Genomic DNA, 72,089 nt, shown 5'->3' with positions numbered 1-72,089 from the left:
GGTAATCCATACACAGAAGGAAGATTCTAAACTAAAATAACTACAACACTTCCGAAATTGTGGACATAGCAGAAGGTGCCGAGAGGTCTCCTGTTCTAAGCACCAAGAGCATAAACCTTCCAGTGGATAGCCAAGCGGCAATTAAATCCATCCGTAGTGCCAATACCTAGTCTCACTGCGTTAGATTATGCAAGCAGGCAATATTTGACACTCAGCAGGCAACTCAGTTAGCATCATATGGATATTCAGCGATATGGAGATGGAGAAAACGAAAGGCGGCAGAGGTGGTTCGCTCGGTAGCAACTTGGGACACAATTCCTCTAAGCTGCACCAGGCCATTCAACTCCTTTAAGGATACACCTTAGGTATTGGAACACAAGTAACACACGGCTCATCATAAAGTAACTTTTGGGTAGTGTTGATGGTGGGGAGACCAAAAAGCTCTTACTTCGGGCAAAACGCAGCTTAGTAAGATTGTAGCGATCAGCACAGGGCGCCTACCCTTAAGATTCCTCTTTCAGAAAATGGGAAAAGTGAAATCGGCGGAGAGTATAGCATGCGTGGACGTATATGAGACGATGAAACATTATTTCAACATTATTACACATATTCTATGGATCTCAATGCTCCAACTTGAGAGACATTGAGCAGCTAGTATAGAAAAGAATCGGGCTTTTAACCAAATCCACTATTTTGCTGGATGGGGCTTAATGTGGTTACCACCTGGGAGCACAATGGGCCTATTGAAGACGTAAGAGAGGCCAACTGCGATGTGACGCTTACCCGTCTCCATTCTCAACCAACCATAATAATATTGAGTATAAAGCCTAACCAATGCACATATATGACGTATGGTATGTACTATCAAATACACTAAAAATACTATCCAAAGCATGACTATTGACGGATAGTGATCTCCATTTCGAAAAATGTGTTTGATTTCGAGTATTTAACCCCCGGTTCGGCTGGAACACAACTTCATACTTCATGCTGTCGTTGCTTTTCAAACTTTGCTTGAAGCCTTCTTCCATTTGATAGGCCTGATAGGTTTTAAAGGAGAGATACCCCCTTAACCTAACAAAACTTTTCGTCGAACTAGCGGTAAATTAACTTAATATCATTTTATTTGATTACTCATAAATTATTCAGTGAACTAGGTACTAGTTAAATGAGTTGAAAAGTAATGATAAAGTAATTGAATTTGGCCAAAAGCTAAGAGTGAAAAACTGAAAGATTTAATTGTGATTTGGCGAATTAGTTTTTAACACAAATAATTTATTAAAAGCCCTTTGCTTTGTGTGTTCGACACAGTAATAACAACAATAAATATGCAAATGCCAAATATAGCTCGCGGTGAAACTGCCAGCTCAGCTCCGGCGAGTTGACACATGGCGAATATTATGATAATAATTTATAATTAATTTGCAAGCGTTTTGCTCATTTAATTATAAGTGAAATATTAGCTAATATGAGTTAAACAATTAAAACTGAGCGAAATCGCTTCACACGATCGCGTCAGCAATTTGCATATAAATTTGTTGGCGCTTTAGTGCTGCATATTTGCCATAGCAGTCGCAGCATTTTGCGGCATAATCGAGTGCACACACACACACTCGCACCTACTCATATGTAGGAGCCAGCTTGCACATGCGCTTATGAAGGTCTGGTTGCAGCTCGGACGAGTGTGTGGTTGTGTGTGCGCATAGCGGAGCTATTAAGTAATTATTTAATTTCTGCAATTTTATTGTCGCACCGAAATGCCTGTGATGCGAAGCCTGAAAACGTGTCGATCCAGCGTCGCGGCGCTGGCCTCCATCATCGCGTGGCGAGCGTGTGTGCGCGGGGTGTTGAAAGTTGTTTGATTGATGGTGTTGCCAATTGACAGGCGACACTTTACAATTCTGCGTTGCACACCAGATTGATTTATACACCGTAAACCTGTCGCAGTTAGTTATTAGTACACCACCACACACCTGTTTTAGCTTGCATTATCAGCTGTGCTTAATTATAAGCACCCACTGAGTGCGTTCGTGGCTGTAAACTTCGCATTTGCTCAAATTGCTTCATTTTTACTGGAAGAGCTAATTAAAATTTGCCTCAAGCGCCGCTGCTTGCGTCACCGACATTCGCCAGCACAGCGGCAACAACGCAGCGCGTGTAAGCGTTGAGTTACTAAAATTCCGTTCGTCTGAGTGCGTCAACTAATCCGGGATTCATCCTTTTTAATTGAAAATGTCGTCGGCGACAAAGTCTTTTTGCACTTTTGCACGATGTGCGATGCCGTTGACGCTCTGTTGCGACTTTCGTTATGCCTTCCCACTTGTCCTTGCGCTTCTGCTCATGCCGCCGAGGCTTACCGAGGAATCCCTGTTAATCCTGTAGTGAAATTGAAAACATAAAACGAAACTGCGTTGCCGCTCGAAATGCTGAAGAACGAAATTTTGACAGCAGCGAGAGCACATTCACACTCACCAACAGATTTGCTAGTTCGAGAGTATTTATGTACAAATATACATACATATATGCTAGGGTTCTGTAACTATTCGTAATTTCTTTTTTATTTACTAGGAACAGTAATGTGTTTGAAAAATATTAGCTAAATAGGATATGAATATAGTTGTGGAGCCCGGGGGATGGGTTCAAACCACTTTCTCTATACAGGGTTTGTCCGAAAAATAATAGTGCTGAGTGCCTAATACAGAGGTTCTTATCAATACCTTATATACCAAAAACGTTTGTTTTTGATTTCAAAATATTTTTATTCTAATATGCCTCACCTCAGTCACATAAAAATTCTATGTAATATTTGTATTTCGCTTGAATATACATCAAACCATTCTCTGTTTTTATTCATTCAGTAAAAATTACGAAATTCTGATTACACAAGTAATGAAAACATTAAGCAAGAACCGAATAAATTAACAATTTAAAAACCACATGCTGCCAACTCAACGAAATAGTCTATCAGCAGTAATGTTCTCATAACGGTTGCGCTGCTTTTAAATATATTTTTCCATACTATGTAAATCTGTAATGATATTATAATGTACAATAAACGTAAGTATGTTGCTTCGTATCTAAAAATGCCAGCGATAACACTAATGAAAATGCTTTTCCAATTTTTCTAATTGCGCATTAGCCGAAGTGAAATCCATTTGCTGGAGAGCGGCATGAGTGTTTCGAGAGGTAACAGGAAATTCAAAATAAAGTATTATACAGATTGAAGTGGCAGTGGCGAATTTGAATAAAAATAAATAAAACAGAAGCAGAGGCAGAAGGGAAAAACAGAGATGTTGAAATAAAATCGAGTTCATTAAAGAAAGGAAGGAAAATTTATTTAAGTATACATATATACATATAACGGGTGATTTTTTTGAGGTTAGGATTTTCATGCATTAGTATTTGACAGATCACGTGGGATTTCAGACATGGTGTCAAAGAGAAAGATGCTCAGTATTCTTTGTGATTTGATCATGAATAGACTTACTAACGATCAACGCTTTATAATCTTTGAATTTTATTACCTAAATCAGTTTTCGGTTCGAAATGTGTTTCGCGCGCGTGTTTGTTCAAGCGATGAGGCTCATTTCATGGTTGAATGCTACGTAAATAAGCAATGGAATTGCCGCATTTGGGTGAAGAGCAACGCTTTTGAGAAGCCCGTTCAAGAACTGCCTGCATCCCGAAAAATGCTATTTTGGTGTGGTTTGTACGCTGGTAATCAAAGGACCGTATTTTTATAACAAAGATGCTGTTTTTGACGCAACGTTATCTGAATGGCGATCGGCTATCGTTCGATGCTAACAAACTTTTTGTTGCCAAAAATGAAGAACTGAACTTGGTTGACATGTGGTTTGATACAACAAGATGGCGCTACATGCCACACAGCTCGCGATTCTATGGCCATTTTGAGGAAAAACTCGGACAACAATTCATCTCAAGAAATGGACCCGTAAGTTTCCACCAAGATCATGCGATTTAACGCCTTTAGACTATTTTTTGTGGGGCTACGTCAAGTCTAAAGTCTACAGAAATAAGCCAGCAACTATTGCAGCTTTGAAGACAACATTTCCGAGAAATTCGGGCTATTCCGGCCGAAATGCTCGAAAAAGTTCCCAAAATTGGACTTTTCCGAATGGACCACCTAAGACGCAGCCGGTCACATTTAAATGAAATTATCTTCAAAAAAAGTAAATGTCCATGAACCAATCTAAGCGTTTCAAATAAAGAACCGATGAGATTTTGCAAATTTTATGCGTTTTTTTTTTTAAAAAAGTTATCAAGCTCTTAAAAAATCACCCTTTATATAATACTTATATCTACTATATATGGAGTATAGCGATAATAAAAAGGCAAAAAATTAATATAAAAGCTCCAAGCTGCCTATCGCCTAATGCTTTTCGGCTCAAGTGCTGCTGCCATTTATCTCTTTGTGGGTGTTTTGTGGCCTCGGTGTAGCTTGCATGCCCAGAGTTGGACACACACGCCTGCAGCTAAGTGCCTCGACATGTGGCTAAGAAATGTTTCAATAAATTGCATATCAACATGCGCCACACAATTTACCGTAATTTTGATGACGTGTATAATGCGAATATTTAGCAACTCACATTTCAGCGCTTGTTCGAAGCAGCGGCCAAAACATAACACAAATGAACAACAATAAAAATCAATTTCCTGGCATTCAAATATTTGCATCCCACGAGGTCAACGCGCCTCGGCAGCGATTGAAAAAATTTAATAAAAAAAAATGCCATTACCAAAGCTAATCAATTCTCTGAACTGGGGTCTTTGAGTTTAGACGAGCTTGGATGAGTAAAATAGACAAGAATTATTATTTGCCAAAATTCCACAAATGCAAAAATCTTACAAATACCGTTATTTTACAAATTTCTTGAGTTATTAAAGGCATTGTGTATTTTAAATGCCAAATCGGAGGCTTTTTGAGTAAAACTCGCTTCTACCTCGTTAGCGGCCTTTGCTCGTAGCTGAAACTCACTTGCAAAGTATATATGTAGACATGTACATACATATGTATGTATAGTGTATATAAGTAGCGCTGGCGCGAGTATACACATATTTAAGCCAGTTCATTTATGCACCGTTGAGCGCTATTAATTTTAATTTAGGCGACAAATCGCAACGAAATTTGCCACATTCTGTTTGCCATTGCGCTTATTTTGCCTTGTTTTGATTTCTATTTGATTTTCGTATGACATTCGCACAATCTTTTTCAATTTGAAGTCATTAAGTGCAATTTGTCACCGAAGTGCGCCAATAACGCGACCACAACCGCCAGTGTGCTGCCCCCCCCTCTCGGCCCAAAAGCAAAGCATTAAAAATGCACATCGCCATCGTCATTCACCCACGCGTCGTGGTGTGTGTGTGAGCCGTTGGTGGCGGTAACGACGACTGCCTGCTGTCAGTTCGTCAGCGGAATGGTTGTGTAATCGCCAGCAACAACTGGCATTGCCAGCTGTCATTATCGTTAGCGTTGTCAATTTTGCAGTTGCTGCCGCCGGTCCCACCCCCCCTCAGCTGCGGGGTCTTTGGCAATTTCACTTACCGAATAACTCGTTTAAGCCGTTTCGGCGCTTCACCATTATTTATTTACATTTTATATTTGTTGACGGCTTCGTGACGAAAAGTGATTGAAAGCAAATAACAGCTACAACAACAAGCACAAAGCACTCGCAAAATCACAAACAGCAGTCCCCTCGAAAGTGGCTTTGTGCAACCGTAAATGCACACATGCAAATAAAAATCAAGGCATGAGTTATGCATGCCTACAAAAGTACGTACAGGTGTACCTATACACCCCCACCACTCTCGTTGTTCATCGAAGTTACCGTTGAAACATTTTTTTCTTGCTAATTGGCCAATTGCGGCTTCAATATGCGAAACAATTTAATTCAATTAACTTCATGTTGTTGCTTTTGTTGTCATTGCTTTCATAGCGATGATTCTGAAGGCAGGACCGCTTTCATTGCTTTGTTATCCGACTCTGTCGCAAGTGTGGGCAATATTTTTGGAGGTTGCATTTCAGTGCTGTTATTGTAGCCCACCGACGAAATCTGCGACGTCCCAAATGCCATAAATTCTCCACAAAGTATAAATACCCAAGAGAAGAAATTAAGTTTAACGGTTTTAAAATATCAAATGTGGTTCTAGCGGCGATTGGGCGCTGTATAAGACAGGAAGGCAGATTCCTCAAGGGCTAGGCGCATTCTCGCGAAAAATCCTACTTCCATGGTATATCCAAGAAATGAGGATGGTGTCGGGACTTCAAGCAGTGAGGAGTCATTAAAACTACTCCTATACGCTCACATTCCAAGGAATCAATCCACGGAGGAAGTATCTCGTGGAGGGCTTCAGGAGTAAAGCCTTCTCAGATCTTTTGAACGTTCGCCACTTCACATAGTCGTTACATTCGTTCTAACCATTCAAGTCCCTGGGACCTGATGGCTTCATACCTGCACAGCTTCAGCGGACGGTAAAGGTTTCATGCAGTTGGTTGGCCCCCTCCTCTACGCAAACTGTGTTAAATTAGACCATATTCCCTAGGCTTGGAGACAGGTAATGCTAGCGTTCATCCCGAAGGCCGGTAATGCTCTCATTTCAGTTTTATTAGCCACTCCTCGTTTCTGTTGAAGACGCTAAAGAGGTAGCAGCAGAGGTACCCTATGAAGTGCGGTTTCATCCCATACCCTCCGATAACAGAGCAGCTACATTGGTCTTGCGCACGCTGATCTCCGTGCATTCGGGCGATGGATAAATGGGTTTCGCGTGAACTCAGAAATCGTTGGTCAGCAACTAGCAATTATGGGGTTGCGAAAGCCTTTTGGCTCAAAGTGGGCCATAAAGAGTTCATTCAACTACTATCTCTACCAAGGCTGCAATGATCCAATGGTCCTAACTGGACACTATTCCACTGGCTCTCATGCGTTGAGGTTAAAGCTTTTGGAGGACGCAACTTATCAAAGTGAGGAAGAGGTGGGAACATCTAGGCACTTTCTCCTCTTCTGTCCAGCTTTCCCCAGGCTATGAAGTATCTCGATTGCCCGACGAACATGGCGAGTTAGCTGGAATGGATATTAGCCGCCTCAAAAAAGTTGTGGCATACTCTGGGCATTTTGTCGATATGCGACCGTCTTTTTGATCCATACCTAGGAACTCTGGATATCATAGAACGGACAAGCGTCTTTAACAGTCAAAGTGACATTATTTGTGTCCTCACGAAAAATCAGCCTATTGACCTAACCTAACCTAAGTTAGTTCAATTAAAACAAAACATTTAAACTCTTCAATCAGATGCACACGACATTTAATGCTCTCGGGAGCTGTGCAACAGTTAGTGGCGATTAAAAATAATATTTGACTTTGTGACAAATTTGCTCAAAGCACATAGACAGCACACATTTGTATTAGGTGTCTCAACCGCAGCATCTGTCAAATGGTGACATTCAACATTGTTAACGTTGACACTTCGCCGCAAACAAACGGTAACTGCAACAAAAACTGAATAGCTTCTGAACCGCTTAAACACTCTAATGTGACTGTGCCACATTGTACATATATAGCGTATACTGACACTGATGATGATCGTGTTGCAAGATGTGGCATATGTAAATAAATACAAGAGGAGGCAAGGCGTGCGACAAGTCTGCCACTTAAGTTGATTGTCGATCAGTCGAACAAATTTTACACTGTTACGTACACGCGCCTATAAATAAAACAACGCAGTTGCCGTTGCAAGCACTTCTTTACGGCGACATGACGCATACGAGCCCCAGCGCACAGCACTTTCATTGATGCTGCCACAGCACATCGACTGCAGCTTGACTGATGAGGATGTATTTAATTTTAGTGTTGATCCGCTTTTCCCCCACTTCGCGCCGCACACCCTCTCGCGCAGCTTCTACATTGGGCTGAACATTCACTAGGCGTCAGCGCTGAGCGGCCGCGTTGCAGCTGGAGGTGCCTCGGCCAGATTTTGTGAACGATGAGCGAACTTATTGTCGTCTGTGGGGCTTCGCGCTGCTTTCGTACGCCAGGAGCTGCTGCGCCAAAGCGATCTGCCGATCTGCTGATCTGCTTTGCATTTGCTGCCTTTGTTTTTGCTTTTGTGCCGTGTTAATTTACCTTGCCTCGCCTTGTGCTTGCTTGGCTAACCAACGACCTGTTGTTGCCGTCGTCGTCAGTGTCGCCTCTTTTACTTTGCTACACTGATCTGCGCTGTGCAGTAGTTGTTGTGGCAATGCGGTTGTGCTGTTGCAGCAGATTGTCATTGAGGCGCGTGTGTGGCCTTTCAATTTGATCGGCTTGTTAGATGCTGAGTGACAGGCGCAACGACGTTGTTAAATAAAAGCACAAAATATCGGCTGCTGCAATGCCTATGCACCACGAGCCACAGCGCTTATGTCTGTTTCTGTCTTATGTGTGTTATTTTATAGACGTGTGTGTCCGTCCGTCTGTAAGGGCATAAACACATTTGGCATTGTGTCATGTTGCTCTGTCATGTTGGTTGGTTGTTCGTGGTGCCGTGATAGATGTGCGATTAGACAAGCATTTAATTATTTTGTGAGTAAATTTGATCATGAGTGATGAACTTTCCCGCGAGTTGTTTGAAATGTAACACTCCAAAAATGTGCAGCAGACACCAAGTTTGTTGAAAATGCTTTCTGTGGCAAATCTGTGAAGAAAAAATCTTCAAAGAGCAGAAAATTTGTTGTTAATGTTATTCATTATAAAATAATACTTTTATTTTTTTTTAAAGTAAATATGAGAAACAATTAATAATAGCCAGATTGAGATGTGTTGAGGTCGTGTCGACCACCATGGAGTTTACTAGTTCGAGTTTCCATAAGCTGATTGGCGATCATGAGGCAAAAACCAATTAGTTTTGTTTAATAATTGAAGAGAAGAATAAAGCTTGTCTATGATGATTTGAAAAGCCTCGTAGTTGAGCCAATAATGTGTAGAGAAGTAGACTGTGATCTATGAGGACCTTATGGACAACACAAAGAACGAATCCGAGTATGATCTATCGATTTTGGATCAACCCCGCCTAACCTAAACTAACCTAACCTAACCGCGATCTGGTTTCCAGCGACCTCTGGCGAAATAATGGTAAACTATTGACATGCTAACTTGTTCTGAGATACAGCAGCCTCCACTGCCGTATATCCTTGACCTATTGTTGTCCCCTTCATTTAGCCATTTGGCTATTTGGCCGCACGAAACGGCAATCACCTTAACACGTACTCAGTGATAATCTGCGCACATTGAATGCTAAAAACTAACAACTTTATTCGGCTCGTGGAAAGTAAATGAAGTGTTACACTGCAATGACTGTATGCAGATCGGCGCCTGCAACTCGACCGCGCAGCTGCTACCGCGTCTGGGTGCGCTTATTACTTAAGCACGAATCGCAAAGCCAACAAAGTTACTTCGTGTAGAAACGAACTTATTGTCTGTGCTTACATGTTTCAAACGGCACTCATTCAGCGAATGCCACACACACATTCCGGCGCGTCTTATATAAAAGCTTGATGCCTAATTTATCATCTCCTTTGGATATATTTATAAGCTCGATACGCGCTTGCGCCACTGTGGTCCGTTCTGGCGCAGCTTGAAAGACGTGGCTGCACAAGCACTGTGGCAACTGCGTTTGTTGTTGTTATTGTTAATAACCTGAAAGCTGCGTGCTTAACCGGCTGAACTGCAATCAAGGTGGCGGATTAGCGGTGGAACCACCGACTTTCATATATATTATTACAAATCGTGTTTGTTGTTGTTATTGTAGGCTACTACGGTGATGGTTGTGTGTAAGTGGATTTCGAAATGTATACTTGCGTCTCGCGATGGGTGGTGAAACGCGCAGACGCCACTTAATTACCCGGAAGACTTAGTGAAAGACTTGTTGGTGGCGCACATTTCTTGCCACACAAATCGCCAATGCCACACTTTCACAATATAAAGCTTAAAGCCACACTGCCGTCATTAAGGTGATCGATTCATACATTTGCGCAGTGGTTTATGAGAAGTTTCCCTTCGAGGGTGAAGTATTTTATTTTGAAAATATTATTTTTTCAATTTTCTCAAATTTTTAAATTCGGTAGTCGAAAAAGTCCTTTCGTATTTCGAATCACCCTTCAATTTAATTTTTTTTATAATGAACTTTAATGAACCAAATATGTACCATTTGGTCGACCACTTTTTGCCATTTTTCCGCTAGAGACATTATTCGTCAGTGTAAAACTTTCCTGGTTTCTCGCCGAAAAACTGCGACAAGTATTCTCACAGTCTTCTCTTGAATTCATCTTTACTCTATTAAGGGAGTTCTGCATTGACCGAAATAAATAGTGGTCCGATGGCGAAAGGTCAGGGCTATATGGTGGATACATCAAAACTTCCCAGCCATGCTTTCCCAGGTTTCGCCGAGTCATCAAAGATGTGAATGGTCTAGCGCTGTTCTCATGGAAGAGGAAGCCTTTTCAGTTGATCAGTTCTGGCCGTTTTTTTCTTAACCTCATCAGTTGTTGACAGTAAAATGTAGAATTAATCGTTCAACCAGGGTGAAGCAGCTCATGGTGGATGATTCCTTTCCAATCCCACCAAACCCTCAGCATTACCTTTAGAGGCGTCAATCCTGGCTTTGCGACATTTGTTGAGCTTCACTACGCTATGACCTTGATCTTTTTCGCACATTATTGTCGTATTTGATGATTCAAAATCCTGTTAGGGATCTTACTCATTGTCAAAAGTGATTTCAAAAAGCATTTCCCTGTCAATAGTCATGTGCCAAAATCTAATAATTTAAATCCAATATCTAACAATTTGCCTATATTTTATGCTCCACTCCTTTAACGCTTCTTTTCAATCGTTTCGCATATTTCTGTCCGCTTTAACTGTTCGGTTTTTTTGCCTATACAACACAACTTGATTAATCGCGAAGGCTCCAACTCTGCCGCTAACTCCTGAGGATATTCCGATTGCAGTTTCGCATTTATTACTGTGCTGCTGGATTATATGTCTACCGACCAATGGCACTAGCCGCAGTTAAAAAAGAGAACAAATGGCAAACTGTCGCCGTTGCGTAGCGTCGAGTCACCGCAAACATGCATCTTGTCCAGCGCTGCGTCTCGCTCCGCCCTGTCACACTGCTAGCTGTTGGCTGTTGGCTGGTGCAGCAATGCTCCTGCGGTTACCACAGCTTATTAATTATGGTGATCTGTGCCCAGCACCCGCAGCTCGCCGCAGAGCATTGCACATGCACACACATATCCAAGCATGTGTGTAGTGGTGTATGTGCCCCGATTGTTGGTGGTTTCAGCTGCCATTCGGCGCGTGTCGTTAACGGTCCTCGCAGGCTCACTGTCGCCCCACGTCCATCGGCTGGTGTCCGGCTGCAGCGACTGTTTGTTGCTGCGGTGGCATGCAGCTCGCTCGTTTAGAGGCGACCCCCATGAGTGTCAGCAACGTAACGCCATTTAGTAATCGAACTCGGCTCTCGAGTGGCAAACTTTTGTTGACTTTCGCATGCGATCGCATGGATACCGCGTGTGCACAGGCATTTATATATGTATGTAGTATGTAAGTGTTTGCGAGCATGTGAATATGGTTACTTTTAATACAGCTGTGTGGTGTCCGACTCAGCCAGCGCGTACTTGTTGGCACTTGCGAGGGCTTAGGCGTGAATGCTGTAGTCAACAAGATCGCGCCTTAGTTGGTGATTTTTCTTACAAATCGCACACGGCCGCTTCGCTGCGGACCAAGGGGTGCCAAGTTGGCGCTGGCACAGCTCATATTGCTGCTGACCGGTGGAAATAAAAACTGAATTATTGCTGGCATCTTCTCCGAGGATTCATAAACACGAAAGGTGGGGCGCCGCACAGACTGCTGGAAGAACGCATTCAAATGACTCTTTCTAAATTATTTTTGGGTATAGATACATGGTATGGTATATATACATATATATATGTATTTTTCTCCCAAAATGCTACGCATATATTCCTTAAATGCTATGGACTCTCTGACAAGTGTTTACAAAACACGTGTATACCTCAGTCTAACACACCTTGCTTTGAATATTTTATACTTGAAAGTGTTAGATTTTGAAAAGTTTACAAATAAGTACACATTTGTTTGTAATTTGCTGTTGCACCGCTCTGTAATTATGTTTTCTGCGTTAATTATAATGATGAGCGCAGTAAATTAGCGGCTTCGTCTAATTGAAAGTCGGCCAAGAGGTATGTCCATACCTTGGAGTGCTTGTGTAGCTGCCTCGGCCAACAGATTGGCTACCCCTTTTCTAACTCAATTTATACAGTCTTCTCACATGCCTTCGTCTCATAGCAATTGTTGTTGTTTTCTTTTAATTTTTTTTCTTCGGTTATGGTAAACGCCCATTTGGTCGGGGTGTGGTTTTGAAAGTTAACAGTTAATATTTTTTCTTGCCATTTACCTCAAGTCTGAGACTTTGTTATTCAAAACGCTTTGAGTATTGTTGTTGTTTAGCTGTGAATATAGTGTAATTCCGGTGTTAATTTGTGCGCACCATCAATCATAGGCGAGAGAGGATGACTTACTAAGTCGGCTGCTCGATTGGGTTCGGCTGAGGAGTATGTGGAGCGCGGCTGGCGACGGCAGGGTTTTGGAGCAGTTCGCTCAACAAATCTTTATTTTGCCCACACAGGCAGCAGCTCGGCTCAGGTGTAGGGTTGGCGGTGCCTCGACGAAACTATTTTGTTTTCAAATTTATTTTTGCTCACGCTCTACCATTACAGTTAGCACATGTGTGTTTGTATGTAATTGTTCATAACTCATAGTGCGTGAGAAGCTGACAAATGCCGTCGGTTGGCAAAATACTCTTAACGTGATTTTATTAGCTGCAAGTATTTGAGTAGTGTGGGAAAATTCGAAGTGATTCATTAGTTTTGGTGAAGGCCTGTGTGTATTTTAATTAATATGTAATTTATTATTGACTCGGTGTAAAGGGTTTGTAGTTTAAGGGGCGGAAAGCTTGCGTAAAGGGTCAGAGCTTGGAAATAAATAGTAATTTATTTTTATGATTTTGAAGAGATATGTTGAACAAGTTATAATTAAGTGATTGGTTTTAATAACTAAGAAAGCGTTCTAAATTGGAATATTTAAATAAAACTTTTGATATTAATTAATATCAAGAAAATGGATATATTTTTATTTTTTCTATTTTTTCATGACACATATTTAATTTAATTTACTAGTTTTTCAGACATCGTCAAGCTCGTATCTTCTAATAGAGCCATAATTTGTTTGTTATAGTGCAAGACATATGTAGAGAAAATGGAAACCCGTTTTCGTATTCCCTTCTTGCTTGCATCTGTTGCAAATATTGTTATAAGGCAGTCCCAATTTTAGACCAAGCCCTCCAACAGGCTGGTGCTCCCTTATAGTAGCTATAAGCAATTTCTGAACCTAACTGGTAGATTCTTGGTTTTATTCCTATCATATATGGGACATATATACTTCGTTATCTTGCAGCTTGTTGTTGTGTTCCTTCTACTCAAAATGCATATAAAGCTCTCTTTTGATCATTTGCAGCGGGAATGGATTGGCTCCGCTTCGATTTCATCCCCTGGCTTTGCTTTGAGAGGGTTTGTCGGAAAGTGGTGGGACATAGTCGATTTAAAAAAAATTTATTGAATTCATCGTTACAATTCTTTAAAAACTTTAAAAAAAGGTTCTTTCTGCGTCGATGCAGTGCTGCCAGCGTGATTTCCAAGCATTGAAGGCGTCACGGAAGGCTTTGTCCGGAATAGCTGTGAGAGCCAAGGTGCATGCTGCTTGTATGACCTTACATCGACCTTTTCAGGCCAGGAAACAAAAAAAGTCCGGGAACCTCATCTGGGCTGTAGGGCGGCTGCGGAAGCGTTCGGATGCCGGCCTTGGTTAGGTAGCTGTTCACAAGAAAGGCGGTGTGAGCCGAGGCGTTGCCGTGGTGTAATTTCTAATCGGCTGCGATGTCTTTCCGAACACGATTGATCCTTCGTTTGAGTCTCTTGAGGATTTCCACGTAAAACTTGGCGTTGACGGAAGGGGCGTGTTTCGGTGGCCCCAGGCCATTTTGGAGGACCGGGAAGAGGTCGCTGGACAAACCCCGTATGCTGGAATTTACCTGTGTCTGTCCCTCCTGGAGTTATTCAAAAGAACTTTAGTTGCCTTTTCTATACTTAGTACTTTCGCTTGGAAGATGCTGGTTGAGTTTGGTAGGTGGATTGAAATGTAAGAGATCGAGATCCTTGAAATATACCTCCGCCCCTAATTCGCAGTCCATTTTGAACCCGTCGGTATAGATGTAGCTAGGTCTTACCCTACTATACTTCTTTTTCATTCACCTCTACAGAGAATTCTCACCATGAAATCTAGCCTTGAGATGATATAATCTGATTTGCTTATATTTGGCTGATTTCGGACGGTGGTATGTCAGTAATCTTTCTAAGCAGATGGAGTAACTTTTAATTTCCATTATTATAAAATGAAATATGACAACAAAAACATTGAGCGCGTTTATACATATCCACAGATGTACATACAAACAAACATGTGTGCATAAATAGAATTTTTTCAGACAAAAGGAAAATGACAAATGTGCGCCAAAGTCAAATAGAAAGAGTTGTCTAATTAAAAGAGTTACTCGAAAAAGTCATCTGGCTGTCGGAGGGATGTGACCCTCTCCGTGAACAAGCGGCAAAGCGGAGATCATTAACGCTTTTAATTTGCCACCTTTGATTGTTACGCTTCGGCAATTTGTCGATGGCAATCAATACAATAAACAGTGTTCAATACAAATGCCACAGCGAGAAGCGAGTGGTGAAAGGGTTAAGTCGCAGCAATAAAACTGACATTGGGCATTAAAAATAAATTACAAAAATTTCCGGAATTAAGCGCAAATAAAACTCGATATTGACTCGCGCACGCTAACTTGACAATATTAACATCGGGGAACGAGCAAACAATTGACCTGCGATTGACCTTATCGACGCGTTCCGTACACACATACTGTGTGTTTGAGCGTCGGTGGCGGGGGGTGTGTGTTTGCTAAGGTGCGTCAACACTTCCGTTGCGCGCGCCACATTCACTCTTACTGCTTCGGCGGCAAGTGCATTGAAGCGCGACCAAATCAACGCATCAGCAGTTCTACTTTTATCTTCATGAAATTACGGTAATAACAACTGTTATTCGGGCATTGATGATTTTGTGAACTTTATGGCGATTTCGGTGCCTAATGACTCTACAAATGAATGCCAGCCAGCCCATCGTGAGCAGTGCCGAGCTGTAGTTGGAACAGAAGTGGTCGAACGCCTATAAATTTCGCACGACGCGTCAAATGAATCGGACAATACGGCAAAGCGCTGAAATGATAGACGACGGATCGGCTCAGGGCCAACTGGACAGTTGTTGTTTGCCGTACCCTTTTTGCTCCCCTATACAATTTTGAAATAACAATTTAGTTTACTTCTTATTGTGTTGCTGGTAACTCTTTGTTTTTTTTTTTTGTATTTGCTGCGCATTCTTTGCCCCGTCTGTCCTTTTCGAAGCGCCGCTTCAGTTAAGTGTGGACGAAATCGTCACAGATGCGCAACTTTTCAAATTGAATGACTTAATGTGCAACAAAATTGTCATCAATATCCGTTTCAATGTTGCATGGCGTTGACGCCACACTTTGTTGCCCTTTTTTTGTCTGCCGCTACGAGTATTGCTTCCACATATGTTTATAAATAAGATTGTAGCGGCTTTTTGTTGTTGTGTTGATGGTGTTGTTGCTTCTGTTGATGATGTTGTTGGCCGACTGCTTAACTGCCCGTGACAAAAGTGTGAATTACGTCGACGCTTTTGTGAGGCGGACATACGGTGGCCGACAGCAGCAGTGTCAAGTGGTAATAAATGTTGCACCGAAATCGTAAATCGCAAATCGAGAATTAGAAATTGGAATTTGCCGACGTAATGGTCAGTCCGCCCCACCCACGCAGACGAGCGATTGTCGGACAACAAGCGTCTCAATTCGTGTATGGTTCAGTGACTTTGAGGTCTTTCACTTTCTTCAGCTTATCAACTGCTGCTGTCGCTGCGATTTGCCTTTTGTTGACAACGCGCCATTGACACTTGAATTATGTTGTCGATTTCAACACCCCTTTGCCAAGTCTTTAAGGGGCTATGCGCTTCAATGGCTTGATCCGCTTAAGTCGCAGCGCACACTCTCACACACACATATTACCCTGTGTGGTACGCACAAATATCCATGTCACATGCAACATGCTCATTACAGTCCCAATAAGTGTTATGTTACCAATTTGTTGTAGTTAATCCTGCTGCGACCGCTTCTTTTCTTCTGGTTTGAATTGATTTCTCTAATGCTTTCATCAGAGTCACTTCAAGTCTAAGCAGCGACCGACGTTTGGCACTTGCCTGTCAATTGTCAATCTCTTGGCTGCAGCGCCAAGTGAACAACACAGATATTTTCTTCGATTTTTATCGTAATTCACGAACAGCTTAATCTGTTGTTATGCCACATGAAGAGATGTGTGGGTGGGTTTGGCGAGCGCAAGGAATTGTTTGTTTTAATCCCACTGTAAGTCTGTCAAATTAGAAATGCTTAGCAAGAAGTGAAAAGTGCTGTTGACCTTGTGAGCAGCCGCTCGGTTGTATAATAAGCGCTTGCACTTGAATCTGGCTAGATGCCAAAGCTAATTCGGCGACTTAAAGAAGTGTTGATTGGCGTTCTCAAATTGTTTGAAAGCTCTTCGATGGCTTCAAAAAACAAAGTTGAAAAAAGTGGTTTTTCCACTGCAAAGTGTAGTTTGAAATCAGAATTTGTTGTTTTATAATAATCTGTGAAGATTTAAAAATTGTAAGTTATGTTTTGTGGGCACATCTCAACACCATCCAAATAAGAGCTGACAATAACCTGATATTTATAATTAAAATGCCGTTTTTTACGTGGCGGGTCCCAAACACAGCGCACAAGCCTAGAGAGGGATGGTTCAACTTCTCACTTTAGTTCGCCTTCAAATGTAAGGTTTTCGGCCTTAGAGAACTTTCCTCACTTGCTTGAACTTCTACACATGACTCCATCCTCCATACTGGCTGAGTCATGTCGTCCGTATGGATGAAAATACTCAAGCACTGAAAGTATTCGATCCTGTACTCGCCGGAAGAAGTAGGGAGAGAGGAAGACCTCCACTTTGTTGGCGAGATCAGGTAGAGAAGAACTTGGCTGCCCTTGATATTTCGAATTTCTAAAGCATTCGGCGATGCAGTGAAGAGGTGTATTTACTAAAATGACAAAAATAGCTATCCATGATGGAAAATTTTTGAACCCAAACTCGTAATCAGACACCCCACTCTCCCCACCTCATAGCACATCAGTCGCAAATATTTCTTTCAGATTTGTTGAGTAGTGTAATTAGTTTGACGTACAAAAAGCAAAATAAAATTTCATATAAGTTTGCTCTCTTCTGACTGCTGCCCCATACCCGCGCAGAAGTAAGCTTCAACAAATAAATATTCTCAAATCCGTCGTACTTAAGCATTCATACCCCGATATATGCCTACGCCCTACTTTTCCCATGTCCGCAGCAGCATTATGTTGCCACAGAAAAACTAGGCATAAAATTGCGATTTCATGGTGATAATCATGAATCCGTGATTTATTTAGCGGAACAATTTGTCAGAACTTCATGATAGCCATGTGATTATGTGAAGCGTTCTGCGAGTGAAAAGGGGTTGCTGAAACCCTCTCCTGCTGCCACGCATTTATACCAATACCAGCAGAAACTGTCCGCTGCCCACAGTTCGCCGCCAAAACAGAGTCATCAACACTGCCACAAGGCTCGCGGCCATGCCGATAAATGAGCTGGCGATTGCCACATATAAGCGCTTCGACAGCGTGCATTCGCATATAGTTCGCCTCCTGGCGCTTCCACCGGCTGCTGCGCCGCCAGCCGTCAATTCAACCGCCACCCCTGTCGCTTGCCACACACTAATAGAATGTGTGAAATTCGCGCAACTATTTCGGCAAACTGGCAACATTAAATTTTGTTATCTCTGGTCTCATTATCAGCTACGCCCGGACGCTGCAACGCACTATGCAACACAGCTTAATACATAGCGCATTCGTATATGTATGCTTATGCATGTGTGTGTATGTATGGGTGTGCTTGGGCGCGAGTGTTGAACGCATGCAGTCATGCTGAAAATTAATTTTGTCACAGTTGCGCAATGTGAAAGTCACACTTTGTTGTAGTTGTTGTCGCTTTCAGTTATTTTTCCGCTGCTGTCGCGGTGCAAACACCGATGTGGCCGACGATGATCACCGGAGTTACGTCGCCAATGAGTTTGTTGAAACCAGCGCTGATTGTGGTGATGCCTTTGCTGCTGTTGTTATTCTTGTTGTTGCCGATTTTCAAACAAAGCTGTCGGTTGGTGTGACATCCGCAATAAAAGTGTCTGCAGTGTATCGATGAAGCTCGCTTTGGGGTGGGCCTTCAGCTACATAAGTACCGCTAATTTTACACCTAGGCGAGTACAAATGCTCGCTGCTTGTGTGCGTGTGCTTGTCAGCGGTGAAATTAACTCTGTTCTGAACTAATAGCTTCGCTGTGCTTGAAAATATGAAGAAGAGTCTGTGAGTTTTGGAACACAAGTTGTTGTTGTTGAATTAGTAACACCCGCTAATGACGCTGCTTTGAATTAGAAACGCTGAGCTTTTGTTTTGACACGAATTCTTAGTGTTCTAACTCTGGGTCTACGATCTAGGTCGTGAGAATTTGTGTCACGTAAAAAATTGTTTAATTGAATTTGAGTTTGAATTAAATTTTATGAGGTGTGAAATCGTTTTGGGAGACGGCTTGCGCTCGACTTAATTGAATTATGTGAAAAAATGTAAATCTTACAAGAGAACAAAGTTATATTAGGATATGCCTGAGACAGCGTGGATTTGACTAAAATTTTGGATGGCTGACTTCTAGGGAAGTCTTAAGGGGTTACATGGGTTTCACGGCATTAAGAAGATAGGAAATTTATTGTCTTTTTTAAGTCTATAAGATCTCTAGAATATAGTTCTGCATTCTCAGGTTGATCCGCGTATTAATTTTAGAGATGCGGTCTTTAAAATTACCACTCCAGGAAAGCTAGCTCAAGATTTCTCGCGAACTCTTCAATCGATCTTAATGAAATTAAGATTAACTAAATAAAAATGTCAAAAAATTTCCCAAAAACTTTGAATTTGTTTGAGGAAATGTCAAAAATTCAATTACCACATTTTTATATTTCTACTGTCAACGCGCAGGAACCTTTTTCCGAGGTAATGCCGGAAATAACATCGTACCGTCCAATTTTCGAATATTTTCCAGTGAAAAAATCTCAAAGTCTTTATAAAACACGCATCTTTCGAATAATAAACAGCTTGAATAAAAAATTAACTTTTCGATATGAAAAAAATATTGAAAATAGGTCGTTTTTTTGCTCGACGAAACCCATGTAACCTCTCAAGGAATTAATTTTTTTCTGTTTATTTTTTACCATAAATAGTATGAATGGGAATATTTTTGGAATTAGTCGCTGCAGCGTGTCTATTATGAAACCTTAAAAAAAAAACGTCTACACTGAAAGACAAAAAAACTTCGAAAGCGTTAAGGTTAGTTAGAGAAATGAGGTTGTGACTTAACATTGACATTTCTTGTTATGAGTCAGTTTCCTTTGTTCAAGGCAGAATAAGATGTGACTAAAGCAAGGACTTTTGCTGAACTCCAATTTCTTTTTACCGTTCTCTTCTTCTCCAATCAACCTTGAAATTCTTTTTAATTTTTAGCAAATCCTGAGAACTTTTTCAAACAATTCGGCGTTCGCATACAATGCAGCTCATCAACCGAACTGGATCGAACCTTCTGGCGCCGTTAACCAAACATTCTGTGTCAAATGCTGATGCTGTACACAATGTCAATAATACAAATGCATTTATATAACGCATCATGAGTGTGCTGGTGGTGGCGACGCTTGTAGCTGGGCCCAGGGCTCAGGGACCAGTCGCTTATTTGCTCATTTAACGAGCTGACACATCACTGTCAAATCATAATTTCGTTTGACATAACATCCCTTCAAGCGCGAAATCTGCGTCTGGCCATAGGGATACGCCCGAATGTACATACATACATATGTAAGCATAACATTGTGTACACAAATATGCGTGTAGATTACACTGTTTCTACACATGAACACGACCATTTCAACGTTGACACTTTTGTTGCTGCTTTTATCCACCGTTACTTTTGTGTTTTTACACCACAACACAAGCGATGTAGAGGCCAAGGCAACGCGTCAAAGCGACAATGTCATCGAATCAGGAAAAACTCAAAAAGTTGACAGCTAATCTAACGGCAATTATGTTGCATGTTAAGTGGCAACAATGCGTGTGCGCGGCGGGAGAAAACCACGAAATCCACTAATTGCAACTAAGCATAACGCGAGTGAGAGCGTCACAGCCTCAGGGCTTTGAGGCTGAAAGTGTGAGTGTGTGAAAACGTTCCGCAGCTAAAGCATCAGCCGAGGCTGATGAAGGGTAGCATCCGAATCACAAAGTGCTAATCAAATGAATATACAAAATTATTTATGTAAGCACGCATCGTTGGGCGGTCGGTCGGTCCTCCTCGGCGTGATGGTCAACCAGCCAAAAAATATTTAATCAGCACCGTTACTAACTGAACTGTCAAAACTGACAAACCATTTCTGATTTCTTTTTCGTTGAAGAAAATTTAACTGCCATCTACTTTATGCTGGGTGTGTACCTAATTGTTTACAGAACCCTAACATACTTAAATATGTACATATGTACACACATGTGTACATATATTTTATTAGACGCTTTACAAATCGTCATCAAGTCGGCGCGTACTTTAGTAAAGTCCACGTTTCACTTACATGTGAATGTCCATATGCACGTGAGCTTGCTTCAAGCGTTTGATAGCTAACATGCGTACCCGAAGCGTTCCCGAATTCTGACACGTCAACGCGCGATGCTTTTGTCCACTTATTACAAACGTCAGCTTGACAGTTCATTCGTTGCGACTGGGTATGATCATTACAGAAGGTATTTTCCAGCAAAGTTACGAACAAATGTAAGAACACGAATATGGTAATTGTGTAGTCAGAAGCTTAATTTGTTCGCTTCTTTTTAGCGGTGAAATTCAAAACCTTTCCAAATTCATTACAAATGCTTACGCCATATATGAAAGTCGCTTAAACTATGAAGCATATTATATGCATATTGGATAAAAAAGCTGCCCTCGGTTCGTTTAATTCTTCTTGAATTCTCAGCTATTTTGTTGTCAAAAGAATGCCACAAGCATTACAGAGGATATGATAAGAATCCTATGTCCTATGTTCAATATAGGTTATGCTTCCAATTTTTTATGGACTGAGCTTCAGATTGATTATTGAATTGCATTGGAAAATACCATCTAATTATATTGGAAAGTCAAAAAAGTCTTTTCGTATTTCTAATCAAATTTCAACTTTTTTTATTCATAATGAACTTTAATGACTAAAATATGTACCATTTTGGTCGACAACTTTTTGCCATTTTTCGCTAGAGACATTATTCCATCAGTGTAAAACTTTTTTCTGGTTTATCGGCGAAAAAATGGCTTCGCAGGCTTCTCTTGAAGCCAACTTTACTCCATTAAGGGAGTTCCGCATTGACCGAAGTCAATGTTAGTCCAGGTGCAAGGTCAGGGCCATATGGAGGATGCATTCAAACTTCCCAGCCAAGCTCTCCCAGTTTTCGCCGAGTCGTCAAAGATGTGTGTGGTCTAGCGTTCTGCGATGGAAGACGAATCCCTTTCTGTTGATCAGTTCTGGCCTTTTTTTCTTAACCTCTTCTTGAAAAGCTATAACTTTTCTTTGTCAATTTCCCCGAATTTAATATTTTTTTGTTTTAATGAAGCTTAAAATCTATCTTCCTAACACTATATGGACATATACAGGCGACTGTAACGACATCTGTTGACAAAATACGAAATGACTTTTTCGACTACCCAATTTTACAATCAATATAATGCTCAAAGGAACACTCAATGGAATCGCCGATAAAACACCAGCCTAAGAGGTCGTTTATGGTTTTCCATTTGCGATTTCACCAGTTTCATAGAAACCGTTGCCTTATTGGATATAATATTATTACTCTCCACAAACAATGTGGCTTCTGAGAATTCGTCACTTATACGAAGTGCATTCAACCAACTACACAACGGCATACATACATAGGTATATGTATCCATAAGTAAATGCGCAGGCGAGCAGACAGCCTTTCAGAGCAATAATAAAAAATCCGTAATAATTACGCTTGTCATAATGCCATAAAACGTATTTAATTCCAAGCAGCCAAGAGAATGCCGGTATGTCTGGCCGCCAGCCACATATTCAAATATTTATTATGCACTTTGTATGTGTGTGTGTGTGTAAAATTCAATATGTGGCGTGCAGTAAAAATGATCCGTCGATCAGACAGACACTGATCTTGTCCAACGCAGCGACGCATTCCAGAAGCCGAATGAAATATCCGCACCATGTTTACAATATTTATCGCACACTCTCTGATTCACTGCTCCACGCTCGGGCGTAGAGGCTGAGGCTGCCACTGCTGTTCCTTCATCACCGTCCTCAACGAGGTGATACATAACTGCTCACCTACCTATCTGCATAAGTTTGTGTGTACATTCAAGCGAACAACAGGCTACATCGTAAATCCCATATTGATCACCGCTCGTTTGCTGATCGCAGCCCAGGAGTTGTGGTAGTTGTGGCACCACAGTGCGAATCATTCATCAGTGGCACATTTGTTGGTGGTATGAATCCATCATGTCACAGCCGGCTCAACCACCACAGTTAGCAGCGGCCAAGTGATTGTGAGTGAAAGATCGTTTGTCGCTGATCATCAGCTTAAGATCGTGGCAAATGACGAGCGTACGACATGAAGTACAAATTATTTGTGGTTTTGTTGCCGCTTTTTTTTGGCCAAGAACACAGGCATAAAGTTTAAGCCACTCACAGTGAGCTTCGATGTTAAGCTGTTGCTTCTTGGCTGGATTGTGCTTACATATTTATAAGCATGTATGTGTATGAGAGTGTATTGGTGGTTAACCTGCTGGGATTTTATGCGAACCTCAACTGATCTGATGAGACACCGGTATAAAAAAGGGATGCTGAGTGCCAGCGTTGGTGGGACGACTTTAGAATAAGGAAGAACACATACATATATATGGCTTACATACATTGAATAATATGAAACAATAAATATATACTTTTTTATTAATCATGTTAATAAAAAAATGCTCGTCTCCTGAATTGATCATGTCATGGCAATGTTTGAGGATATTTTCTTATGCAGTTTGTAAAGAAATGAGGAGCATTCCAAGTACGTAGGAGTAATTGTGGATAGAAAACTGATGTGAAAAGTATATTTGGAGAGGGGAGTAAAAAGGTTAGTGGTCGCTTCAAGGCATGAAAGAGGATTATAGGGTCTACATTGGGGCCTAACACCTGGACTCATGCATTGGTGTTACACAGCCAATGTTTAGTGTGGTGGACCGCTGTCAGCGACTCGCTGGTTTCTACATGGCGCTAAGAACCGCTCCAACGGCTACACTGAAAAGGTTAATCAAACAAGTATAGCTGTGGAAGGCTCTGCTTGCTGCAGCTGGAAGAATGGCGGCGCCAGATGAATTCTCCCCGAGGACCTTCGGGAAACAGCTCACTGCTTGATAAAATAGACCATATATCCTCAAGCTTTATTTTGGAGAGAAAATGTTTCACGTCACACTAAGATAAGGGTAGCCTGCGACTCGCCAGAGGAATTTTTAACATCTATATAAACGGTTCAACTATGGCTAATGGAATAGGATTCGGAATATTCTGCACAGAGGTAGATCTCAGGTAACCCCTTAAGCTTACTGAATATTGCAGTATCTCCTCGGAGAAAGTGTTTGCGGTCAGGAAAGCGGCAGCCTAGCAATTAAGGCAATAATCCCACACCGCATTATGTTAGAGAATGTCCTTAAAAGCAGGACGGCAGTAGATGTGCTGGCTGTCAGAAAGCGACTGCACATGCACTGGGTTCCAGGCCACAAAGGAATTCCAGGAAACATAACCGATAAGTTCTTTCCGTCTGGCTACCGAACAAAATCAACGGTAGTCACTAAAAATAGTATACAATATAATATTCGGAAGGGCTGGCCGACGTATTAAGCCGAATTGGAATGGCTTGAGGACATGCAGGATCGCCAATATCATAATCAAGAGTTATGAAGACATAAATGCTTTTTACTCAAACGGTCTCGAAAGGGCTACTTGTAGGTCTAATGATATAGAATCACAAGATGGAATCACATGCGAGCCAGAAGGGTATAGGTAATGACGATACAAGCAAAAAGTGCAAGGAGGTAGGCATGAAAGAAACGCTGGAACCCCTCCTATTCCTCTGTCCAGCATTATCTGGAACTTGTCTAGCATACCCAGGATTTTAGCAACTCGAGGGACTAGATGAAGTATCAAAATTATTTATCAAGTCGCTCTTAAGGTTCGATAAAAACTCACCGTTTGACGAGTACTTCACCTCATATTAAATTGTACCTCCATCCGGTATTATTAAAGACCAGTAGGCATGCAACTGTCCAGTATAACTGATCCTAACCTAAATTTAACAAATATAAAATTTAAATAATATAAAAGTATAACAACACAGGACAACTGGTCAGAAAAGTCCACGAATCACTTTTTATATTCTCACACTTTTCACGTTGTTTTTCGTAGGAATATATATATATATTTTCAGATTATTGCTCGTCGTCCTTTGTTCAATATTCATTGCCTTCAAATCAATATAGAGGTCATATGACCTGATCCAAAAGCTTACAAGAAAATAATTATTTTCCTAAAGAGATATCGTTGGAACCATGCTGGATGCGTTGAAAACAAGTTCACTAATTGAGACTCTCATCATTTCCATTTGCTGCTTATTAAATATCGGAAAATGTGTGCTTTAATGTAACTGTTAATGGTGCCATCATTACTCTTCTGCTCATTTCTTTTATTGATTATAAAAATATCTCAGAGTAAGAGTTAGATTCTTTTTAGAAAACCGCCGCACTTAATTGTTGAAATTATTGACGTGTGCACATATTTTCCCGTTCGTTAAAAATATTTCAACAAAGGCGAGAAGATGAGTTATTGCCTCAATCAAAATACCATCGCGAGCGATTTAAAATCGATTAACCCCTTTTTTGTGGCACTGACTTTCGGAAGGCCCGAATCCAAAGAAAATGAAACGAAATGCTGAAGTGCCGCCACGACACATGCAACAAATTTGTTGTTTTAACGTCCAGTCGAAACGGCAGCAACTCGCGCTCATTATTAAGCAACACTAAAGAATCGGTGCGGCCGTGAATCGCCAGCAAAGCAACGCATTGAACGCAGAACGCTTCTCCCTCTCACCTCAGCTTACAAAACCAAGCAGCGGCGGCTTAAAACAAAAGATCGCCTCACCTTTCCACCGCCGCCCGAGCATTCACCGCAGCAAACCGCCTCCAAAGAAGTAGCCAACTGCAGCCACAACTACAACTTCGTCCATCGACTACTTCCACTTGCCGCTTGCGTGTGCGTTAAACTCCCGAGCTACGGCGAGCGCATGCCAGTGGAGGTGAAATAGTAACGGGTTAGCGGGTGCTGTAAGATGAAAGCAACAACAACATCAAACTAACAACCGCCGTCAGTGTGACTGCGCATCACAACTATTAAAAAAGAGGTGAGAAATTTTTTGATTAGCTTCTACGGAGGCGCACTTGCCAAGCGTCTGTCGATCTGCGTGGAATCGGTGGGGATGAGAGAGATTTGATCACCGCGGCCAGTGAGCCACGCCCCTCCTTGTCGGTGTAGGATGAAACATCTGTGGCAGGTCTGGTGTGTGTAGATATGGTACAGCTTGCCGCTGATGAAGATCAACAATTTGTGGAAAGATCTGACGTTGATTTCCACAATGGGAACTGTCTGGAAGTCAATGTGCTGGTTGGTTTGAAGCATGCAGGCGCTGTGAGCTGAATGCAAGCGCATGTGGCTATCAAGAGTGGATCAGGTAGAGCCTTTTATGAACGCGGTGGAGCCGCGGAGTCTCTGCCAATATCTTAAGAAAGCCGCAGCAGATGTCAAAGGTCTCGATCTGCTAAAATTATCATGCATATTTAATTAGAAGTTTAAATCGGTCTACGACACTCTGATGATCGCACCATCGCGCCATGTATCAGATATCACTCATTAATCTCAGTTATCTTGCGCGACCGCGGCGGTTGCCGCCAGTTAGGAGTAAAAGCCATTGAGTTGTTTTCCGTCCGGTTGCACAAAAAGCAGCTAATAATGAATTGCAATGCGTGCAGGCACCACTACAACAACAAGCACCAGCAAAGCCGCGTTACGCCAACTCCAGCGCTGTGGAAGGAGCTAAGGGTAAGCAGCGGTCGGCGATGAAGTTGGGAAAGCAAAGGTGTTGCGGCGTTTCTGTGTGCAAGCACTTGCCGCTCTGTAATTATCTCCAACCTAAATTAACCGTCGAAAGAGCAGAGATTTTTTCTCTATTGCGGCATGCAACCAACCACACGGTGGCTCTGACCGGCACAACGCTTCTTCTTGATCGAGTAAGAACTGTTTTTTCTTCAGTTTCTGTATGAAGTTGTTGTTTCTACATCAACATTATTATTACTCATGCGTTTAGCTGTTGCTGTTGTTGTGCGGCATACGTGCTGTAGATGGCTAATTTATTGCTTGCTAATATCGACAGTCCAAGACCGGATCGCTTGCAGCAGCAGCGGCAAGTGCATCTGCAACATCGCTGGTGTTTAAAGAGGCGTTGGGTGACTGTGAGCAGCGGCGGCGGCGGCCCGAAGAGACAGCCACAAACGGAAAGTGGCAATTAATCTACGGCGAATGAGAGTTATTACACCCATAAAGAAAATCAAGTTACGTGTTTGTGTGTGTAGAAAGCACCGAACTTACACTTTGGATAATGTCTTTGACATTTTACTGCTACACTTTGTGTCAGTTCCGGACTTAGAAGTCTCGGCTCATTGCATTTACTATTCTCTACAGCATTTGGAAGAAGAAATTATTTTTAATTTAATTTTATCCCAAGTTCACCTACTTACCGAGCTGCTGGTATATGTTATATGATATCCATGTATTACTGGACATTTTTTCAGAAATCGAATTATTCCGAAACTGGAACAAACTCACTTATAAACATGTTGCCTAAGTACGCGTTAAGCCAATCATGTCCTGTTATTTGAAACAAGACGCGAAGTGAGCAAAAACACGTGTTTCCGCGCGGCAACCACGAGCTTCCTGCTACCTAATCTGATTGGTGCGCCTAGCGTCGTCCAACCGCCTACAGCTCAGGAGCGCCACTTAATGCGGCCGCTTGTGAGGCCGCTCGTGGTGTAGCGATGCTATCGTTAGCGAATTACAAGTCATTTGAAAACCGCAAGTAATTATAAATAAATTAAGCAAACAATGAAATGCTGTCAAAATTTGGGCGCCTCTAAATATGTATGTGCTCATACACACACGCACGCATATGAAAATGTGGCAAGCGCACCGTTAGCAATTTGTTTTCATTTTGGTGTTTTTGGACAGAAGGTCCGTTGCTTAGATGAAAATCTCCCCCAATAAATGATGGATTACATGACTTGATGTGGGCACTGCCACGCCACAGCGGTCACTGCGCCCGTGTGCCCGTGCGCTCAGCGGGTAAGGGTGCGCTTACGGAGGCGTGCAAGCAGTGGTCATCGCTGATGTTAGTTTTGTGTTACGTTTTGCGTTCGGCTATCGTGATATAATCAGGATATCAGAGCGTAGAGTGCCGTCCTCCGTCAGGTGAACAACAAGCAGCCCAGTTTAGATGAGCCATAAAAGTCGAAAAGTCACTACGCGCCGCGAGCCCTTATTAAGTTGTAACTACTCAGTTGCCAACACTCAAATTATATTGTTTACTTGGAGATGCCTTATCATGCTGACACTCTGCGGTTTGGCGGCATTCATGACTTTTTGGCTAATTGAAAAACAATAGAGTGGTCTGTCATGGTGGCAACAACGACTGGTGGCTCGTTAGTGAAATGCATATGATGATCTTTATAATATTCTGGCGCAAAAAAAAATTTTTTTTTTAGGAAGCCGTTAATGGAACAAGTGAAATTCTGCATATTATACTTGTACTCAATAGGAGCTGGTTATTGATGAGCCGATAATTTTTTTTCCGAGAATATCAACAACACAAAAACTGTTAGCTATAATCATGAGTATGAAATTTGGCTGGAAATCATTGGTTTAACAACAGTTGTAAGCTTACCAATTAACATTTCTCCCTCAGTGCAATTGCCATTACGTAAGAAATACACTGAAATGGACAAAAGTGTCGCTGAAAACTATCACGCGGCGTCCACAATCAGCCTGACCAATCCTCTAAGTGAGCAAATGTTAGTCGTAAAATGTCCATTCACTCTTTGTGATACTGTATTTTAATTTAATTAATTGCACAACAAAGTAATTTCACTAATTTACTGTTAGATATACTTAATCCACCGACGACCCCAACCTCAACAACTTCATTCACTTCACAAGCTCACACTTGTCTCACTTGCGTAAAATCGACACACACACATACTTTAAGTATAAGCGTGTATGTATTTGCATGTGTTCGTAAGTATCTCTAGTGTTGGCATTAGCAGATTCGCTTTTCAATTAGTCGAAGCCGCGTGTGTCAGGCGTTCGGCGTTCAAATCCTCAACTCACGTCTCCAACGCTCGAATTTGCTATCGAAGGGGCAATGAAATGAAAACCTATAATAAAATGGTTTTCAAATTGTGCGCACAAATAACTGTTCTCTGTGTATGTGTGTTTGTTCTTTGCTCCTTTTCGACCGTTGGCAGTTAAAGACAGTCTAAATGAAGAGTAGTAGTGTATGTGTAGCAAAGTCACAGTGGTGAGTAAGAATTCGGACAAAATTGACAAGGAGATGATGATGCCACGTGACCTGGCCATTATGCTGAAATTGCAAGTGAAATCGCATGTAAGATGACATTGATATTTGTAGCATAAGTGAAGGCGTTTGGGGGTGTGTTGTTTCACTTTTAAGCATGAACCTGTTTTAAGAGGTACAGAGTGGCTGAAGCACGTGTACTTACAGGGGAAGCGGGTGTTAGTCATTAGCCAAGATCATCCGCAATTTGTTTCGGAAATTGTTAGACTTTCGGGATTTTTTGAAATCTTTGTGTATGTACCTTTTCTAACATTAGCTTATGCGAAGGATGCTACCGGATAGCCGGCCAATATATCAGTTTGGTTTGCGACTATAACGAGGCTGTGGCATACATACATACCTCAAAAGTTCGTAGGGTTATTTGTGTGCTGTTCTCACCTGTTCGTGATCACCCTTGTCTAGTCTTGCGCGAGTCTAGAGACTGCATGCAGAGTTCGGCGAAGACAAGTAGCAGGGCCAGCGGCGTACGCGCAGCTCCCTTTGCAGCTTACATCCGCGTACTAGCATCTTGCTAACCATTTAGCCCCTGCTGCTCTGCACTTGTGACCTCGCTGAACGTCCACTTCTTCGGACGCTCGCATTACAGCGAATATATTTAAAATTAATTACAAATATTTACGTTTACTGCTTTTTCACTGATAAATGATGGCACTCGCTTTGTGATAGTGATTCTCGAGAAACGCAGGTTAGCAACAAAAAAAGAACAGTAGAAACACCTGTTGGTCACGAGTGGCCCCCGCGCGCTACCTCACTTCAACAACAGCTGAAGCAGCTTTGACAGCGGAAGCAACAACAAATGTCAAAAATCAAAAACACATTTTCGGTGATAAATTGCATTTGCCGCAAAGAAAATTCGAAAATTTCAACGGAATATTTAATGAGGAATTTGAAGAACAAAGCAACATTTTATTTCGACTTATATCCGATTTCAATTTGTGCATTAATTTTATGAGATAAACGGCCGTCGCCTGCCGTATGCCGCATACAGAAGCAGATACCTACATATGTATGTGTGTGTGTGATTCATCGCGGGTCATGGGTGGCCCGAAAAGTTTGTCGAAAACTATGTTGCATGTTTTGCTTAAAATAAAAACAATTTCGATTGATTAATGAACTGCAACACTGCGCCAGCCCATTGCACTCCCCAAATGGCAGCGTGCAACCGTACAACCGCCGACTATGCGACATTTAAATGCTAATGAATGCGCCGAAATTTATGACATTTCATGTTCGATCGGGAGTAATTCTCACACTTCGGCGAGCGGACAATAAATCGTTTCCACAGGCAATTTCAGAGTTGTTACGGGCTACCGTATGTAGATGTGTGTGCATATGGCTGGTATATAACTGATACATAGCTGGTACATAAGCAGATATATAGGTTTGCAATCAGCGTATACACATACTAAAATTAAGAGAAATATATGTAGACTTAACTGTATTACTACAAGCATGTGAGTGAGAATACACAAACACTCTCTCTCTTCATATATTTGCATGTGTGCGTGCGTGGAGCACAAACACAAACACACGCGCACTGTGTCGCGCGCCCAAATCAACAATGCGACCATATGTCAAACGCATTGAAACGTCAAACTTAGTTGACAATTAATAAATTATGGGCGTTCTGTGTTGTTGGTCGGTGACTGCTGGCTGCTGACGTTGGGGCCGCTTAAGTGGCGCCAACCACCGCACACATCTTTATTTTCCCTCGCAACTGCGGGGCCGCCACCAATGCAAGGGAGCAATATTTGGTGCAAAAGCGATTTATGAGAATTTTCAGTGCAATGCTACCAACACACACATACGTTCATACATTTTCTTATAAGGCGTTGAGTATGTGTGGTCTTGTTGCAAGTCGCTTGCCCATGGTGCTGCTTTCGTGTACAAGTTAATACACATGTTAATTTATGTGTTTGTATGTATGTGTATGTGTGTGTGTGTGTGACGGCATGTTTTGGGGGTGTCATAATTAGCTGCTATTAAATTTGGGCTGTTCTACATTGTTGTTGCATACATACATATGCATTTTATGTCCTTATCAGCTGGTACAAGCTAGTTACAGCACTGCCTGTTGGTGGGCTTCGCATCATAAACGCCCCGGATGTGTTAATGAAGTGCGCTACCAATGTAATGCATTTAGCTAAATCCAAAATTAAAGGAAAAAAATATAAATATTTTGAGATTGGAGAAAAGTCTCTCGCAACATGTCGCTACAGAGTTGAGTAGTTTTAATTGAGTTAAATATGCAGTTATATATATGAATGTAAATGATTTGAATGGCGAGACGAGTTAAAAACGGGTTGACGTGCAAACGATAACTTGAATAAAAATTGATAGATCTTAAAGAAATTTGTATTTAAAATCCATGAACATATCTCCTAAGCTACTTAAACTACAATAACCAAATTAGCTTAAGGCAAATTCCTTTAGCACCTATCGGTTCTATAATAATTGATGAAATCGGACGATAATCTTATCTACTCCGCCTATAACGGTACTGTTAAAAACTAAAAAAATGAAATCTTACACCCGAGGTGGTATGAGAGGCGAAAATTGGTCGATGGGCGTGGCACCACTCACTTTTAGATGAAATCATCGGGACCCGACTGACCATTTAAACTAAATTCTATGTCATAGTGCGAAAATAGATGTAATCAAATTCTAACCACGCCTACTTACCATATAACAAACTTTTAATTAATAGTTTTTCTTCTCTTTTTTCTCTCTACAGTAAGCAAACCAAACATCAATTCAATTATTTGAGTAAGACTTTACAGAAATAATACCGTCGTGGCCCAAAAATTGTCAAAATCGGACTATAACATTTCAAGGTCCCAGACAACAAATATATGGACCCCTATCCATATGGCATCTATCGATAAATAAATATATACGTTTTATTGAAATATTCCCGAAAACCCGTTTATCACTTTACCTTGATTATTGAGTTATATTTTATTGATAAGTTTGTTTTTTAAATTAAAGTTTTATGCTGAAGTATTATTCTATATTTATAAAAAATAGATCCACATCAGCGTCAGAGCTTCGCTACTCTTTGTAAGCAATCTAACATGACCACCCAGGATGCGACAAGGATGTCGACGCGTGCAACAACAAAGTGTCAATTTAGTTGCTGATCCGAGCTATATACAGATCACGAACTACAAAACAATGTTCACTTTTGTTTCTTAAAATGTTGCCAAATTCTTTGGCGTCAACGGAGCCAGCAGCGAAGCGCACCAGTCGTCTCACCAGCAAAGGCGACGATAAATCTGGAGGTGATGCAGTGATTGCCGTTAGTTGCTTGATTTAATTGAACGCACGTGAACTGCAATATTTGCGAAAAGTAGTCTATAAGCATCGGCAAATAAAAATGTAGCACAGTTGTCACCGAGCTAAGGCGAAGAACCTTAAAAATCGCGAAAATGCAAATGTTGCGGTGAAACCATGGCATCAACGACATGCCACCCAAAAAGCGCTCGCTGATAAAAAAAAATCAAGAGCAATATTGATGCGCGCATTGACGTCTTTGCCAAGATTTGCAGTTAGGGTCACAGAAAAAGAAGAGAAGCACAGAAGAGCAGTGAAAAGAAAGCAAAAGTGAAGAGGCGAGTGCATAATAGCCGCTTCGCCAACTACGTGGTTGAATCAGCACACCACACAAGTGCCGATTGACAAGTCACCAATTGTCAGCGACATGTGGCAGAAGACAAAGCGGTGATGAGCAGAAGCATTGACAGATATATTAGCAGAAATCGTGTTATGTCTTATTTGTGGCAATGTGAAAAATAAAATAAAAAAATGTTCTGAAAATAAAAAGAAAAGAAATTTTCATTTTTTATAGAAAAATTATTATTTTTTACCCGTAAATATGTGTCGAAATATGTTTTGACCAATATTTTTACTCAAAGCAAATGAAATCGGAAATTTCGCAGGCTTTTTGGTAGTCAGTGGAAGTAGATTTTGGCTCCGGAGTGTGAAACTGATCGCTGTTACAATATTGTCCACATCGTGGTTATCGGCGACAATCCTCAAGCTGAGTTCCTTGCAACGCTTTAATAGTCGTACTTCATTTCTTTCATTTATGCCCAGAGAAGTCGCACCCAATTTGTTTTTCTTGTCTTTCACTCATTCGTTGCAACTTCAGCTTCAACCGGCTGCCGCAAATAAAACCTAAGAAATAAATTCCGATAAAAATAGCTACGCCAAATTTGTTTGTGCAACACGTCAATGCCGTCTCGAGCTTTCAACATAGTCTGCCATTTTTACAAGCAACGCCCTTCATCAAACGCAGTCTCGCTGCACTCACACATTTACACATACGCACATGTGTGTGGTTGTTGCTCTATGCTGCATTCCGCGCATATGGAAGTGGCAGCATTCAGCTGATGCCGGTTGCAAACCTCTACTTACTCCTTTGGCAGCTTGCTCCTTGACTGTAGGTTTCCCCTTTCGCTCTGGAAATGCATGCGCGCTCTCTGTGCGCAGCTCCCGGAGCACAAACTGGTCCCGGTGGCTTGGAATGCTCGCACTCTAAACACGCCTCGTTAGTGGAAGTGCCAAAATGGCTGCTGCTACAAGGTTTCAATGTGTGGCAAGCGCGTCTCAGTGCCTTTTTCCTTTTGCTTAGTTCGCCGTATGAAGTGTTGTTGCTTGTTGTTGTTGAGTTTTCAAACTTCTGTATGGACGGCGTTTGCTCTCATTTCAGCCCAAGTGGGCGGACAAATTGGCAGTCAGGTTTGCCGGCTTTGTTGTTGTGTCTGTTTCGCTGAAGTTTGAAGTTTAACTTCAGTTCTTCCTTTTATTCGACATTCGCACGCGCAGCCAGAAATTCGCCAAGCTGGAGCGGAATAAAGCACTCGATGGGTGGCTTGTGTATAGAATAAGAGTTTGTTGAACAAATATTAGCAAAACTATTATTTTTAATCAAAATTTGCTTTTTATAATTAATTATTATATTTTAGTCATGAATTGGAAGTGGAACTCAAACTATTTATAGGAGCCTAAATGTGTGTGCGTCTCAGCATTTGTTCGATGACTAATGTGCGGTGAGAAGATGAAGCACAGATAAATTAAAATGTCAGAATCACTTTGATCCCAAAAACTAAATATTTCTCGCACCTGATTATATTCTGTTTTATGTTGACGCCAAGTGAATCGAGATCACTTTAGTTGACAATTTTCAGCGACCAAAAGAACCGTTTATTTAAGAGATATATTTTTGTATAATACATATGTACATATATATGCATATTAGTATATAACTGCGCACACTCATTCATAATTAATAAGAAAAAAACATTTATCATATGCCTACAACATCAAATCACACCTCGGCGTATAAAAAATCATATTTTTTTAAGATCTTTTTAGTGTCATATTTTTGGTGAGCCAAGGTTATGCTACTGAACTTCAAAGAAATTCAAATGAATTATATCAATAATGTGTATACGTGTGTGTCAAATACACTGAGAACGTATTTTGCTAAAACGCTTCTTGCCACATTTTCATTAAATGCAGCTGTTGCAGCAATATAAACTGGAACACACACAAACACACATATATCATATGTAGATTACACTTTCTTATTGCTTTGGCTTAATAGGCTGTTGGTACTGGTTAGCCTGCAGTCCACACAACAAGCTTGCATTGCCACGCAGACTAAACCAACACACAGGAGATGTCCTTAGCACAGCGGCAAGCTGCAATGAGCTACAAATTTCTCAATTGTCAACACCAGAAGCAAAATGACAGAATGAAATTAAACCAACGTTGAAAATGGAGAAGAAAAGAAGTGGAGGAAGTTGCAGCAAGCGGCGGAGGCGACAAATAATGGCTGACAGACTAGTTGGCTGACTTTTTGGCGAAACAAGCAGACACAAGCGCTGCAATAACAGCAAAAGCTTTTCTGTCGATGAAGCCTTTGAATATGAAAGGAAGCTGTAGCGGAAATTCACCCAGCTTGCAAAAAATATTCTAAAACACTTTTTTTGTTTGAAATGAAAATATATTTCACTTAAGATTTTCTTGAAAACGAGAGAAGTTAAGCTTTGAGAAAGTTTTCTTTACAAATGAGAGCTGAAAACATTATAAAAAAGAAGTTAGTACTGACCTTTGAAAGAAAGAGTACCCCTGCTGACAGGTGCAATAGGCACTTGGTTCTTCCACTGGATGCGTGGGCGCCCTTGTTTCCGTTGTTTATCCATGGGTTTCGAGCCGTAGGAGTTTTCCGGCCTAACGAGCACATTCGTTTATTTTTTCTGCGCTTAACTATATTCATTCGTCGTAGAGCCCATACAGTTCTTGGTTCCATCTTCTCTGATATTTATCGCTCATACGGACGGTTCCAAAGATCTTGCGAAGAAAAGTTTTCTCGAATACTTCAATTACTTTCTCATCTTGGTTCGTCGTCGTCCACGTTTCTGCGCCGTATAAGAGAACGTGAATAAAAACTGATTTATAAAGCCTAATTTTTGTTGAGAGAGGGATCTCAATTGCCTACCGATTCCAAAGTAGCTTCTGTTGGCAAAATATATTCTGCATTTGATCTCCAGGCTTATTTTCTTGGAAGCATTTATGGTATTTCCGAGATACACAAAGTCCTTAATATTTTCAAATACATAGCTTCCAACAGTGACATTGTTCCCAAGACGCCAGAATTATTTGTGGTAGCCTCCAGATACTTTGTTTTGTCCACGTGTTTTTAGGTACTATGAAAACTTAGTCTGTGGTGAATTTTCCAGGTCTAAGACCACACTGATAATGTTCCATCAGTTTAATTACAATGGGTTTAGGTTTTTCAGACAATTCTGTCGAAACGACTTTCAATAAAATGTTATGAACGTTAATCCATGATAACTAGCGGAGATTTTGCTCTCTTTTCTTGTAGATAGAGCAAAGCACATTTCTACTCCATTCATTAGGGATGGATTCATTCGACCAAAGCATGTTTAGAGCTAGAACATGCGCCTTTCCAGCTCCTCGACGCCAGCTTTGAACAGCTCAGCCGATAATACGCCGGTCCCTAGGACTTTGTTGTTCTTAAGCCGTCTTATAACTGTTTTCAACTTGTCTTAGTCGAGTGACGGGGTGATAATATTGTCAAGGTAGGTTCTTTTGCATCCATCGTACCATTACTTTCGCCATTTAGCAGTTTCGAGAAGTGCATCCTCCAAATTTTTAAATCTGGAGTATAGACCGAAAGACTGACATGGCTGAATTGACTCAGCTTTATAGTGTATCCGACGTTTTCTTCTGGTTTTTACTATTGTATTGAGTTATAAGCAGTTTTTAGTACCAACATTCAGCGTCTTATATCATATACGAGTATTAATCGAGTGCGGATATATTCATAACTAAGCAAAGCGTTTCAGTTGTCAACAAGTTTTGCGCACTCTGGTTCGGTGGGTTGCTTCAAGCTTCCTTACATACAAACTCACAGATGCGCTCATAGAATATGCATTCTCTTGAAACTGTTGCAAATGTGTTTCTGCATGAAAGTTCATATAATATGTATGTGGCAGCGCATCTCATTTGCTTTCGACAAACTCATTTGGCTGATTCTTGTGAATGCAAAATGTCTAACGGTTATTACAATTTTGATTATTTGCATCTGAAATAGATTTATTGTTATATGGCAAAGTCATAGCCTTACTCCACCACTTGCAACGCTAATAGCTACACCAACTAATATACATATGCATAAGCAAGCTGGCAAGAATGCTATATTGTTTAAAATATATTCTATCTATGTAAGTGGGTGTCTACGCCAGTAAAGAAGAAGAATATGTAAGTGTGAGTGTGTAGAACTTTCATAAGTTTCGTATGTTTTATGTACACCATATAATCGTACGTAGATATTATATAATATGCAGTGGCATAGACATCTGCTCGTTTAAGGCGGAGATGATAGAGATTTCAGGGTGTTGAAATTTAATGATGTCTTAATGGCAGACGCGAAGACAATTGTGCAAAAAGATAAAATATACACAATAATGATAATAGCAATAAAAATAAGTATTTCAAGCTTCAGCTACTTGGCATATTTGTCATGTGACTATTACTTCTCTGTACTCAATCACAGACTTAGATTGAAGTACAGACATACTAGATATGCTAGAGTTTGATTGGGGCATGTTTCGTAGTACTTAAGCAAGCAAATATGTTTTATATACGACTGAAACGACATCTATTGACAAAATACGAAAACCCAATATTTTTATCGGATGATAGAAGATCTTCTGTTACATTTGTCTGATCTGATCACTCTTAACTCTCAAAAAGTCTTAATAAATGCAATGTTAATCCATAATATACAACTTTTACATATTCAGCAACTGTTTCGTTACTCTGAAAATCGCATTCCGCAATTGTCTGCAGAGCCTCGTTCTTTCCGCTGCGTCAGCATTTCAAACTAGCGAAGCCTACATCACACTTCAACACAATCAAGACACTTTCATCGACCACTTTGAGTGGTGGTGGCGCATTTCCAACCGACACTTTGTGGCTCCGCCGCTAACCTGCTCACGCCCCAGTTTATTGACCCTCCAAACAAATCCCTCAGACTACCGCACACGTGCACATATGTATGTATGTATATAATATATTCAGTTGTAGTGATTACAACTGGTGCTAACGTGGAGCTTAATTACTTTGGCTCTAAAGTTCTATTAGATATATGTATATAGAAAATGCTCAGATCGAAAACGGTAAGGTATTTAACGTTAGGTAATGAACTTAATAAGTTTTAGATTAAAAATTATAATGGAAAAAATTTTTTCTAATTATCGTGGAATTATTTTCAGTGCCTTATTACTATAACAATAAAATACTGTATTCAGAAATTGCGCATGGAACAGTCCTGTTTGCTACTACCTTCTCACTAGTGCTTGACAGGGCCAATGATTCACATACTTATGCACATGTTTGCCCAAATGCAAGCAAACATTTTCACGCTTGGTATATTGAAAGCAGTCATGCCACTGCCTTTGTATGGTGAATATTGAAAATTAGCATGCGGAGGATATGCCGAACACACTCGTGTATACAAGTCGGCGAGCACTGAAAGCTCATATGCAAACAAAATGCTAACATGAGCTTTAATCTACAGTATGTACATGTATATATGTATGTATATACATACATATATGCATAACATTATATATAAGTGTATGTACATATGGTATATATAACGTGTTCATGTGTGCGTTTGTGGCGTTGTGTTGCCAGCCATATCCTGCATATCCTTTCAAAACATGCTGCCAAAGTATAAATTAAAATCCGACAGCAGAACATGTCGAATGCTCTTCCAGCGAGTGCACCACAGCCAAGCATTGCCGCTACCGAAGCCGCCAAGAGCAGGCGAGCCAAAGCGATTTCATGCAGCCAGACTTATCGGTGCAATTTGAATTTTAAATTTCGAAAATGAGAAACCATAAACGCATATACTTATGTAGATACTTATATATGTGTATGGATGTGTGTGTTTGTATGTATGTGTTTGTGCACTCCTGCTTGCATTCGCAAACATATTAGATGTAAATGGTTGCGCTTTAAGTGTTCGCGAACGACGTGAAAATGTTCGATAGCGAAAGTAAAGTGAAATGGGTGTGGGAACTCTCAAAACACACACGCATACATGTATACATACACAGAGTAGCAAATTAATTAAACATTTACTTCTGTGTAATAGATTTCAATGCATTTGGTTACATATGTGGGGCACACTTATCTATGTTAGTATATGCAACATAGTTAAATGTATGTGTATGTGAAAATATAATAATGCGTGTATTTATAACAACTTAAAAAAATAGATTCTTTTAGCGAAAAGAGCTTTAGGGCAAAGCTTTTTTTATTGAGAAAATGGTAAGGGGATTGTCTCAGCGTGAAATTTTCGAAAAATCGATTTTTTTGTTGAATTATAGCATAGAACGCACTGTAATAAACATTCTCTCAAATCGAGATTTAAATTATTACGGTCGCTCCAGCGTTTCGTGTAATGCTTCTTCGACTTGTGACCGATGGGTGGACAAGAGAAGTAAGGGTGAACACGGATCCAATGGAAAAATCAAGTGCATAGCAACCTGTCTGCTCTTGCGGGGTACTACTTACCAATTTTTGGTTTCTCGGCCCAAACGGACTTGCGGTTGTAGTGCAAAGAAGAAGAAAAAATATTTTTCTTTTCAAAATCAGAAATTCAGCTTTTAAAAATCACAAAATATATTTATGCCTTGAGTAGCACTTTATGCCTTGATCTCACTACTGTTTCTGCCGGTGAAGGCTACTAAACATGAAAGTAATCTATGTCGTAATCAAACCATAAATATGTTATCAAAAGCGCAATTAAGTAATGTTTATGATATCATCTATATGTATCTATTTTTGCTAGTTTTCATCAAAATGTCTGATGTAAAAGCAATGTGAGTGATTGAGCATTAAATTATATGTTTATTTTATTACATATGTATATGCAAATCTTTATAATTGAATACAGAACAAATTTTTTTAGTATGCTTTTATTTTTAAAGGGGAAAGAAGCGCAGGCTTTATTGAGAATCACAAAAAAATGGATACATTTATAGCAAAACTGCAATCTTTTAAACGCACGTAATATAGTATATTCGTGTATTCTTTGATATTATGTGAGAGCGTTCATTATTCCAAATTATTTATGTTGGTTCTTTCTAGGAAATTTGAAAAAATACCTTCACGATACCCACTTTAATGCCATAGAAATACCAGTCGGTGTGAAAAGTATACTCCCCTGTTGGTAATGGCAACACCTGCGTTGCCACATGGTTGACAAAACTGATGGGCAGCTTTTCAACAACCTCGTCTTGCTGTAATTATATTGAGAACACTAATATTTAAACGCTACTTCTCATTTTGTGATAAGTTTCGACCTACTGGTCCATATGGGCAAGTTCTATTTATGGTGGAGTACTTCTCGAACCAGCTGTGAAAGTACCGTACAACCGGATTGGCACGCTTCTTCATATATTTGCAGGCGTCTATGGTGAAGTTGTACAGAAACGGTTTGTATCCATTTGCTTTACGCAGCAAGGCAAACGACATCTGGACGTTGAAATAGATACGTTAACTGTAACAGTTATCTTCGAAATTTTAACTAATACAAACCGAAATATTATGAACTGGTTTCTTTTGGGGAAATTTCGCACGCATCGTGAAGTATTTGTAGGAGCGATTGACCGCTTTCAGAATGCAAGTATCGAAGTAAAGGTACGACCGATCGGTGTTAATGCAAATCGCATTACGAAAATCCAAACTCGTCTTTACCGTTATCTGTTTAATGTAAATATTAACGTAAACGATTAAGCTTCAGAAATGTGCCGGAAAATATTTACGGTAAGTGCGCTAAGGACTATCACAAAAAATATGAGTGTGTTCATGTTCTCTTTTCACTTTCCTAGCTGCCGCGTACCGAACGGCACGATGCGACTTTGTTGATGAAATGATTTTCTAATATAACATAAACTGAACTAATTCCATGCGGAAATTTTGTCAATATTTATGCATTTTTTTTAATTACGCGGCTGGCAATTTGACTTTAATTTTTTTTAATTGGTAAATGATTAGATTTTGTTGAAACAAATAATGACATCGACATGTTTTAATAGTCATAGTTTCCAATTTGGTGAAGAGCCAAGAGGGGCCGTTCAGCTGGAGTAAATTATATCGAATAACGCTGATTCATAACTATAAATATCGGTGTAAAAGTGGCTCGAAAAGAAGTTTTGAAAAAGCTATTAAAATAAAAGTAATGAAATGAAATGAATTATCAGTTTGGCCATCTAAAATCTAATATAAAATATGAAAGCATTTCGAATCAACCGATCCGGTTCTTAATGTCACTTAAAAGTCGTAGGAATGCAAATTGGTATGTGAAACGAATTCATCCGTTGCTAATCGCTTAACTTCGGTCCAAATGTGATTAACACAGTCTAAATGTAATTAACATAGCTGCAGACAGGACCATCGATAGAGCTTTACGAGATCTGTTAGACATTTGTTTAACTTCGTTTGACATTTTAAAATACGTGTCGATGTATAAGACAATCTGAAAATGTGTATTTTGGTTAGTTTCGGTGTTTATTTCTTAGATTGCATATATCCAGATGTTCGATTTTATAAAGAATTTTATAATATATACTTAGATGCATGTGTGTATGTAAAAATGTAAAACTTAAAATCAAAGTCCACAGAATAGTTCCCAAAGTGCCAGATGATCAACATTTTCACTGTCAATAAGATTTCATAACTTATATGGCACAGAATGGTTGAAGGATTTTGTCGACTTTAGCAAATGAACAATGAGAATTTTTGTTTACAATTAAGGTAAGTACACTACTCATTGTGTATAAGAAAGAATTGAATATAAGAGAGTTTTTCCTTGCACCAAGCAAATGGACATAAGAAACACGCTTATAAGACAACATTTTAATTCCATAGAAAACTATTGTATTCAAGGAAGTTGCATAAATATTGGTAGTCAAAAAAGTCCTTTCGTATTTTGTCAATAGATGTCATTAAAGCCGTATATCGCCATACAACACATTGCATCATACATATAGTGTTGGAAAGGTGAGATTTTAAGATTCATTTAACCAAAAAAAATTAATTAATTCGGTCAAGTTGAAAAAAATTACAGCATTTCAAAAATGAGTGAAAATAATGAAGAAATTCGCTATATTTTGGAATTTTTGTATTAAAAGGGAAGAGTGCCACCAATAAAATTTGTGACGTTTACGGAGACAGTGCTATGCAGTACGTGTAGCACAGCAATGGTTCGCCCGCTTCCGTTCTGAAAATTTCAAAATTTCGATTTACACTGTTGGAATAATGTCTTCCGCGGAAAAATGGCAAAAATAAGTTGAAGTTTGATTAGAAATATGGAAAGACTTTTTCGACTACCCTATATTTATCGAGTTGATTAACCGCTTTCAAAATGAACTGTAGGGAATCGATGGAGGATTGTTTAGTAGCAATGTAAGCTCCATTTTTGAACTCTAATCTTGACTTGGTTTTTATCTAGTAACATTTTTAAACTCCAATGAAAGGAACATTACCAATCAGGTGCTTTGGAATCGGTGGCTACGGCTCTATAAAAAGCGCACAAATCCATCGAATGCGCTGGTTAAGCCATCATGAGATGATGCTAAAGCGGAATACCTCATCAAACCGAGATCCATGGATGGACGTAACGGTGGAAGAATCAAGTACATACATAGCGACCAGCCTACTCTTGAGGTATACTACTGGCGTGGCCTCGCCAAAGATTGAGACAACTTGCCAAGTTTTGGTTTCTCGTCCCAAATGGAATCGCGGTTATAATGCAAAGTGGAAGAGAAATATTTTTTTCAAAATCTTAAATTTAGCTTTTCGAAATCACAAAATATATTTGTGCTTTCAGTAACACTGAAACTTCGATCCCACTAATGTTTCTGATGGTGAAGGCTACTATACACGAAAGCAATCCATATCCAAATCGAACTATAAATATGTTATTAAATCTGCAATTAAGTAATGTTTATGATAACATCTATTATCTTTCTATATTTGCAAGTTTCCATCAAAACGTCCGGTGTAAAAGCAATGTAATTGAGCATTAAATTATATACATATTTATTCCAATACACACATACATATTTAAATATAAAAAAAGCGTGTCAAGTTGTTTGTCCGCGATGGACTCCTAAGCCCCTGAACGATTTTAGTAAAATTTGGCACACCGTGTCCAGTTCGAACCAACTTAGAAGTTAGGATAGTAAAAAAGAAATCTTAAGTAAAAAATACAGTGAAAGCTCTATTAAATGGAAGCTCTCTTAAGCGGTCACCCCCATTAACAATGCACATTGAGCGGTCCCACAATTAGTTGATGTTTATTAACATCACAATCTATTAAGCGGACAACTTTATTAACTGAACAGGCTGGTAACCAGACATTGAGAAAACAGCCTTAAATTCGTTATTTTTTCCAATGAAATTTATTTGTATAAACATATTCAAAATTGAACCTTAAGTACAATCCCTTGGGTTCTTATGGGTGCTTGCCAATTAGGATCGGTTGGGTTAGTCTGGTGGTCAATGAGCTGCGCATATGCGATACCAGATCGAGTTCAGTTACTATGTCTATGAGGAGTAGTTATACTTTAGGATCTCTTCGCTTCACGCGAATTGGCTGGTCAATTAAAACTAATACCTTTAAAAATAACTATACAAATTAAAAAAAACAACTTTCCGCAATTCGCTTCAAAAAAAAAAAAACAGAACAAAGTTTTTTGTTTGAGTTTCTTTTTTAAGGAAAAAAACCACAGGCTTTATTGAGGATCACAAAATAATGAATATATTTTTAGGACAAATGCAAGCTCTGTGTCACATTTAGTACATATGTATATATTTGTAAGTTCTTTGAGATTATGTGAGATTGATCATTATTCCAAACTATTTACGTTAGCGCTCTCTAGTAAATTTGAAAAAAGACCTTCACGATAGCCACTTTAATGCCATAGAAATACCAATCGGTGTGAAAGGCATACTCCCCTGTTGGTAATGGCAACACCTGGGTTGCCACATGGTTGACAAAACTGATGGGCAGTTTTTCAACCACCTCGTCTTGCTGAAATTATATTGACAATACTAATATTTAAACGTCACTTCCTATGTTGTGATAAGTGTTGACCTACTGGACCATATGGGCAAGTCCTATTTATGGTGGAGTACTTCTCGAACCAGCTGTGAAAGTACCGTACAACCGGATTGGCACGCTTCTTCATATATTTGCAGGCGTCTATGGTGAAGTTGTACAGAAACGGTTTGTATCCATTTGCTTTACGCAGCAAGGCAAACGACATCTGCACGTTGAAATAGATACGTTAACTGTAAAGGTTATCTTCGAAATTTTAACTAATACATACCGAAATATTATTAACTGCTTTCTTTTGGGGAAATTTCGCACGCATCGTGAAGTACTTGTACGAGCGATTAACCGCTTTTAGAATGCAAGTATCAAAATACACGTACGACCGATCGGTGCTAATGCAAATGGCATTACGAAATTCCAAACTCGTCTTTACCGTTATCTGCTTAGCGGAAATATTAATGTAAACATACAAGGTTCTGAAATGTCTTGGGAAATACTTACGGTAAGTGCGCCAAAGGCTATCACTAAAAATATGAGTGTGTTCATGTTAGCTTTCCACGCAAATACGCCGCGTACCGACACACCACAACACGACCCGTCTGCTACTAATTGCGAGTATGATTGCTTAGTAATGAAATGTAGAATAAAGCGTTTTAAAAAGCTTGAAAGCTTGTATAAACTAAACTATATTGTTGCTGCTTTTTCCAATATTTAAAGGCTTCATTTTAATTTCGCGGCTAAATTTTAATTTGGTAAATGATTACATTTTTGAAAAATAATAATAATAATAATACCAATAATACTTAATAGTTTCGCATTTGTTAAAAGGCAAGAGGGGCCGTAAATAATATCGAATAATGCTGATTCCTAATTATAATTATCGGTGAAAAACAAGCACGAATAACTACGCTCCACAAAAGTTTTGAAAAGGACCAGCAATTAAATTTAAAGTAATGAAACATTACACTGCATTATCAGTTTGGTCATCTAAAATCAAAAATGAAATATGAAAGCATTTTGAATTAACCAATCCGGTTCTTAATGTCACTTAAAAGTCGTAGGAATGCAAATCGGTATGGCAAGCGAACTCGTCCGTCCGTGTAATCGCTGAACTTCGGACCAAATGTGATTAGCTTAGATTAAATACAATTAACATAGCTGATGACTGGACAGTCAGTATATCCTTTCGAGATCTATTGGTTATTTATTTAACTTCCTTTATCTTTTTGAAATACGTGTCGATGCTCAAGGCGATCTAAAAATGTATATTTTCGGTAGTGTTAACATTTCCAAAGTTTTTTTTATACCAGACGTTCGAATTTATAAAGAATTTTAAAATATATACATGGATACATGTGTTTGTGTAAAAATGTAATACTTACAATGAAAGTTCGTACATTAGTTCCCAAAGTGCCACGTTACACACTTTCACTGTAAATAAGACTTCATAACATATAGTACATGACACTGGAATGATTGAGGAAGGATTAAGATCTATAATGAAGGTAAGTACAGTACTTATGGTGTATAAAAAAGTTGTATATAAGAAAGTTTTCCGTGACCCAAGCGCATCGTATTATAAGTTGTTTATTAAAGCAAATGCATATAAGACAAGTAAAGAAGGGCTAAGTTCGGGTGCAACCGAACATTTTATACTCTTTCAACTTACAAGAATCAAAGACAGGAAAATAGTTTATGGTGTAAAACGTCAACCTGAGGATCGAAAGCCAACCAATTTTATATATACAAATACTATACATAACTCATATACTGACAGACACATAAGGTTTGTTACCAAAACGAAAACAATTATATGTAGTATATGGAAGTTAGGGTGGTATCGAACAGATTTATCTATTTTTCCCAATAACACATTCTATTAACTTGTCACTTACTAACTATTAATATAGAGTAAAGTCTTCCAGATGTCCGAAAATCCTGATATTAATTATATGGAGGATAAGTAAAGTTTTCGCTCAAATTTATCTATTTTAGGCACAAAGATACACTGTTATGAAGAAGACACACTAGCTCACATTTTGGCCGATATATCCAGCATAAAGTCACCTGGAAGTTCGATTATCTTTCTATTAGGTATATGGGGGCTAAGAGAAATATTGACCTTATTCATGCCATTTTTAACATACAGACATACCATTGTCAGAGAAGTACTGTCCCCGAATTTCAATTATATATCTCACACATTCACCGATATTTTTGATCAAACGTCAATTATAGGTACTGGGGATTAAATATTTGGGACCTAGGGGCTTGAACAGTTTTTGTTGGATTTGAACATATTTTGGTCACAGGGTTGCATACACTATCGGCACTATAAGTAAAAAGTCTTATCCCGTTATACTATATAATTTGCTTCTTCATATGTGTACAGGAAAGTAAAAAAATCAAGTAGAATTTAAAACTGATATATGGAACATAGGCGTGGTCATTGTTCGATTTCGCTAATTTTCGCAACGTGACATAGGAATATAAAGACATTGCCACGTACCCGGCCCCTAAAAACTCTTGTCATACTAACCCGGTAGTAGTTCTTGTAATATTAACGAACCTTATCCCAACTAAAAGGGAGAAGAATGTAAATATTAGTTTTAAACGAATACATGGAGAAACAGTATCGGCAAATCATACAGGCGCTCTTTCTTTCAAAGACAACATACTTCCATCATTATTGTTGTATATGTAGATACTCTGCGGATAGTATTTACAAGACCGATGAGACTAGTCTTTTTTATAAAGCTTTGCCGTCTGAACATACGCATTGTCCAACAATTTTAAGAAGGGAATGAAACCCCGAAAACACGAGTAATTTTGCTGCAATGGAAACGATAACGTATTGCCATAATAGCAAGTATAAAAAGCCTCGCTGTTTTTATAGTTCGTTATTTCGCCGTTCTTATTTTTTAAAAATTCAATAAAAATGCTGGCATGACTTCCATTTTTTGGACTGCAGTTATAAAAGAATTAAACGACAAACTTCAATGATATAAAAAAAAAATGTATTTCTAATTAATAACGCTGCATGTCATAAGCTTAGTTTCACTACTAGTTTATTGTAGCCTTTTGCTCAATGCATAATCTAAGCTTTCAAAGCACATTACAAGTGAAAGTGTCTGATTCGAGAAAACGTACTTTCAGTAGATGGAGGGGATATGGATTTTGGTGGTGAGTCACCCCTCACTATTCAAATTTATTCAAAAGGATTGGTATATTTAAAACATCACACATGATTAGTTCATAACGAAAAATCGGTAACCGATTATTTACAGGCGAAAACCATCACCTTTTAGAATCGCTCCTTTCTTTTGAAAACCATGACTGCTTCGGCGAAGAAAATGAAACCGAAGAAAATCTTTATTCAGAGACTAGAATTGAAGAACCGAGTCAAAACCAATGTAGGCAAGATGCAATTAAAGAATTTCCTACCATAAAGGAGCTTTTGCATGTCAGTTTTGAAAATGTTTATTCAGAGTCCATAGGCAAGTCGAGCGCATTCGGCTGACGTTAAGTTCGATATCACAACAACTGGCAAATAGTCGTCTCCCTACCTACTTATCCATCTAATCCGGCTTCAAATTTTCGTGGTTTCGAGCCATCATTGAATAGTAGTTGATAGTAGATTCTTAAAACCCGTTGTGAAATCTGGAACCGTTCCTGAGCTTACGGTTATTGTTAAAAACTTTGTACATTTAATTTTTTTTCCTGCTAATGACCCCATTGCAGTTAAAAATTTTCCGCAATTAATTAAACAACCGATATGGGATATTAATTGGCTTTCAATAATCATAAAGTAGTAGTATTAAGCTAGGAAGCTCGATGTTGTCAGAGTTTTCGAAAATGTCGAACAAATCGGTACAAACGGTGGTATTACTCGGCATTATTTTTGTTGTGAGTATTTCAAATTTTATCTTATTTTTGTATTTGAGGAGTGGATTCTAAACTATTTTTCTAGATTGCCGTACATTCAAAGATGGATTTCACGAATATTAAATGCATTTCCTTCGATAATTCTACCTTGTACTTCGATATCTGTTTATTAAAGTCCGTTAATCGCACCTACAAATATTTAACGATAAGTGCTAGACTCCCTAGAAAGCAACCCACTAACGACATAAAGGTGAGTTAGAGACAATTACTCGGTGTCATGTCGTTACAGTAAAATTAATTTAGGTGAATTTTGCCATGCTGCGAAAGGAAAACGGCTACAAACCCTTTCTATATAACATAACCATTGATGCCTGTAAATATATGAGAACGCGCAACAACCCCGTAATTCGCTTCGCACATCAGTTTTTCGAGAAGTACTCCACCATCAATAGAACCTGCCCCTATGGACAGGTAACTATGCTTTTATATTATAATACAGGCTGTAATAGTTAACATCTGATATTTAGCAGGATGAACTGCTGGATAAGCTCCCAGTTTTTCACGTCAACAATTTAATGACAAACGTGCTTCCATATCCCCACGGAGATTATGCTTACCAAATTACTTTCTATTTATATAATTCAAAGTTGCTTATAGTAACGGTATATGGCTCATTAAAGTAAGAAGGAGCCTAATATGTGAGGAAAATACTTGTACCGGCGAAGGACAACAATTATTTCAAATATCTTCTGTTTTACTTATGTGTAATGACCAAATTATATATTTTAATGTGTACATATATACAAATACAAGTACAAATATAATCCTGTTATGATATTAACTGTTACACGTTTCCAGAAGTCAGCTACTTGGTTATGCTCTCAGCGGTTAATTATTATTGGCGTTCCAATTAATAGCACGCTATTTAAATTAGTCTGCCATTAATGCATCTTCGAACACGTGGAGCAACTCTGCAGTTTAAAGGCATGGCATTTTATAATTATATGTAATTTTCTGTATTGTCCTAAGTATGTTCCACGTTACATGCCCTGTACAAGCATACATATTGTGGTAGAAATCACTGGAATAATTAATTACTCACGGCGGCGGGCGATTAATGTTTCGACGCATTCTGTGCGCTCCCACAACAGCGCTCAGAAGTCCGAAAGTTTGGCTTGCTCGGCCATCGAAAATGTTTTCGGGCGCCTTTGAAAGTGTGTCACTTTCTCAAAGTTTCTCAAAGACGCCATTAAAAATTCAAAAATGACGCAACTGTAAGTTTAAATAAAGTCATTTTCGTGGGCACGCATAAACGCTTTTTAATTACTATGGGAGTGCTGGCATAAGTGGAGCATTTGAAAAGCGTTAGGTTATCTAAATATCAGCTGCTATTATGACAACGTCAACAACGCAGGTGAAAATTAAGTTATTAAACTGACACATACTCACATATACATACATATATATGAATATGCCTTATTGTCATTTATAGGCATAATAATTATTAGGTTAAACGCACACCTATGTATGTATGTATTCGGAGCAGGAGACCTCGCTCAGCTGTTAGTGAGTCAGTATGGCTTATTGATTTATAATTGCTTTCAATGATTTGTTGGTGTAATGTATTGAAAGCTCACTTTATAATTAATGATTGTGTCCACAAATTAAAAGTAGATGTTTAATGTGCCGTTATGTATTTATTAGATCGTTAAGCGCTTTCCAGAAACGAGCCAGAGACACGAAAAAGAATTACAAAAGTGTGGTCTTCATTAGAAATGCGTGTGATAATTAAAATAATTGTCCAAACGGTGCTTGGTGGAGCATACTTAATTTATGAAATGAGCTCTATCTATATTACTCTCCAAAAGAAACAGTTTATACCAGGGCACATTTCAATTTTTCTATCACAATTTCTGACATCCAATAGCCTTCGATTAAGTCGATGAAATCTGCGAATATATTCATACCGTATACAGCAGACCATATCAGCTGATGCCACCTATCTTATGAAAGCGCAATGTAAAAGAACTCTCACCAACGTTGACCTCTATATAAGTCCCCACCACAGCAGAGAAGTTGGAGTCATGATGTGGAGTGCCATCACGTTTGATAGAACAATTAACTTGATTTTTATCAATCAGAAGATGAACGGTGATCGCTTCAAAACAATGTTGGAGACCATATTTCCAAAATTAAGTGATCTCTTTGAACCAATTCCTTGGATTTTTTAACAAAACAATGCTTCTATGCATAACGTTCATGTAATAAAGTCATTTATTTCGAGTCAAAACGTTTATGTCATGATCTAGCCACCATATGATCCAGATCTTAACATACTTGAAAATATTTGCGGCTGGCTAACACGGAAGGTATACGAAGGAGGAAAGCAATACAAGGAAATATTAATTGAACTATTAAACGTGTCTAGAGCGAAATTTCCTTGACTTACATAGATTCCCTGTATCATTCTATAAAGGATGGGATATATGTATGAAGTTATTACTAACAAAGGAGGCAGTACTCCAGCAGCCTGGCTTCGAAAAGAACAATATCTACAGCTACTAATGATGTTTCGGATTTATTAGTTCAATATTACAAAAAACTGTTTCCTCGTTGCATCCATTTTGTACCCTATTTTATCCGAACTATGAAGCTGGAAGTACTTAGCCGTCTTTGATACTTTTATGGAAAGAAACTTCATTACAGAAATGCCTCAAACGTGCTTGAAATCGAACCACCACTGAATAGTAGCGTAAAGTGCATTCTTAAAACCTATGAGAAAATCCGTGGATATTTTTAGAAACTTTGCTCATTTAATTTACATTTCCACAAAATGACCCGCAGTGGAGCCAATAATTTTTCATGATTATTTTAACAACTGATTTGCGATAACAATTAAATTAAACTAAAATAGAATATCATAAAGAGTTGTTAAGAGAGTTGTCAGAGTTTTCGAAAATGTTGAACAAATCGGTACTAACGGTGGTTTTACTCGGCATTACTTTGGTTGTGAGTATTTTAAATGTTTCTTGTAGTATATATTTTTAGAATAAATTCTAAACTACTTTCCTAGATTCTCGTACATTCGAAGATTGATTTCACGAATGTTAAATGCATTTCCTTCGATAATTCTACCATGTACTTCGATATCTGCTTATTAAAGTCCGTTAATCGCACCTACAAATATTTAACGATAAGTGCTAGACTCCCAAGAAAGCAACCCACTAACGACATAAAGGTGAGTTAGAGACAGTTACGACCACTCGATGTCATGTCGTTACAGTAAAATTAATTTAGGTGAATTTTGCGATGCTGCGAAAGGAAAACGGCTACAAACCCTTTCTATATAACATAACCATTGATGCCTGTAAATATCTGAGAACGCGCAACAACCCCGTCATTCGCTTCGCACATCAGTTTTTCGAGAAGTACTCCACCATCAATAGAACCTGCCCCTATGGACAGGTAACTATGCTTTTATCCTATGATAGCATTAAACAATTAACATTCCGATATTTAGCAGGATGAAGTGGTGGATAAGCTCCCAGTTTCCCACATCAACAATTTAGTTACAAACGTGCTTCCGTCCCCTCTCGGAGATTATGTTTATCAATTGACCTTTTATTTATATGGTAAAAAGTTGGCTATTGTAAAGGTGTATGCCTCTCTCATGAAATAAAGGGCTTAATACGAGTATGTGAGGAAAATAAGTGGATCAAAGAAGGCCAGGAGTTATTATATATCAATTGTTTACCGTTTTCTATGTGTTATCATATTATAAATTTTAATGTGTATAAATATACATATAAATATATTCATAAAAATATTGGGTAATCGAAAAAGTCTTTTTTATATTTATAATGAACTTTAATGAACCAAATATGTACCATGTTGGTCAATTATTTTTTGCCATTTTGCCGCTAGAGACATTATTCCATCAGCGTAAAACTTTTCTGGTTTCTCGGCGAAAAACTGCGACAAGCAATTTTCACAGGCCTCTCTTGAAGCCAACTTTAGGGAGTTCTGCATTGACCGATACAAATGTTAATCCGATGGTGCAAGGTCACGGCTGCATGGTGGATGCATCAAAACTTCCCAGCCAAGCTCTCACAGTGTTTTTCGAGTCTTCAAAGAGGTGAGTGGTCTAGCGTTATCCTGATGGAAAAGGAAGCACTTTCTGTTGTTCAGTTCTGGTCGTTTTTTTCGATTGCCTGTTTCAATCTCATCAATTGTTGACAGCAAAATGTAGAATCAATCGTTCGACCAGGCTGGGTCAGCTCGTAGTGGTTGATTCCTTTCGAATCCCACCAAACACTCAGCATAACCTTTCAAAACGTCAATCTTGGCTTTGTGATAATTTGTTGAGCTTCACCACGCTTGGATCATGATCTTTGTCGCACATTATTCTGGTATTTAATTTCCTGTTATTCGTCTTCTTTTACCAATTCGTTTCATATGATCATATGCCGTTAAGCGGTCGTATTTACTAGACCATTAAGCATGTTAGGGAAACGAGAACGAAAAACGATAGTTTGAAAGGAACATTTAAGGATTAAAAAATTCCAAAAGTCGCTTAAAGAGCTCTGCGGAAGGCATTGCTTCACTTCTACAAAACAACACAGATATCGAAATCATTATTAGTACAGCCACTTTCAAAAATGATGATAATTAAAAATGTTTATATAATTTGCTCCAAATCGATGCCGTGCTTTGCTTGATTCTATTTTTTTTAAATAATTTTTGAAAGCTCATTAATTTATTATTGTTTTAGTTTTACAATGCTAGACATACTTTTATACATTTATTATATATTTCTAAATATTTTTTATTATCAACTACATACATACATATACAAATTGATTAGGAACATATATAAATAAAGTACCGTTTTTACAAATACAATAAATTAAACAGATTTCATTTGAATTAGCATTTTTACATTACATTACATAATCATTATCGCAATTGCCTAATTTTAATAATTTTAATACTGCAAACGCACATCCAAATATTCTACAATTCACGCCAAACGAAACCACAACCGGCTCCTTTTTTCATGCGCGCACAAAGCTGGCAACGCCAAAAAGCATATCAATAATCGATGAAATTAAAAGCAAAATATCAGATTGCACATTTAAATCCCCGCACGCTTCAGACCGCTCCTCATAGTGGAGGCGAGCGCGTTAGTGGCGGCGGCTGCTGCGGCACTTGCTGCTGTTGTTGCTGTGGATGCGGCACCTGATACGGGCTGTAGCGCTGAAAGTGCCTAATACGCATATCCGGCGAGGCCGAACCGGACGAGGAGGGTGTAGTGGCCGGTGGCGGCGGTGGCACGCCAACCATGATGGACGATGGCGGGGGTGGTGGTGGCGTGCGGCATGCGTTGGCCGCTGCTGCAGCGGCGGCGGCGGCTTGTGCAGCGACTGCCTGTTGATTGGCGCTCGCTATGAAGCCGGCGGTCAGCTGCGGCCACTGCTGCTGCCACATGCCAATGTTGAAGGCGTTCAGCACGGGCGGGCGCTGGTACAGTTGCGGCAGCAGCATTTCCGTGTACGGCGAACGGCCAAACATTTGCAGATGCTGGCGCGCCTTCTCCAGAAATGCCAGCGAGGCGGCGTCGGCTTCTTGCGGCGACAGCTGCGCCATTAACGGGTCGGGAAAGAAGCGCAGCGGCGAGCGCAGGTGCTGCTCGAGCAAAAATGAGTCCATGGGGTCGCTGTGGGTAAGAGATTTATTTAATTAAACAGTGTTGGAAGTAAGCTTAGCATTGTATTTCAATAAATTTTATAGTATTTTTTAAATTAAAAATTATCGAAAGCATATATTGAAACAAGTTCAAAACTATTTAGCATGAGGTAAGTGTAACTCGTTGCTTTGCCAAAGGCTGATTTCTGTAACACAGCGCTAAATACCGCTTCGAGCCATGTTGCGCTGACTTTACAAGTGGCTGTAGGTATGTGATCAGTGTTATCGTCACATTTGCGATTGCAATTATCATTCGGATAACGCAAATAACATGTACTACAACGAAGGGAGTTGGTACTCGTACATGGCTTAGATGATGAATGAAAATAACGCCAATAAAAAGTGGTAACACATTCAGTGCAACAAAAACATTTAATGCGCTGCTTTTGCTTTGTGCTTTGTGTTGTTGTAGAAACAACATTGTACGTTATTAGCAGCGTTTCGTTAGTTGATCATGTTCGTGTTGCACGTACGACTGCGCTTCAAAGTTAAATGCGCCGACCTATAATTTTCTCGGCCAACCTAAAATGCTGACGGCCGCCGCTTAATTGTGTTGTTGTACTCGCCTGTGTGTACCGCATATAGGAGCATACTACTGTGCGAAGCGTTTACGCTGCTTTATTGCTGCTGTTGCTAATTTGCCAAAGCCGAACACTGTCGGCATTTGTGCGCTGTGCCCTGCTCTTGCGACGAAAGTGTCGAATAATAAAAAATCTCTCCTGCCACTTGCAACACAGCTTGCCTTTCGAAATTCCTGCTGATTTTTTGCTGCTTGCCACACCGCAAGCATTCCGAACTTTATTATCTCTCAATTTTTTCATATCCGAATTTGGCAAATTTTCGGGCCAAACACTTTTCAGCTTTTATGATATGCGAGATATTTCTTAACACTTCATTCGCCGTCACACGCATGCCGCATGAAAGCACCGAGGCCTCCGCACGCAACATGCGATGCAAGTGATCTGCGTAATTGTTGCTGAAAATTTATTTATTGCTAAATTGGCTTTTGTGGCTTTTTTTGGCTCTTTGTCTCTCGCTCGCCTTGCCTTTGGCAGTGGTTGAGGTGAGACAAGAATGTGAACGTGTTTTGACAAGCGTCGAATGCAATTAATCATTTTCACTACCGAATCCTCAAGCAGACATGCGAAGAAAGCGGAGAGTGATGTGTGTGTACTCCGAATAGCCAATGGCAACGAGAATTTCGGTATGGAGCGATAGCTGATGAATGGTCAATTGTAAGCTCGAAAGTTCATAAAAAGCACTGCCTCTATTTTCCATATATGTATCTACATGTGTTTGTGTGTTACCTACCGATCAAAGTCCGTCAGACGCGAAGAGTCACGAAATCCCTTTGCGAATGGGTTTGAGTCGATTTTCAACTTTGTGATTAATTGATTTTGGTAAGCCGTGACCGCTGTGAATACCGTCTCCGGAAAAACGAAAGTTTTGTGGTCCAGCTCCTGCAGGTCCTTCGGGTTTGTGGGTATATTCTGCCCATGGGCGAGCCGCACTAGATGTATGCGCGGCTGGTAACGGTGCATGGAGTTCAGTACGATCTGTAGAATGGTTTGAAGGAAAAAATAAAGATTTTTATGAATTTTTAGAACGTTTGCTGTGATTGAATTGGGCGCTAGTGTGAGTCTTTTCCCTGATTTTTATAAATTTCTTGCTTTTGCACAATTGAAATTGACTAACCTGCCCATTTTTGTCCATTTCGTTATTTGTCAGTTTCACTTTCTCGAAGGAGACCACTTGCTTTCTCAGCGCCTCCACACTTATGGGACAATCGGGATGTGGATAAAGCCGCGCTGGCGGCGGTGGATCCGCTTTGCCCGCAACTAGCCATGATGAGCGGTGATAAGCATATCGATAGCGTCGTGAATCCATCGGCACAACATCCAACACCACAGCGTAACGGTCGGGTGGTTGTATCTGACGCAGAGGGCCTGAGAAGCTGACGCGCACGGTGGGAAACATACGTCTGAGGTAATATGAAATAAAACGAAAGCCGTAATTTGAGCTTTAGAACTTTAAAATAAATAAATAAGAATGTATAATATATAAGTATATGTGAGATAGACTCTTCTGTATCGAACTGCATTAAGAGTGAAGATATAATTTCCAATTTAATTTCACTAAACTTGGAAAGACGTAAATGAGTAGGTCCTATAGATTGATTTTTCACAGATTTTCATACGTTTAAAGCCACTCATTCCGCGTTCACAAGCCTCACGCCTGCTGACAACAGTTCATTTTCCTACTTAGTAGCCGATTAGTATGGCACTGAAAGCGCAGTTAGCTTTTGTGGTTAGTATTATGGAAATTCGGAGAAAATTAAGAAGTAATGTAAATGAGTATATATATGTACGTGTGTATGTGGCACTTAATGTGAAGTTGCCGAAATGCCATAATTTTAATGGAGTCGTTTTGTATGAGCGGCTAATAAGCTGTGAACATGCAAAATGTGGCGTCTAAGTTGACGTTGTGGCAAGTTGTTAAGTAAATCATAACTGATTGGCCAATAAAACAGTGGGAGGCAGAAATTAGGTGGGCGAATAAGGCCGTCGCTGAGCCCAGTTAGAATTGGAATATTAGTAAATTATGTGAAAGCCAAGCAAGTATGATTGCAGAGAACTAAGTGTTGCATTCCTGAAAATGCTGGTTTCTTTCAGTAGTGTCTCTAAGAGAAGAGTGTGAATTTGTTGCTTTGTTTCATAAATATCTAGCTTCCTAGAGAGCTGAAGCAGGTTTTTTGAACTAATATTATTTATAAGTGAATTCCACTTTTAAGATTAAGCCGCTTACACTGAACCCTAGTAGCTGCACTTTGCCCAAAACAATGCGAAATAATTAGGCTTGCAACATTTGTCACAAATTAGCATATCAGGCTGACACATCAAAGGCTAATAATAATTTAATGCGCTCAGATCCTCAAAAACCAGAAGTACCGCCAACACAACGCTCATATAAAGTAAGACCAATGGTTCTACACACATACATACAAATTTGCTGTACGCAGAGCAGTATTAAAGTGAAATACTAATTTTCATAGCTTAATTAATATTTCATTGTGAAGAATTCATTCGACGGCGTCAAACGGCAGCTGAACTAATTCAAAGGACATTTATCATCGCAACAGCAACAACAAACACCGCCGTCGATGAATCGCTTTTTTAAAGAAGTCAGACAAAGAAGGAATGAAGTGTCTAGCAGAATGATCCTACCTGAGCCGAGCAGAAGACAAAGCGCAGTGTAACGGATAGCGGACAGAGAACACGCAATAAAATTGTACTTTTGACCGTATTGAGTGGACCTGGCGGGGGGAGCGGTGCAACAACAACATACAAGTAATAAATAGCGATAAAACGAGAACGAAGCGAATCGCCTGCAACTGACCGCGTTCATGAGTGCAGGGGACCTTTCGGCCAAATATACATAGTCGGCACATCTCGTAGTTGTTTTTGGGTTTTCGGTAAGAATTATGAAATTAATAAAATAATAATAAAGGCAGCAAATGTTCAAAGGCATGTTGCTGCTATCTGCGCTGCCAGTGTTATTGTTGTTGTTGGCGAGGTAATAAACAGCAATGCGCACACCTCTTATCGAGTCCAGCGATAAGGATCGCGTGTGACCGCGAAGCAATCGGACCGTAAGCGTAAGCGCGGCATTAGAGGCGCATTTATTGTCTGTGCATGTTAAGTGTGGCACGTTGCAGGTTGCAACAGCAGATATGCCTCAAAGTCGCAGACGCACCAACAAACACACACACGAAGACACATTGCATGAACTAAAAGCCTACGAGCATTTTCGTAAGCGCACGACGGCAGATTGAGTGGCGAGGGGGCAGGCGACGGCGACTGACTGAGCAGTGAGAGGCCGGCGGACAGCGACAAAGCTGCAGAAAATTTAAATTTATGTGTTGAGTTGTCATAAAAAGCGGGAAAATTTGCATTTTTAGTTTTATTGCATTTGTCGGCAATGGATTAACGAGCGCCGGAGCCGAGGTGTTGATAATGAAATGGCCGAGCGTAACAACCGCGAAAGCTGACCTCGAGAATTTCGGGATTCCCAACAGCCTGAGCGCATAGCAGAAGGGATGATCAAAAAAAGATGATTAATACAATGCGAAAATTCCGCTTTTATAACTGTAAATGAGCGGAGGAGAGGGTGAACATATTTCGTTTAGGACTTTCTCTTAAAACAAATAAGGAAGCATAGCCAACAAGGTGCAAATGCCAGCGAAATCAATAAAGAGCCGTAAAGCAAATAGCAAAGTGTATTTATAGCGGCCGCGTGATAATTGATGTCATTGCGAATCATCAGCGAAAATAACAAATAAAGGCGTGTTGCACAAACCTCATTCGCTTTGCAGAATAATTAAAGGCCTCGGTTGTTTATTTTCTATGTCACTTGTAGCATGAATTTATGATGTCCACCCACCGCCACCAGCCATCTGCCACACGCACCGACAGGCAACAGTCAACAAGCACCGCCAAGCGCTGCGGTTTGCGACGGCCGGGCCGAGCGCGTTTGTGTAAGAATTTGTTTCCCTTTCAGCGCGGCAACTGAGGTGGTATGACGCGGTAGACCGCATGCGGCATGCTACAATTAGCACTATTGTAGTGCACATTTATTAAAATATAACAGAATCGTAAGAAAAAAGTTCGCGCAAGCAGCAGCGCAAACCTGCGAACGCTTATCGCAGCGCTCATATCTTTAACGACGACAACAACAACAGCAAATCCGCTGCCTACACCCAGTCACACAGCCGCGCACATGTAAAGGGTGATTTTTTAAGAGCTTGATAACTTTTTTTAAAAAAAAAACGCATAAAATTTGCAAAATCTCATCGGTTCTTTATTTGAAACGTTAGATTGGTTCATGACATTTACTTTTTGAAGATAATTTCATTTAAATGTTGACCGCGGCTGCGTCTTAGGTGGTCCATTCGGAAAGTCCAATTTTGGGCAACTTTTTCGAGCATTTCGGCCGGAATAGCCCGAATTTCTTCGGAAATGTTGTCTTCCAAAGCTGGAATAGTTGCTGGCTTATTGCTGTAGACTTTAGACTTGACGTAGCCCCACAAAAAATAGTCTAAAGGCGTTAAATCGCATGATCTTGGTGGCCAACTTACGGGTCCATTTCTTGAGATGAATTGTTGTCCGAAGTTTTCCCTCAAAATGGCCATAGAATCGCGAGCTGTGTGGCATGTAGCGCCATCTTGTTGAAACCACATGTCAACCAAGTTCAGTTCATCCATTTTTGGCAACAAAAAGTTTGTTAGCATCGAACGATAGCGATCGCCATTCACCGTAACGTTGCGTCCAACAGCATCTTTGAAAAAATACGGTCCAATGATTCCACCAGCGTACAAACCACACCAAACAGTGCATTTTTCGGGATGCATGGGCAGTTCTTGAACGGCTTCTGGTTGCTCTTCACCCCAAATGCGGCAATTTTGCTTATTTACGTAGCCATTCAACCAGAAATGAGCCTCATCGCTGAACAAAATTTGTCGGACGTAAAGCGCGAAACACATTTCGAACCGAACACTGATTTTGGTAATAAAATTCAATGATTTGCAAGCGTTGCTCGTTAGTAAGTCTATTCATGATGAAATGTCAAAGCATACTGAGCATCTTTCTCTTTGACACCATGTCTGAAATCCCACGTGATCTGTCAAATACTAATGCATGAAAATCCTAACCTCAAAAAAATCACCCGTTACATATATTATGTGTCCACCGCTAATGAACTCCAACAATGCGAGGCGCTGCGCTGCGCCGCGTTTCGTGCACAATCGCATAACTCATTTCGGTACATAATTTTTGAAATGTCAAAAACACTTCACGAAAAAATATCGTGTTGAGTTATAAGGCCTTGACAAGCAAGCCAACTAGTCAGCGCTGGGAAAAGCCGGCGAAACACGGCAGAAGTGGCTAAGCTAAAAAGTGAGCGGTGCGTGTTGCCAGAGCAGCGAAGAGTTTTGTTGAAGCTCGACGAATTTACCAAAAGCGAACATTTCTGGCGACAGAACACCATGAATTCATTAACATTTCAAGAAAAAATGTTCCAAAATATTTTTATTAAAGTGCTGTCGGTTCCTCGCGAGTGCATTCGGAAATGATTCATTTGTACCTCAGCTTTTGGGTACGCTTATTTTATGAACTTGTGAAACAGCTCAATTTACAAGAAAGATCTTTTGTAATAATCTATTGTTAACCGTTATTTGTTAGATAAAGACGTTTTTTTTTTTGGATCAGGGGCGGATCCACGGGGGGTGAACTGCGAAGAATTACCAAAAAAAAGTTAAAAGTTTACATTATTTCCATCGTAAGTGACACTCCGCGAAGAACGGTACTTTGAGTTTCATGTACAAAATTATGAAGTATCCCCACCCCCTCAAAATTCTACTCTGCATCCGCTCTTGTTTTGCATAAACATCTTAATACCGATTTAGTTAATACCAGGGATTCTATACTATTGCCATTTTAAAGACAAAGCTTATGTGCGACATGGTTTCAATGGTAATCAAGGAAAACTAGAAAAACACTGGGGCAGTGAGTTGTCGATCTTTAGGTCTTATGACCGAGTATAGTATAGTATAGGTGCTTTTTGGTGCCAAAACTTCACGGCGTTCTAGACTGTCCGACTGAGACCGACCTCTTTCTCTTAACCAACTTAGTGACGTTTTTTGAGGTTATGTGACCCAAACATTACGTCGTTGATTCGGAAAATTTCTTCATCGTAGGTTTTTCGAAGTTAATCAGTGATTTGCATAAAATGATGCTATAAAATCGATACATCTACTAACCGATACCTGAAGAAAAATATTTCGACCTCCGAGTTTTTCTTAGTAAACTTTGATAGTCATCTGCTGTGCGAATTTACTACTGCAACTATGGTTTATGACCGAAGTCTTTGCACTGTAGACCAAGAGCAAAAGAAAATTACAAAGCGCATGGTAAGGTATTACGGCGTTCATTGAAATTTGAAGGGTTGAGGGTTATGAACGGTGGAAATTTGAATACGTAAATTCATATGACGATTGCTTTCGCGTCGCACTGCCGTACGAACGTCGTAAAATGTCAGTGAAAAATAAACTGATGAAAGGGGAACGCTTGGGATAAATGGCGACAGAGTCGGGGAGGCTACACACTGCTGCCGGCATGCGTGTGCGTAGGGAAATCATAACGGAAAACCGTAAATCATACATAGTCTTCACCATTTACATTTTATGAACGGTTAGCAGCGTGTTCAGCTGCTCCAACCTCACACACAGACACACTTACAAATCGCTGTGCAGGTCTTGCTACTTACTTACTATTTTTTCTTACATAAAAGCCAGCATTTGCACACGTACAGTCGTGGTTCTATTTTCGCCGCGCCAGTGTGAAAGTCTAAATCCGGCACCGCGCCACATATCACACATTCAGTGGGCGGGAAGTGGCAAGTGTCGATTTTATGGTACGTTTTATGGCGCGAAAAACTAGTGAATATCAACAAATTCGTAAAATAGTAAAGCATAAAGCGGTAAAAAGCCGAAGTGCTTGAGGGGCGAATGGCGGGCAACACACACCCACATACATATGTGTGTGTGTATGAGTGTGAATAAGTATTTTGTGTGAATGCCTTTCGCATTATTCGCACGCCATTGCAACGCCAACGCAAGCTGCTGATAAGCGTGTTCATTTTCGAGTTTTCCCCGACTTTTCCTCAATCAAAATTGCCGTAAAAGTGGATTTTTATTGAATGCGGCGAGGTGTGGCGTGCAAATCACAATTTTCAACGCAACAACTGCCGTGGCAATTAGACGAAATGCCAATTTGGTGAAATTCAATTTTTCAATTTGTTTTCAATTTCTCAGAAGTGGCATGTGGAGCCGAGTGGCTACGGCTACTGTCTTGCTTGCTCGCTCGGAGCGTGTAAAATCGAGTGTTGGCAAACATTTTGGCACCTTTCATACCAACGCACACACATATACGTACATACTTACATATATATACACAGATTGACATGCTGCATGTGTGTTTGTTTGTGTTAGTAATGCCTTGTATGTGTGGCTTAGGTGCAAAGGAGCACTTAAAGTATAACTAACTCGCCTAACAATAGCTTGAAAAACACGGCTGTGCAACCGCTGCGACCACTTTTGCTACTGTTGCATTCACCAACGTGAGCGAGCTGGCGGTCGGTAGCACCGCTGCGACCACTGACTGCGTAACAAAAACACAGCTGACCACGTGTTATGCCGCTGCTTACCACAACCAAGTTACTCTGCGTTTTGTAGCATAAAGCAGTGACAAAGAGTCCGAGCCCGACTTCCTCAAGCAATTGTGTGATTGAGCATATAAATTGCTATATTTTTACAAAAGATTCCTGCAAATAACAGTTCTGATTTTCAAAAATCTTTTTCGGGTGTCGAATTTATTATTCTCATAGAGATGCTCACATCTTGAAAAATTTGGAGGTATGTCTACACGAAGTTTAGGTTTTTAGGTAAAATATTCAGGTCGTACAAGTCCGCAAATGTTAAAGGATCGTCGGAATTTTCATGACAGCTACACGCACGTCGTTTTTTCAAATATATTCCGAAGAGTGAACGACTTTCATACACCTACAGACAGTACACTTTTTATGAACAGAAGAATTGCATTTGCTTACGAGTACATTATTGAATATCCTCAAATGCATATTTTCCCCAAGGCGTTTTTGAGAAATTTTCATTACGCATGCGCATTTGCATGTCAAGGAGTCATAGAAAGCATTACATTGCCATTATGTGACGGCAACAAGCCGTAAAACAACTAGCTACTGACGATAAGTTGCATTTTGCGGCGCCTTTATAGTGTTTCCTTTGCAATCTTTGGACGGACAAAATAGTAGGTACAATCGATGGGCGTAAATAAAGGAATTATGAGTTCGAATAGGGCTATATCGGAAAAAATGCTGTCAAATCTAATGGTTATACCCTGAACAGGGTATATAAAGTTCGCAACGAAGTTTGCAATCTATATAAGAAAATGTCGGAGACCCTATAAAATATATATAGAAATGATCAGATCATGGGAGCTGAGTCGATTCAGCCTTGTCCATCCGTCCGTCCGTCGGTGTGTATTTGCGCGTGCCCCTAGAAACTGCTCATTTGTCTGAACCGAAATCTATTATAGCATATAGTTGCCATACGAATTGAACGATCGGAATCAATAGCTTTATTCGTTTGCAAACTTTTGTAATTATGAAGGTGCAACCGAAATTAAGGGTTTTGGTGTTTTTAGTTCGAATTAAGGGGTTACATCGGTTGAAGGGTTTCAAAAGTATCTATTTTTTTATTGTCTTAATATATTCTACAACAGTTCTATAATATTTTTCAAAATTTTCAAGTTGGTCCGAGTAATAGTTTCGGAGGTACAGCCTTGTGAACTTGTGCGCTCGAGGCTAGCTAGGCTAAGTACGCCGTCTTTAAACGAGGCTTTTTCGAAACTGTGTTTTTGAAGTCGGTTGGAAGGATTTATCGAGAACTACTCAACTGATCTTCATGAAATTTTATACAGGACTTTGAATTACAGTTCTGAAAGACGTGGACGAGGGATTTTCTTTCGAAAATTTTCACTGCAATTTTCACTTTTATTTAAAAATTTCTACCAAAAATCCAATTTTCAAATAAAAAAAATTTAAAAACTGTTTTGCAAAAATTTCAAAATTTCTTTGCTAAATATAAAAAAATCTAATAAAATTACGTTTTTATTACTCAACTGATTTTTCCAAACAAAAATATTCATTTGAGACAATAACTGTAATATAATTTATGGAATAACTAATAAATTGTATTTGCCTTGCATATGTTTGACACATTGCCACACCCACGCATGCAAGTCGCGTTGCAATTCCACATTAGAATGAGTGCAAAAACAAATACGCTCTGAAATAATGACAAACGAAGTGCTGACATCGATTCATATCTTCAAAGCGGGGAAGGCGAAACGCCGACGGACGGCTCGTGTAACAAGCTGAGTGCCGCCGTTACGAGGCCGGGCGGCCGGCCAGGCGTTTACGCTTGGCATGTGTGACGAAAGTGCACCCACATTTTGGCCAAGAACAAAGGGCTACAATTTGCCGAGTGGGTAACGAAGCAAGCAGCTAATGAGTGACCCGCTGAGCGTTGTGACAACAAGTCAACTTTGCTTCAGACCATAAACGGCTCGGCGTGTGTATGTATGTGTGTGGTTGTGGTAGGCAGAATGTGCGCGCATTGTCGGCGTCCTGTTCGTAATTAAAGAGCAAAGGATATTTGCGAAAACGGAACTAACGACGACAACAACAACAACACATACACAACAAGCACATGGCACAAATATGAAAATGACTAGGCTTATTACGTACATATGTACATACATAACTGTGTTTGCAACATGCAACACGAACTTGCGTCAAAATTTTGTTGTTGTTGTTGTTTAAAAAAAAATGTGGAAAATCAAAGATTATATTAGACTTGTGCTTTGTGCTTTTCTCTAAAACTTTTTGTGGAGAAAATTCAAATTTTCAAAAAGTACCGTTATACCTAAAGCTATGTTAAAAACTCAATGCTTCCTATTGGAAAATATATATTTTGAATATTAACCCTCCTATGTTACATACTTAATTATACCAAATCACTTGAAATGAAGTTCTTACATTTCCAAGCCGCTACTTGAGCTTCGAGACAAACACACTTTACTTCACTTTAATAATTAAATACCGACTCACCTCCCCGTTTTGGTGATTATCATCTCAGTGCCCAATTCGTGGAACTTGTCCCACAGTTCCTTCGTCTCCAGGTGACATTGCACCGGCAGCAGCTCATCACAGTTGCAGGAGCCAACAATTTTCGGTGCAGACTGTCAACAAAATAAAATCAAATTAGTCGCGTATGGTTCCGGGGGCTTAGGTGGGGTTGTGCTGACTTTGCGTTTTACCTGCGCGGGCTCCGGCGACAGGCGATCCTCGTCGTTCGCGGTGGAGCTGTTGGGGCTCTGCGGTGAAGCACGCCCCCGACTGCTGCTACGCCTTGCTTGCTGTTGTTGTACACCGGTGCTATCACCGTTACTAACACTGGCGCTATGCTGACTGTGGTGCGCGTGCCGTTGTAGTTTGTGGTGCGCCTGTGGCAGGTGCTGTTGCTGCAACTGATGGCGGTGATGGGCACGCATTGCGCGCCCCGACGGCGACTCGGAGTCGCTACAGTCCACCACGTCCACATCCACATCGACGTCATCGTCTGGCTCGGGATAGGGTTCCACCGAAAGCGGACCTGTGTACGGAGAAGGATTAAAAAAAAATGCATATATGTTTTTGTAGAATGCTGCTAATTATTATAAAATCATAAAGGTAAATATTGGCGAAATGTTGCAAACGAAAAGGAGTGTGTAAGTATATCCAGGCCTAACAACTCGATTAGGTTTATTGGGGCGAGGTCTGTCAACAACGCGACACTCCAGTGGCGCTCGGCACTCTGACTCCGGCGCGTACAATTCGCTAGCTGTCAAAAGCTAGACGCAGACGTGACAGCCAGAACGGCCCCTCTGTTATCGCAAATGCCTCTTTGGGCACACCTACACAAATACATATGTATGTATGTGTATTTGAAAATGGTTATTGTGGATATCGGTGCGTTGCAACCGGAATGCACTCCCTGCCACTAATGAGACACAATTAAGTTGGCGGCTGTTATGACAGCAACAACAATATGCAACTGCAACCGAAATTTGCATGTAGTTGGAGCGAGTGCATGCGGCATGCCCCCAGTGCGTAATTGGCGCCGCGCAGATGCATATTTCAGATAGGAAATTCAATTATTTGTTTTATGAAATTATTTCATGCAAATGACTTGACCAATTGGCTCTGAAACAATTTGCGGCCACATTCACACATATTCACGCGTATATATTCATACACAGTGCACATTTTGCATTTATTATTATTACTGCTTTTTTTGCTTATAAATAATATAAATAATTTAGGTAATTCGTTGAATGCGCCGCATTTTTTGCTTTTCTGCTTGACATTGATTTCACTGAAAATGTGATGCGACAATTATCGGGTAATCAAGTTCACACATTTCCATCATTTGTATACTCATTAGCATTAAAATATTTGCAACTGTTTGCATTTTTGTACAGTGAACTCATTATCAGGATTTTATTGAATCCGGAAAACGAATTATCGACTTTGCCAAGTTTTCCAATTGATTTTCGATCTCTGTCAATTTGGACGAAGAAATTTTGCTTCTCTTATTAAATAAAAATGTATTTTAGCAAGTAACTCACGATGTTTCTGTCTCTTGCAACATATTGAAGTTTATTTTAGAACTGATTTTCCGAAAATTTGAAGAGCTAACAATTTTATTTAGTGCTCTATAAGCCGAATATGTTTTTTGGTATGTAAAAAGTATAAATTTTCAACAATTTCTATAAAAAAGTAATTTCTGAAAACAATGCTTTCTGAGCTTAAGGAATTTTTGCCAATTGAATTGTCGAATTAAAACTTAAGTTTTGAAGATATTTAACAAGTGAGTGTCATAAAATGCCTCAACCAGTGCCTTAAACAGCAAATTGCAATACAAGTTCGATTAGTGATTTTTCTCAGTTATCATGTAACTGTATTTCCCTTTTTTTGAAAACTTTTTTCTTCAGTTCAAAATATTCAAATTATTATAGAAATTAAAGGTTTATTGTAGAAAAAGCAATATTAATTAGAAATATGTCCAATATCGTTACCTAAAAAGCAAAATAACATAACATCACTGTTCATAAGTTTACAGGCAGAGGAAAAACGGTATAATAGAAACCACTCATAATGCAACAAAATTGAGTTTGGGTTTTAAAATGGTTATATATTGGTTATATCTGACGGAGGAAGCCGAAAATTTTATGCTACACATACATATGTAATAAAAAACTCAATTTCGATTTTTTTAAAGATACGTTGTTTTGCATTTTAGGTGACAATATATACATAAGTATACTAGAACATCCTACTGCGAGTTGTTAATGATTATAGTATGAAGTACTGAAGAGTGTGGGGAAGATCGGGGACGACTACAATTTTTTGCAGATTCTTTCGCCAACAATTCGCTTTAATTGTTTCCAGTATGAATATCTATTAGAATAATTTCACAGAGACTTTTTCTATTAAGGGGTTACATGGGTTTAGGGGTTTCAAAAAATCGATTTCTTTATTGTCTTATTAAACTCTACAACACCTCTAGAATATTTTCTTTACTTTTCAAGTTGATCCAAGCAATAGTTTCGGACATACGGCCTTGAGGATTATGTGGTCGAGCGTAGCTGGGCTAAGTCTTTAAGCGGGGTTTTCTCGAAACTGTGTTTTTGAAGTCGGTTGGCAAGTTTTCTCCAGAACTACTGAATCTATTTCATGAAATTTTACACAGGTTTTTGAGATACAATTCTTAAAGACTTGAATGAAGGGTTTTTTTTTTGATTATTACTATTTGGAAACAATATCGCGAAATTTTTACTGAAATTATAATTTTTTGTAAAAATCCAAAAATCCAATTTTCAGATTTTGTTGTTCTATTTCCATGTTCTAATTTAAGGTTTTAACTAAAACACGTATTTTTTTCATTTTAGATGATCCTGTAAGGTGTTAACCTGAAAACGTGGGCGCATCTTTTTTCCGAGGGGTCAATGGAAATGGCGTCGCAATAACCGAGTTTAAAATATATATTATTTTAATTTCAGAATTTATTTATTAATAGTGTATAATTGTGAATATTTTAATAAAATATTTTATTTTTTATGTGAGAAAAAAAAAATTGAAAAAAGGCTGTTTTTAACCGGAGTGAATCCAAGTAACCCCTTAAAATAGTGAAACTTCAACCGTTAATATCATTTAAGCGGTTAGGTTTCAGAAGAATTTGTACGAAACCATTTTGTGGGCATTCGATTTTCTATAAAATTCATGAAAGGAGTTATTTAATAAGAAAAGGAGGCCCTTCCTGCTAGAAATAAGAGCTCATACTTGGAGAAATTTTCCTTGGGTTGCCTAAGAACCCATTTTTTAGAGTCAATAATATTGCAAATTCTGATCCACCCTAATATAATACTTGTACTTTATATATTGTTCATATATCTGGTGAACACTGAATCTCTCAATAATATTTGCTAAAAATGTTCACTAATAAAAAAAAAGTATTAGAAACAACGTGTAGTAAGGATTCTTTAATTAAAAACAGTTGAACAAAAATTTTAATTTCGTAATATATGTATATAATGATATATAAATCAAAAAATAAATAAAATAAATGAAGATTTCGGAATAATATCATTTTATTGGGTGTTGCAACAAAGTGCCATATAAATTATGACATTTAACCTTTTGTTCATCTTATTATTCTCCCCTAATATTTTAAGCCAAACGCGTTAGTTTATAAAATTATACATTAAACTCAAATTTATTCAGATATTTTTTAGCGATTTTTGTGTTTGATGCAGATTTATTGGTCAATTCTGTCAGATCTCGACACCCCACAGCAGCGGAGGAAAATATTGTTGGAAATTTGCATATCACAATGAAGTGAAGAACTGACAAACGCGCACAAACACACACTCGCACATGTCTTTGCTTTTACACACACTATTTAGTTAGTGCGGCGACTTCTTCGAAAAGCCTAAAATGATGCGCTTCCTCTTCCTTTCAACGATGTTGAAGTGTGAAAAACATTTATTTGCATGCGCTGTCGGCTGTCTCAGCTGTCTCGTCCGTCTCCATGCTTGGCGGCTGAGTGCCTCTTGGCTAGTAGCGCCTTACTGTGGCGATTTCGAGGCGTTTTACTGTTAATATGCATGAATAAATGTGCGCAACAACACTTCGGATATAATAATAATTACGAGTGTTTCTGCATATATTATATTTATTTATGGGCGTGAAACTTTTCTTGATTTGCCTGACTGATTTCGAAATGTGTGAATATTTGCATACACATCAAAATACCGACGAAAACAGAAGTTTGAACAAAATAACTTCGTTTCAACATAACAGTCTCACAAGAAAATTATGTCCAGACATGATATGCAGATTAACATGTCATTAACACTTTTGATAAACACATAATTCTGTGTGCTTTGTGGTTGTGCTTGAGTCTCAAGCTCTTTATTTGCGGGGCAAATAGGAAGGTTTGAGTTAATGAAAACAAGCCCGTATAGTGCAGGTCAATTCAATCTGATAACGAAATAATTCACATAATGTTAAGCAAAATGCGATTAAATTCAATATAAATGAATATAAAATTGAAGAGACGGTAAATAAATCAACAGTCAATCATACTTAAGAAGTCAACAAATAGTTATATGGCTTTGAGTCATTTGAAAATAAGCAATGACATTTCTATTCACAGGCACTCTAAAAAAGAAACTTATTCTAAATATCTCCCTTCTGCGCTCTACATCCCTGAGGACTACTTCTAGACTTTCTATTATACCCTAGATAACCTTCCTGCCACACATATTGTTTTTGTTAACATTTCCATATGAGAAGTAGACCTAATATACAAGACCTAATATACAAAATGTATAAAATATTTTAAAGGATCTCCAAGGTAAAGGGGTTTGCCACGTTTGGATTCGTAGCAAACTTAATATACCCTGTTAAGGGTATACAAATGAAAAAGTTTTTTTTACTTTTTAAATAAGTGAATTATTTAGTTTTTTATTAAAAATTATATATATACTATTTAGCTCCCGTATATTTGGAAATCCCCTTAGAAGTTACTGAAAACATTTATGTTCTTCTAAGAAGGTTTCTAGGAAGTCTCATTAGGGATAATATATTGAAGAAATTAAAAAAAAAATTTCATTTAAAGAACACTAACGAAAAAAATTTACTTTGAATACCTAGTAATACCCTCAATTGAATTTTTGAGCCGATGTGCATAAAAAGATAACAAGATACGACGAAAAATAAATGAAAGCTGTTATCCAGAAATCGGATTTTACGTAATATTTTGGAATATTAAATGCAAAAAATAACTCTTTTTATTACTTTGAATAGAACTGCACCTAAAACATAGCACTTCTAACAAATATAACTATATTAGGAGTTCTCTACATAACGAAGATTATTTTTGTCTCCTTGAGGTTCACTATATAGAAGTTCGACTGTAGGGTATGCTACTAATTTAGAAAGAATTTAGAAAGACCATGACATAGAACGTTTTATTTAGTCTTTAACATAACTAAACACTACCGGAAAATGAACAGTTTGGAAACAGATTTCATCATATGGCTAACCTAAACCTTACAAAGCTTTACAAAGACTAATAAATATATACACAATATATATTTTACTAAAGTTCCTAGTTGAAACCCAGGCACCCTGGCCTCCATTTCATAATATTTTGTGACATTTACTGTTACATTTAACAAATGAAATACACTATCGCTAACAAAGGAGGCACACATGTGCAGCCCAACAAATACATGATAAGAATACAAGAACGATAAGTACATCTCATTACTCACTCAAGCTCCTTTCGGATGGTTCGCGGCTCGAGGCGTTCGCGCCTCGCGCCATTATCGCAGCGATTGAGAAATCCGTGGCGCCGACACTGGAATTACCGTTGATGATATTTGTGGTGGCTGTCGCTGTTCTAGTTGCCGCGTCGGCAGTTGTTGCGAAAACGCCAGATTGGTTTAACAACAATGTGGCAGCTGCAGCGGCTGCTGCCACGGCGGCGGCGGCAGCGGTGGTGGGTGTGGATTTCGATGATGCTGAGGCTGACGCTGGTGTCGGGACCTGTTGTGTCACGTTAGCGGGCAAATAATTCAGATTATGCTTTTCGTTATGGTAGTAGTAGTTGTTGTTATTGTTATTGTTGGCGAAATTTCGTCTTTCCTGTTGACTCTGGTGGTGTTGATTATCGTGCAGCTTCTGCTGTCTAAAGTGGGTTTGCGGCGATGACGCTGATGCGGTTTGTTGTTGTTGCTGTGCTTCAGACGAGCTGTTGCTCAGAAGCATTTTATCTTAATGTTAACACTTGGAAAATTATTTTATTTTCACTCAAACGGACACTGGGGATATTATAAGTGTAAAAATCTTACTTACAATCGTTAATAGTTTCTGAGATTTTTTTTAATTTTTTCAAAACTTTATTTGTCATCACAATTTCGAAAAATTTACACTGATTTCAACTTTGCGATTCAAGTAATTTCCGGTTTTCATTTTGTTCAACAAACTATTGCAGTACTTTAGGTTTCATATTTGAATTCTTTGGTCGAACTGTTTCGCTTTTCGATTTTAGTGTACGCGTGCAACACGCTCCGCGTACGAGTTTACAATGCGTAAAGTGGCGACGGCGACAACTCGAAAATCCGTTAACACGACAACCGCTCCATTGTCACGCTGACCAATGAATGAAGATGCCAAACGGCGGCTATTGGCGAAATGTCAGGTGGCGCCTGCTCGCCCCAGTCGTACGCGCTGCTCAGTTAACGGCGAGCGACATAGCTTAGGCGCAACATAGCAAACGCGCCGCAAACAGTTGTTTGGCGGATTTGGTAAAAACAGCTAAGACGTGCTGATAGCCACGGAGGCGGTAGCGTTTCATTGGCAACGAAGCGACGAGCTGGACGAAAGCGTCGGCAGTATAAATTGAAACAGAGCGAACGGCGGCGATGTGTTGTTGGGGTCGACTGTGCGAAACGCACTCGAGTGGCAAGCTGAAAGACAGCAAGTGGTGGCGGCCGCAACGGCAGCAGCAGCAGCAGCTGATCGATGGAGGCGACAATTGCCTGAGCGACGAGTAAACGGCCATTCACAACGAGCCAGCCAAAAAACAATAGCAAAAAGCGCCAACAACAAATCATATTAGCGAAATGTTGTAGCAGCTAAAGGCAAAAAGATCACAAGGCGAGCGGCACAAACGAGTCGAAAAGTTGAGAATCTAACCCGACGAGCGGAGAAATTTATCTTTTCAACACTTGAAACTCAACTTGGCAGCAGACAGTAAGCAACGGTCAGTTGAAAAGCCGGCTGATGGGTGGCAGTCACAAGGCGGAGAGAAGGGAGAGATACAATGAAACTGAGCACCTTGCAAAGCGGAATTAAAACAGAATTACAACAACACGCCTACTTAAACATTTTGATTCTTTTGCTGCGTTGAAGACAGCACCTTCCTCAAAGCAATCAAGTCAAGTCCTCACTCATCCACTTAGGAGTGTAAAAAACAGTCTCACGTCAACAAACCGCTTGTTTGGGGGGCTCTTTCATTCTTGGAAATGGCTCTCTGCAAAAATAAGTCAAAATGGAAATGGGATTGCCAAATGAGAGCGGTAAAATTTTCGCATAGACTTCATAGTGGAGCAAGCTCCTGCAATTGCACAGCAACACATGTCCATGTTCATTTAAATAGTGTGGCTAGAACATGGTCTCTCAGTGAAAGCCGCAAGAGAGGTCATAAGTTTTGTACTCATGTGCATACTAATTGAATAGCACACTGAAGTTATTCAATAATATAGGAATTCACAGAGATCCGCTATGCAAATGTGCGAGAAAGAGCTAAACTTCTGCTTAGTTGGTATCGAGAGAGTATGTAGTTGGACATATTTCCTTCTGATGTGAACGAGATAGTTGTCTTCCAATTGGATTTTCTCTATCAAACACTACTAGTATCGCAGATTTTTATTCAAA

The 72,089-nt window shown here is 39.5% G+C and overlaps 4 protein-coding genes across 6 annotated transcripts; 2 read left to right on the top strand and 2 right to left on the bottom strand.

Annotated features, from left to right (window-relative positions):
• Positions 1–43,508: 43,508 nt before the first annotated feature.
• LOC115066390 (uncharacterized) lies at positions 43,509–44,374 on the bottom strand. Its single transcript, XM_029551537.2, has 4 exons — positions 44,280–44,374; positions 44,053–44,217; positions 43,822–43,989; positions 43,509–43,754 (listed from the first exon to the last, which is right to left on the bottom strand). The coding sequence occupies exons 1-4, from the start codon at positions 44,322–44,324 to the stop codon at positions 43,599–43,601; spliced, it is 534 nt and encodes a 177-aa protein (XP_029407397.2). The 5' UTR covers positions 44,325–44,374; the 3' UTR covers positions 43,509–43,598.
• Positions 44,375–47,754: 3,380 nt separating this feature from the next.
• Positions 47,755–48,555, top strand: LOC105229377 (uncharacterized). The gene is made up of 4 exons (XM_049454598.1): positions 47,755–47,913; positions 47,967–48,134; positions 48,191–48,342; positions 48,522–48,555. The coding sequence occupies exons 1-4, from the start codon at positions 47,767–47,769 to the stop codon at positions 48,553–48,555; spliced, it is 501 nt and encodes a 166-aa protein (XP_049310555.1). The 5' UTR covers positions 47,755–47,766.
• Positions 48,556–50,621: 2,066 nt separating this feature from the next.
• LOC125778127 (uncharacterized) lies at positions 50,622–51,342 on the top strand. The gene is made up of 4 exons (XM_049454587.1): positions 50,622–50,672; positions 50,737–50,901; positions 50,961–51,128; positions 51,184–51,342. The coding sequence occupies exons 1-4, from the start codon at positions 50,622–50,624 to the stop codon at positions 51,340–51,342; spliced, it is 543 nt and encodes a 180-aa protein (XP_049310544.1).
• Positions 51,343–52,369: 1,027 nt separating this feature from the next.
• LOC105229376 (T-box protein H15) lies at positions 52,370–71,785 on the bottom strand. 3 transcript variants are annotated; one of them, XM_049455020.1, is made up of 7 exons: positions 70,506–71,785; positions 69,923–70,436; positions 64,349–64,695; positions 64,152–64,282; positions 55,104–55,389; positions 54,720–54,964; positions 52,370–53,379 (listed from the first exon to the last, which is right to left on the bottom strand). In XM_049455020.1, the coding sequence occupies exons 2-7, from the start codon at positions 70,416–70,418 to the stop codon at positions 52,827–52,829; spliced, it is 2,058 nt and encodes a 685-aa protein (XP_049310977.1). In that variant the 5' UTR covers positions 70,419–70,436; positions 70,506–71,785; the 3' UTR covers positions 52,370–52,826. The 3 variants fall into 3 exon arrangements, with proteins under 3 accessions (XP_049310977.1, XP_029407429.2, XP_011207945.2); XM_029551569.2 differs by having other exon boundaries at positions 64,361–64,695; positions 69,923–71,785; XM_011209643.4 differs by having other exon boundaries at positions 69,923–71,783.
• Positions 71,786–72,089: the final 304 nt, after the last annotated feature.

Source organism: Bactrocera dorsalis, chromosome 1 (assembly GCF_023373825.1).
Source record: "Bactrocera dorsalis isolate Fly_Bdor chromosome 1, ASM2337382v1, whole genome shotgun sequence".
In the NCBI taxonomy this organism is placed as follows: domain Eukaryota; kingdom Metazoa; phylum Arthropoda; class Insecta; order Diptera; family Tephritidae; genus Bactrocera; species Bactrocera dorsalis.
Note: the sequence above shows the minus strand (reverse complement) of the source record. Positions and strands in the feature narration are given on the sequence as shown.

Coding starts and splice junctions, on each gene's coding strand:
- LOC115066390 (XM_029551537.2), bottom strand. CDS start 44,324: ATGAACACACTCATATTTTTAGTGATAGCCTTTGGCGCACTTACC. Junction 43,990..44,052: donor AAGCAGTTAATAATATTTCG/GTATGTATTAGT, acceptor TTCAACGTGCAG/ATGTCGTTTGCCTTGCTGCG. Junction 43,755..43,821: donor GGACTTGCCCATATGGTCCA/GTAGGTCAACAC, acceptor ATATAATTTCAG/CAAGACGAGGTGGTTGAAAA.
- LOC105229377 (XM_049454598.1), top strand. CDS start 47,767: ATGGATTTCACGAATATTAAATGCATTTCCTTCGATAATTCTACCTTG. Junction 47,914..47,966: donor AACCCACTAACGACATAAAG/GTGAGTTAGAGA, acceptor AAATTAATTTAG/GTGAATTTTGCCATGCTGCG. Junction 48,135..48,190: donor GAACCTGCCCCTATGGACAG/GTAACTATGCTT, acceptor TCTGATATTTAG/CAGGATGAACTGCTGGATAA.
- LOC125778127 (XM_049454587.1), top strand. CDS start 50,622: ATGTTGAACAAATCGGTACTAACGGTGGTTTTACTCGGCATTACTTTG. Junction 50,673..50,736: donor TACTCGGCATTACTTTGGTT/GTGAGTATTTTA, acceptor CTACTTTCCTAG/ATTCTCGTACATTCGAAGAT. Junction 50,902..50,960: donor AACCCACTAACGACATAAAG/GTGAGTTAGAGA, acceptor AAATTAATTTAG/GTGAATTTTGCGATGCTGCG.
- LOC105229376 (XM_049455020.1), bottom strand. CDS start 70,418: ATGCTTCTGAGCAACAGCTCGTCTGAAGCACAGCAACAACAACAAACC. Junction 64,283..64,348: donor CCGCGCAGGTAAAACGCAAA/GTCAGCACAACC, acceptor TTTTGTTGACAG/TCTGCACCGAAAATTGTTGG. Junction 54,965..55,103: donor AAATGGACAAAAATGGGCAG/GTTAGTCAATTT, acceptor ACCATTCTACAG/ATCGTACTGAACTCCATGCA.